General features: G+C 39.0%; 1 protein-coding gene across 2 annotated transcripts; it reads left to right on the top strand.

Moving 5' to 3' along the window:
* The first annotated feature begins 16,134 nt into the window (after positions 1 to 16,134).
* Positions 16,135 to 61,502, top strand: ATP10B (ATPase phospholipid transporting 10B (putative)). 2 transcript variants are annotated; one of them, XM_088522586.1, is made up of 22 exons: positions 16,135 to 16,456; positions 17,340 to 17,534; positions 28,399 to 28,603; positions 29,575 to 29,660; positions 32,579 to 32,685; positions 35,897 to 36,028; positions 36,354 to 36,481; positions 37,358 to 37,610; positions 38,512 to 38,735; positions 44,426 to 44,605; positions 45,164 to 45,731; positions 46,812 to 46,918; positions 47,622 to 47,748; positions 49,252 to 49,436; positions 53,070 to 53,382; positions 54,547 to 54,623; positions 55,169 to 55,294; positions 56,632 to 56,832; positions 58,641 to 58,721; positions 58,833 to 58,937; positions 59,396 to 59,583; positions 60,976 to 61,502. In XM_088522586.1, the coding sequence occupies exons 1-22, from the start codon at positions 16,146 to 16,148 to the stop codon at positions 61,466 to 61,468; spliced, it is 4,392 nt and encodes a 1,463-aa protein (XP_088378712.1). In that variant the 5' UTR covers positions 16,135 to 16,145; the 3' UTR covers positions 61,469 to 61,502. The 2 variants fall into 2 exon arrangements, with proteins under 2 accessions (XP_088378712.1, XP_088378713.1); XM_088522587.1 differs by lacking the exons at positions 16,135 to 16,456; positions 17,340 to 17,534 and adding an exon at positions 18,800 to 19,652.
* Positions 61,503 to 72,089: the final 10,587 nt, after the last annotated feature.

The following is a 72,089-nucleotide window of genomic DNA, read 5'->3' as shown; positions in this document are numbered from 1 at the left end:
TCTTCTTCCATCAGGCCCAAGGTAGCCAACCTTACTGCAGCCCTGCAGAAATGTGTTAAGGTAGAAAAAGCTTCAGCCTCAAAGCTGCCATACTGAGCTTTCATAGGGCTCTGTGAAAATTTCATGGTCTGATTTTTCTGACTTTTTTTTTTCCACCCTTGTCAGACTTACACTCTGCTCTAGACTGTTTCTGATCATATTCTGAGCAGAATAGACAATTTCAGATTATTTGTGTCCGTTACCTGAGCTATTGGTTACAAATATGAATTTAAAAAAAAAGGTCATCTACTTCATTTACTAACAAAAGAAGGCTGTTTTTAGTTGAACTATGGAAATATTGCCAAAGAAGTTTCATTCATAAACTTTCACTTCATAAAGATACTGTTGCAGCTCATTTCTAACAAGTGTTATAATTTTGTGGATATTAAATTTTGATTGAGTGAAAACTGTACAACAAAACTGTACTGAATCATTCTACTATAAGTTAAAATACTTTGTATTAGAAATAATTTAAGTGTCCTATTTCTGATGTACTAGCTAAATCAAGACATTTTGTCAAGGTTGACAGGCCTAAAATGTGTATTGCACTGATAATTAAAAACAAGGCCAACCTTTCCATAATAAGCTATAGTCATGTCACAATCTGACTGTGAAAAAAAAATGTCCTATAATCTGTGCCTCTCAGGAGCATGGTTTCTACCATCTAGAGACAGAAAAGTGCCAAAATTTTTTGCGATCCTTTTTCCATTGCCTTTTCCAATTTTGAGTGATTCTAGTAACAGAGCTTTTAAGAATGGAATTTTCATGCATTCTCACCATCCCAATCAACTGTATTTTTCACGAAGTGTGTTGTGTGTGGTTGGTTTGCTTGTTGGAAACATAGCATCAATATGAAATCTAGGAAAATTCTACATAAGGTTCATCAATGTCATGTCCGGGCATCTGTAGTGCTGCAGCAGTAGTGGATGGTGTTGTTCCCCTGTGCATTTCTAATCTTACTGAATATTTACAGTTCCTAAATGTAGGTACTTGATTTAAAATGTTGAGTTAGTAGGCTCATTTCCCTACACAGCTTATATAAGCGGAGGAGACAGGCTCCTTTTATTATTTTCTATCTTAGATTCATTTTCTCAAATCAGCCTTTGCAGGATTCTCACCTTTCCTCTTTAGCTAAGGAAGATCAGCATCTGAATTCAGATATTTTTCCTGTAGCTTCCTAGAGCTATTACAGTCACAGACAGAAATTGCTCTACTTGTCAGATTTGCATGTGTCTCTTAAAGTAATGATTTTGGCATCTCCTTGCCTTGAGTGGACAACATCCTGGAAAATCTGATCTAACTTTGAAGTTGACTCTGTTCTTGGAGAGGAGGTGGATCTTCAGCAGTCCTTTCTAATGCAAATTGTTCCATGATTCTAAACCAGGCAGTTTATGGCACAAGCTTGCAAGAAAGTTTCCTTTAACACCTCCGTTTAGAACTGACTCATCCCCTGAACCATGAAGAATCCGTGAATCATGTATGTTAAAAATGAATGCAATTTTATTCCCATCTTGATTGGGATGACTGAGATCTTACAAGAGAAGTACCTCTAATGTTTTGTATGTTTTCCCTTGTGAATCTCTGTATTTTACTGCTACACAGCAACCTTTTAACATTGTTAAAAGATAAGGTGCTGAGAAACCAGCAGAAAGCTCTTATGTTCAGTCTAATATGTCAGTAGGAAAAAGAGATGAGGACCCTCGGGAGGGTTTTATTTGCTCCAGTCTACTATATCACTCTCTTCAAAATGCTGTTTGAACAGACTAGATGAAAAGAGCATCATCAAGTACAGCACTAACTAGGTGAAGTGATCTGGATGGACTCTAAGGGCTTCCTTTCAATCCATGTTGCTAACTTGGATAATATGCTTGTCTCCCAAAATGAATAACAGAATGTGGAAAACATGGTAGTAGCAGGAAAGCAGAATGCGAACGCATGCCCAGAGGATTTTAGATGGCCTGTTAAATGCAGAGATTGTAGCTTCAAGTGTGTCTTGTTGAGAAGATCTGATGCAGTTGGCACTTGTTTCCAGGTTCAGCAGCATGTCTGAAAACAGAAAGCAACCGCGAGCCAAGCACAGATCCAGCCTGGTAAGAACAGAGCAGAGAGAACCCTGCCAGTCTGCTGGAGTCTCAGAAACGTGTGAGGTTCCTCAGGGCTGGATAAATAGAGGAGCTGTCTGGGTAGGAGGTTTGAAGGGAAGCCAGATGGCTGCAGTTGCTTGAGAGGCGGTTCACATGCCAAGTAACTTTTTACATTCCTAATTTTTGCCCTTGACTCCAAAGTAACAGAGAAAGTTCATCACGCTGCCTGATACTTCTTGGCTTTGTTTTCTGTCATTTTTTCTTTCCAGGCAGCAGGATTTGTATAACCATCCTGGAAATAGCTCACCAGGTATCTAGTGCTTTTAATCAGCGATCGGCCTAGCAATGTGGCCATCACAGTGTTATTTAGTTTGGCAGCAAATGGGGAGCGTAGAAGTTGTGTGAATCTGGCTAAAGTCCAAGTGGGTAATTACATTCTGCCTACCTAAAATTCCCCTTATGGCTTCTTGAAATCCCTTGCTCCAAGCTTTGCTATAATGCTGCTATCTGCTGTTAATCAGTGACTACCTCCCACTGTACAGGCTACTGCATTACAGTGACAAGTGAGGTGACCTGGTAATGTATGGCAGTGTCCCCATCATAAATTGCAAATCCAAGGATTTTTTGTGCACCTCACCCCAGCTGCTCATTCCTTAATGATGTATTTCTGCTAAGAGTACTTTCAAAGTACCTGCCCCCAATTTATCTTGAAATATCTATCTTATCAAACTATTTATATTGTATAGCTACTTTTTATTCTATTCTGATAATAGATGTTTTCTTTATTTTCTTTTTTCATGACTTTTTCTCCTAAGTGAAAGTGCAAGGCTTTGCCGGCCTGAGGTTAAATTGACCTGAAACTCGGCAGTGAGAAGAGATTATTCAAGAGCTGGAGACTCCCTTCAGAGGTGACGCACTGCCAGGCTCTGGGCATAACATTGAGCCGTAACATCTAATCAGAAATGAGAAAGTAGTGCCGAAGTTAGGATCAAGTGCCCCAGGACTTGCACCTTCAGTGTTGTGGGTGATTTTAGCAGCTCGGTGGCTGTGCATTTGGATAAGCATGTATCCCATCCCCAGGGCAATTTGAGAGCTGTGCCAATGAGCGATGCTCACAGGGCTTAGCCGACACAGCATTGAAGTGGCTAGGACAGGTGCATGCGTTGAAGGCCAAAATTATACATGTTCTCCTCTACTTAACTGTAATTAAGGAGACACTTGAGTGTTCACCAGTTTTGCATTTCTGTAGGCTTGTTACCTTTCAGTAAACAAGTTATTTTAACTTTATGCCTCACATAAGCCATATATGTGGGAGTGATTAAAAATGCTAAGCTGTACATTAAGGAGCCTAGCTATGCTAGCATTATTCTTGCATAAAATTAAATTCAAAATCTGTGTGTCTAGATGCCACTTCCTTCCCCTCTCCTACCTTTTCCTCTAAAAGGAAAAAAAAAAAAGAAAAAAAGTCTCTAAGTCTTTCATTTAGGAGAATACATTACTCAATGACAAGAAAAAGAAAGAGGAGCAAAGGCTAGAACTGCAAACTTGTTCTCTGCCTTTTGAAAACACCACCATAATGAGCCTCCTACTTAAAGATCTGTAGTAAGAAATGAATCTGTAATGTTTATGTAAATAACACTACATTTCAGTAACCCGGATAATGTCTTCATAGCTCTGTGCTTTGCAGGCTTTGGCAAAAACAAACGAGTCGCTTAGGCAAACAAGTGCTGGAAAGGTGGCAAGGCTGGTTTAGGGGAGGAGCTGCTCTCCTGGCTGTGCTGGCCGTGATGTGGCAGCACCTGCATGGCCGTCCTTCATGCACAGGGGACACTGTCCAGAGCTCACCCTCCCCAGTCTGACTGCTTGTTTTCACGCAGGTTGGAGGGTCTCGATGTCTTTCAGTATGCAATTAGTGCAAAAAAATCTCTTGGAAAATGGGAGCGACAGACCGACATTGCGACAGCACGTGCCCCTCTGCATCCAGGGCAAACAGAAACGTGTTCTTATAGCATAATCTCACAAAGCCAAGATGTGTTGCTGTCTTTGTTCGCCCCTGTACTTGCTAAGAGGGGTTCTGCCTCTGTTCTGCGTCCCTCATCCTTTTGCAAAGCCATCTAGCACAGTGTCATAACTGGCTTGGGTTTGACAGCAGCAAATAAGGGTAGTTGTGGAAGGTACCAGGTCAGAATGTGGAATCACTACTGCATCTACACTTATTTTTGAAAAGCCATTTTGTCATATTTAATATAATCTGAAATATTTTATATTTTCTACATGAATGCTTGCACTTGGCTCATGAAGTGGTTCAACTTTGGCTTAATACAGTTATGTTTTTTTCTCCTGAGATGAACTGCAAAAGACAGAGGTGTCAGTTCTCCTGCTGGCTACTGGCGCACAGAGCAATTTGTGGCAGTCATTTAGTGTCTGCAGAACACACGTGCTAATAACCACGTGCAGCTTTCATAGGCCAGAGGTCCAGCCCGCCCTGTGTTTTTCAATGATTCTTCCAAATCTGCAGTTAGGATTATGGTAGAGCTCCTAAGTGATGTGTTTCTTTTTGAATGACTGAAAATGATGGAATAGATGCACTGGAGTCAACTGCACTGTGTGTGTGAGTAACCAACAGTCCGGTCTTCCTGTGGCTTTTCTAATAACTAGAGCTCCTTGTTGCTTCTGTGTTGCCAACCTCAAAGTGTGCTTAAGGGCTCATAAATATTATCACCATACTATTGATCAGGGAGGTGATCCATTAAGGGGAAGGGTTCATCTTACACCACCCAGTCGATCGATAGTGCAGTACTGAGATCTGAGCTCTGCTCCAGTGCTCCAATACTGTTCTTTAATTATAAACCGCTCGACTGTAGGCTTCTTTGAGGTTTCAGGTTATGTCTAGAAGGTTTCCTTTGCTTTTTCACTTGCTTGTCCTACCTGCTGCCTTCCTTAGGACCCCTTGAGGTATACTGAGGCAAGGAGGGAAGTTTTTTGTGCCAACCATCCTGCAGGATTTGTCTGTTCTCCAGGCTGGTATTTTCTGCTAGCAAGCACTCCAGAGCACAGAGCCTAATATTTTGCAAAAACTATAATAATGAAGCTAGCCACATGGGCCAAAATGGTGTATCTCTCATTTTGACCAGCAGGTGAAGCTAAAGAGATTTATAGGATGGAAACACTGCTGTCTTTTCATTAATAAAACTAAAGGTTTTGGCCAGTGCTGTGCGGTTATTTCTCTATGCAGCTTTATGAGTGAGTTCATGAGAGTCATTTTTCTTGCCGTGGCTCCCTTTTCTTGCAGCTGAAGGATGGCTGGCCTGCTGGCAGCCGTGAGACCAGCGGAGAGCAAACAGGTCATAAACCCACCTCATAACCCAGGAGAGCTCCTCCCAGGCGCACAGGGCAGCGGGCAGCTCGGGAGCCTCTAAAAGAGATTCATTGCTCCCTACAGAGCTGTCCTCACCCTGTTTACATCTGACTTGCTGCCTGACACGGATGGGAACTTTTGGTGGAGATATTTGTGTGCTTTTACTTACGTGTTTCTCCTGCTGGTCTTTATTGGCCATGTCAGCCACCTGCATCCTTTATACCTGTTCTTCTGTTAAACTTTGCAGTGCTGCATAATGAAACATAATCTGTTGTAAACTTAGATTATAAACTTAGAACAATCTGCCACGTAGCTGATTATATTTTTACTCCTACATGTTGTGTTAAAAGGGAAAAAAAAATCCTATTAAAAATACCCCAGAACTTAGAAAATTGTTTTCTTTTAGCTTTTATGGTTCTGCAAGTGTCTCTACAGATTTCACTAAGGAAAGAAAAGAAAAAAAAAAGTTTGAAAAAAGTTTGGGTTCAAAACCTAGGGCAATAGGAAGTGGATTTTTTGCATTGTTTTGTTAAAATTTGTAGTATTTTTCCTTAGGGCAATAAATGAAACATTGGGGTGCTGGAGCACCCTTCTAGAGAAGGGTAGTGAACCTGGTAGGGGCTGGAGCACAGACCTCACGAGCACCAGCTGAGGGAACTGCGGTTATTTAGTCTGGAGAAGAGCAGGCTCAGGGTAGACCATATTACTCTCTCTCCAACTACCTGAAAGGAGGTCGTAGAGAGGTGGGGTCAATCTCTTTTCCAGAATAACTTCCAAAAATAGGACAAGAGAAAATGGTCTCAAGTTTTGCCAAGGTGGGTTTGGGTTAGACATTAGGAAGAATTTTTACAGGGAAAAGAGTAGTCAAGCATTGGAACAGGCTGCCCAGGGAAGTGGTGGAGGCACCGTTCCTGGCCATGTTCAAGAAACGCATGGATGAGGAGCTTAGGGGCATGGTTTAGCATGTATGGTATGGAGGGGCTTACTGTAGGACATGATGATCTCAAAGGTCCTTTTCAACCCTAATGATTCTATGAGTTCTATATTAAGAAACATAAATGTTTTTCACCTTTGTATGATGAAATCTTATTTAGGATGGAGTGAAGGCTAAAATGGTTGTTCCTGAGTTTTTGTGCTCGCACTGATACCATATAAGAGCCATTTCCGTATTTGCAAAAAGGGTGGTTTGTTTGCATCTCCAGATCTTTACAATGGCTACCTGGTTAATGATTGCAAGATAGACAGAGGACTTTAAAATAAGTGGTAGCATTTTTCTCATCCTGCCGCTATGCTGATCAGAGTCAGAATCTGCTGTGTATGGCATGATGACTGCTGGAAAGTCCTGCCTGTTTATTAGAGCTGCCACTAGTTAAGTCTGCAATTGCAAATTCATAGCTGTAGTCCAGGAACAGGGTCACAGAGGCTTCATTTGAACAGAGATACCTAAAAGTGCTACCCAGTTGCCAGGTCTTGGGTGTCCATCATGTTTTCCACTAGAATTAAACTTAGAGCGGCCTGGATGGAGCCAAGGCCTGCTGACACCTGGGGTCCAAGGAATTAAGGAAACAGACCTGCAGAGTCCTTTTGACAAAGATTCAGTGTGATTAACTGGGGTTGTGCAAGAATCTTGTGATACTTTTCCACTGAGAAATCACTAAAACACTTTTAGACTCCTGGGGCTTTATCTACTGTCTTTCATACCAGTGTTCCTTGGAAAAAAAAAAAAAAAAACACTGCCATGGCTTAGTACAGCACAGCTACGCTATAGACCATGTAAATTATTGCCTAATAGCAAGACCTAGTAACTTGACCTATTCTTCCTGGCTAGGGGAAACTAACTCCTGAAATAATTCCTTTTAGGGATTTTGTGTGATACTGTAATGTGCCATCTCTTAAGGAACCATAGTACGCTGATGAATTAAAAGACAGTATGCAAACTTCAGAAATAGATGTTTCTGGCAAAAGGGTTTGTCCTGTAACTGCCAAGGAAAATGATAAAATAGCTCTGCAACAGCTTTTTGTTTTATACCAGTGTTACAGTCTCTACAGACTGCAGTCATGGTGGTGTGTTACGGCCTTCACCCACTGAAATAATGGTGCCAGTTAGTTTATTATAAACAGCCAGGGGTACGTTGCACCTTTGTTCCAGGAAGTGTGAGTCCTAGCAGTCTGTTTTTTTTTTTTTTTTTTTTTTAATCATTCTATATCTTGATATTACAAGAAGGGACAGCAGAATCAGCACCCATGATACTAAAGCTAGGGAGGATATTTCTTAAATAGAAAATAAGAAGGAACAGAAAGTAAGGGTTTAAATCTGTCTTTTTGAATTTAAAGGAAAATTATTCCATTGATTTCAGCAGTAGGTCATCTGGGACCTACATAAGATAACCCAAAAAAAAAAGTGAAATTCCAAAAAGTTGGACAGGCTAATTATAAAGGAGGGTAGTATTGGCTGTTCAAAGCCAAGCTGTTAAACAGCTACTGTTTCTGTGACCCACTTCAGGATTACAGCTCAAAGTAGCTTATTTAATCACTGGGTAAGTTGACTGAGTCAAATACTACATGTAACAGTAGGTGGTAATCACCCTCTTCATGAAGATATAAATTTGGTAGAGAAGCTCTTGTCATACACTCTGTGGGGCCAATTTCAACCCTTCAAACATTATTAGGAAAAGCCTATTGTGAGTGTCTGTGCCAAGAGTATGGCCAAGAAGAAAGTGATAAGAACTTTTTGACCTTTGGTTCTAAAATAGACTCACAAGTTCATGCAAATTCAGTGGAAACTGTTGTCTGTAAAAAGTCATCCTAGCATTGAAGTCATTTTTCAGTCGGACGTAAACAGCACTTATGTTTACTAACATCGTTTACTGTGCTTGATTTTTCAATGCTGTGCTTTGGCTTTTAATGAAATGAATAGTGTATTGAATAACCGGTCTCAATTTGCATCAGAAATTGGCAACTGTCAACCTTTAAAGGCAAGGAAAAATGTAGTTACTACTTTTTTGTTTGGAAGAAAAAAAAAAAAAAAACCTCTGATGACTTTTATCCAAATAGAAGTCATCAGGATGGCTGTATATTTCATGTTCTGCTTTCAAGTTACATAAATTAATCAACCTGAATTTTGCTTCAGTGTTTGTGATAGTTTAAGCTATCATATATGTTAGTCATTATGCACCAATAGCAAAACACTTATTTACTATTTCCCTATTATAAAAAGAAAGCAACAAAAATATCCTTTTTGTTATTCAAGACATTTCTCCAGGAAATTTTCAGAGCCTGGTGCTTTGTGTTCTGCTTTAAAGACTCATTTCATTTTGTCCATCACCGCATCATTCAGTTAAATTTTGAGCAGTTTAGATTCATCTTGACAGCGTTAAAATTTTTTCACCTCTATTGGTTAGGTAATTAACCACACAGACTAGGATGGTATGGCCTCAGATGTTGCAACTAATAGCAAGGAGGATTTATTAGGAGGAAATTTAGTTTTGGAATTAGGTTTCTGAAATTCCCTTTGGTTTCGCTCTTCACACTTGATGTTCTTGCATCATTTATAGCCTGTTCTGCTTTTCTCCCTTCTTTGCTCATTACCAGGATGCTTTTGCATTTGTGTAAACATCTGCACAAGGTGCAAAACAGTATAAAAAAAAATGTAGCCCAGGAAATGTTGGGGAAGACAGATGTGTATGCATCCTTTTCTTAAAGGATCCTTACAAGGTATCAGATCAAAAGCAGGAATTTGCTCAAGTTTATGGTTCATTCCTTCACACTAGGTCTTAAGTCAAGTCTTGCTGGAAATGTAGAGCCGAAACTAAGACCAGGAGAGAGTTTGTCATCTGTGTCTCTGCTACAGAGGGATTCTGTACATGCTTTCAAATTTCTGCTTGTGCACGGCTCTGCAGTGTTAGTCATTATGCACCTGCAAATAGTCTCTGAAGTGACTGTGTTCACTTTCTTTTCTTGTTTTCCTTATGTATTTTGCTGAGCGAATAAGGTGTTGGGCTTCTCAAGATTGTTTAATCACTGTTCTCTTGCAAAAGTTCTGGTTTGAGTCACGTCACAGTGCAAAGATGCCCTCCCCTCGTTGCTGCGTCAAGTTGCCTCGGAGCCATTGCTTCCGGATTGCTTAAAGAAGGGAAAATTCATCTTCTTTTTCACGGTCCCTCAGAAAACCCGTGGCTGAGCAGAAAGGGGAGATTGGTTTCCTCTATCTGTATGTAGCACCTCAGTTAATGGTGCCTCTCATTTCTCCGTGTTCCCCTGAGGTGCACCACTGCCGGGGTTCCCTCTTTAGGCCACGTGCATTTTCATGTCACACTTATAAGGAGGCCTGAAGAGCATCACTCTTGAATGAACCAGAACATTTTTTTTCCTGTGTACGCACTGGGTTCACCAGCCCAGGTGTTTCTGGGACCTGATTTCATCAATGTGATGTGATTAGATCCTGATTAAGCTTTTCCTTGATCTTTGACTGATGTGAAGCCTTGTCCTACTGAATTGGCAGTTCTTTTAGCCTCTCTGTTTCCTTCCTGTTTTATTTATATAAGTAACTGTTCTCTTCAGGGCACTTTAGTATTCAGATTTGGAGAACTGAAATTAGAGTCAGCACTTTTGGACAAAAGCATAGTTGCATAAAATGTTTTGACATATAAAGGATCTTCTGGTCAGTTGCCAATTTATTTTCAGATTTTCTGCTTTTTTGGGGGGCTTTTACAGCACTGCTATGTTCCCACATGAACATCTGCTACATAATTTTGATCATAAGTGCTTTATAATCATGCATGCTATAAATATGAGATTGTCTTTTAAAGGCCACTTCATTTTCATTTTGAATATTAACTGGAGCAAACAGAAAAAAAAAGTATTATTCAGACAATTGCTCTAATTTCAGTGTCTTCATTTCTGGGTTAAATGTGACTAAATTGTGCCATTGCTGGAATTTGTGTTACCACAGTCTTCCAATTAAGTCGTGTGCAGGACCACTCAAACAGCTGGAGAGAGAGGCATGGGAAACACATACCAATCTCCTTTGCAGCAGTAGCTCACAAATTTTCTGAATAGCCAGATGAAAACACGGGAGAGAAATCACCAGCCCTGTGGCAACGTGGGTGCTTCTCACTGGTACATTCAGAGAAACGAGCGGCAGCTGCTCCAAAAATCCCTGCACGGACACAGGGGTGCGAGTCTGGAGGTGTAAATTTGCAGTTTACCAAGTAGAATGAGCTTCTAGCACAGTGGGTCTGTGACGTGCCTTGTCTCACCTCCCTGAGCTGGGGTAGGGATGTCTCTGGGTACTCATTCACGTTTTTTAAGGGCGTGTTTGTCCCTTTGCTTGCTTTCTCTGCAGGAGCTGGGTGGAAATGCCTAGCACCTGGGCAAGTTGAGTGGTACTTGGCTTTGTGTGCTGTGGAGGTTGCTTTACTCAAGCAGAGTTTCTGTTGTTGGGTTTAATGTATGCTTTGCAGCGCTTAGGCAGTCACACGGGGATTTCTTGCCAGTTACTGCACTAGTGTTTCTAGACTAGGTGCATCCCGGTATCTCCTTGGTCCAAGGTGCAAGGAGATCAGAGGTAGTTTCAACACAGAAGCTCTCGTTACCAACACTCATGAAAAGCATAGGAGTGCACAGGTAGTAAGAGCAGATCGCTGCAGTATCTGGGCATGCTGGCAACAATGATCCTCATTGAAAGTTAGCTAGATAAATTCAGTTTAAGCGAATATGTAATATGGAAGACCAGAGCAAACTCCTTTGCAGAATGGAGCTAAATAGAGTATCCAGCATTACTGTTCTTAAGTTAGCGACTTCCTTCTCAGATAACAGCCATCTGATAATCATCCTTGTCTTTATGACCTATATGTCAGCACATGCTGAGAGCACATCTATTTTGAAAGCAGTCTTAATAACACAGCTGCAGCCCTATAGAAGGCTGTGTTGTCTGAACATGTCTCTGTACTGCTCAAGCTAAAGGAAAGTTAAGCAGCATGCAATAAAATCTTGGCTGTCCTGAGGAAAAAAATCTTATAATTAACCTATTATTCCAAGATTTTTGGTTTTCTTCCCCAAGGAAAGAAAAACTAGTCGAGACATGAAAAACATGTGTCAATCTAATATAAAAATAAAATAGTGAAGCCCTGCAGTGTAATGATTCATTAGGTTTATGAAAAGCTCTTTTTTTATCCCAAACACAGACTTGCACACAAAAACATTATATAATTGTTAATCCATAATACATATCTCTTGTCAGTTGAATGACAGCAGTCTGCAGTGACTGACTTTTTTTTTTGAATGAAGCACTTTTTTTAGATTTTTTGTTTTTAGTAACTTTCAGTAATATAAAATGTTGCAGCATAGTTTTAAACTGCAGTCTGTATCCATCTAATCTATGTAATCACTTTCCTCATTCTTCACAACCGCCTTTTCCTTTTTCATTAACCTTAAACATAAAATATTTTCTCTGAATTGATGTGACTGAGCAAGAATTTCTGTACAAGATCACACAAAAGAATCAAGAACTTCTTAGCAGGTAATTGCAAAGAAGATCAAGAACTTCGGGGCCGAGATTTCTGTAATCCTCAGCTCACTCGGTGATATTTATCCTCCCCAACTAGAACTTCTCCACAATGACTCTCTTGAATGGGTGCAGTATCTTCCATATAGATGATAACTGAAAGCGGCAGCATTTTTTCACTAGGAAATGCAATAAGAAATTTTAATATAATGGTATTAAATACTAGAGAGTACTTGTGTTAAGTGTGCCTGCTAGACTTACAGGCAATGTAAAAGTGAAAACAGCAAGTGAAAATTTGGAGGGATATTTTTCTTAGCTATACTTCTTAATAATGCATACATTTTTGTGTAGGTGTTGTCACTGCATTTTCTCACTGTGTGTTTGTTTGGGGGTTTTTTTGGAAATTTTGCCTGAAAGTCAAGTTTCCGCAAGTACCCAAAAAACTTCTGGAAACGGGGCACAGACCTTGTTTTGCTTTTATGGATCTGAATGCTGCTTCTTTGTATTACTAGCACCTGAAGGCGTTTTTATGTGTGCCTATTGAGTAGATTTATTTTGTTTAATATTATTCTATAACATATGCAAAATAATACAAAAATAACTATAAGACTACCTGAGGTGACCTGACCCAGATAGGCATCTAATAGTTCATCTTTCATGAACTGAATCATTAAATACATTGAGCTCCACACTTGGACAGAGCTTGGAAGCCTTCCTTCCACATCTACCTACCAATACATCTTTCAGCTCTTGGTTCCTCTCAACAAAAAGAATAAATGAAGAGGAATACATAATTATTTTATTTCTCTCCAGCTTCAAAATATGCTCAGCTTCCCTAAATGCTTTTATGTTATGGATTCGGGTGAGGACCATCTGTGAAAGCTTATCACCATGTAGGCTAAACCTGAGCACACGCAGGTCTTGCAGAAGATGTTTAGGGCAGACAGGCAGTGCTAATTTTAACAACAATGATAGTTATCCTTATTGATGAAATACAGTGAAAAGGAAATAAATGAGCCTTTCAAAGCAGTAGGTTTAAAAACGGCAGCCCTAGGCTTTATGAGGCATAATTAACAGCTGCTTATTGCAGTAAGTACATTACTATTGTTTCCATACCGTATGTAAAATCCTCTTTTTTAGTGTGTGACAAAGTAGTCAATAGCATTTCACAGATTATATCTTTTTTAAGAGTAGCATTACAAAACCACTGGGCAAAGAAATTTGTCTTTGCCAAGAATAGCATGGAGCACTATTTTGAAATTAATAGAAGTTGGGTGTTTTAATCCATGTGCAAATGACGAAGAAAAAGTTGTTTAATGACATTGTTCCTTTGATTCCTGATGATAAATGTTAAAAAATTGCACCCCAATCTCTGTTGAAAGAGTATGATGTCGGTCCTCCTTTAGTTGCAGAGAAATTGTGATTTTTAACATCTCTCTGATGATAAGGTGAATTATACCATTCTAATTTAGTGTATTGTTCGCTCGACTCTTTCATCAAATATTAGAGATCTTGAAAACTTTCTTGAACATATATTTTCCCATAATTTTAAGAAAGTGTAAAGATTTTCACACACATTACATGTTTCAGGAATCTTGTTGAAGGCTTGTGAAATTGTGACCACTGTGTCTAACCTCCTGTGCTAACACCAGCTACACAATTCGCAGCTCTCATCCTTATGCAACTTGGTGTCTCGCTGGCACATTTCTGTATGATTAAGTTAAATAGACTCTACTTGAATCACTTACATGTTGCTTTGTCTTGTTGGTTTGTTTTTATTTTCCCCCAAATGCAGAAACTCAGGAAATGAAATCACTAGACATGTTCCAGCTTTTTGCACTTCTCTTGAGACCAATAAGAATGCCAGTGGAAGGTCAGAGAAAAGTGGCTAAAATTTGGAAGTAGGAATGACTTCCATTCATCAAAGGAAAAATAATATAACAGAATGATATATAACAAAATAATATAATATAACAATTCATTATAACTTTAATTAATATGTCTCCCTGGTTGTGGGAATCTTTAGAGGCATCTACACAAGGAGGATGATGCCTTAGTTGGCCAGAGAGCAACTGCACATTATGCCAAGAGCTGCAGCTACAACTGGTGCTTCTCTGGCATTTTTGGCCTTGCAGACTGAGTCACAAAATCCTGGTCAGAAATAAAGCAGGCTGCTAGAACTTCTACAGTTTGTGAAGGAGAGCTTAGGTGAAACAGCAATAGCTCTTGCGGGCCAGCGCTAGCATTAACACTTGTTATAATCTTAATGCCGAAGGGAAATAGCTGGCAAATGTCAAATGTAATAGCATCTGAAATGTCCTCATCGCATTGATCCTATTCCTTATGAATATGCATTATAGTATTAGCCAGATGGAAAAAAATATATAGTAAGTATAGGTTAGAAAAATCCATGCTTCAGTGGATTTTCAGGGATATCTCTCTATACAGACATATATCGCATGGGTGTACCCAGGCAAGATATTCTAGAATTGCAGAGAAAGGATTTTATAAAACTCCTTTAAGAAAGAGCTGCGGCAGAGACTTTAGATATATTACCAGAATAATGAGGTATTTTTTATTGATTCCTACCACACAGAAAGTAACTGACAAAACATGTCAAAGTCCCTGTAACTCACTTGAAAGATTCTGGTCATCAGTTGGCTAAAGTAAGAAAACTGTGGTTTTACAGAAGAACGCGTCTCTGAGTCCTTTCTTCTTTCCTGCTGGGTCATCTGCTAATGTTGACAAGTTCGGACTCCTTTTTATTCCTAGTGATCTGAAATAATGAGCATTATGTTTGGTTCTGTTAGTTTTTTCACTGCCCGCACTGTAATTCCTGTGTCAGGAAAGCCATTATCTTGCTGCTCTGACTAGGCATCTAGCTACATAATTTTCCCCAGTGTAACAGTTGCTCATTTTGTACAGTTTACATTATGAAGTCTGTACATCTCCTGTGACACAGTTAATTGTATGTTAGTGCCAGTTATCCTCTCTCTCCGTGGATGCAGTAGTGTTTTCGACTGCTGTATTGCAAATAAAACATTTCAGAGAAGGTTAATTTTGAAGATTGAATAGAACTAAGTCATTCTTTTGTTTGACTTAGATACTAAGGAAGTAATTAAAGATGAGATGGAGACAAGGTGTGATCTTGAATGTCAAGCAACTTGCTTCATTATGATTTGGGATGCCATGGAAAGTCTTCCATGGAGGTCATAGAAGACATGCTATTATGATAAAGCTACCTTAATTAATCTTTTTTTCCTTTTATTTATAGAAAAATGCCTGAAATTATTGCTGCATTTTGATTTGCAATTTCATTCTATGTTAATGGAACTCAAAAGTTACACAAGTTTAACTTTTACTTTATACTGCCTCACCTATGTGAGGCCCTGACTCCTCCTCGTGCACTCCAGTTTCGGTGTGTTGGAATTGAACATAACAGCATATCTACCTGCACTTTGAGCCTCAGCATCATGGATGTTGGACTGCAATCACAGCTGTGAATGTGTCAACAATTCAGAAGATAAGTGTCCTATGATAATAGGGTTAGTATTCATAGATTGAATTCTTTTATCTTTCTGACGATAAAATATCTATTGGTTTACTCCTGGCTAACATTTTACATTTAAATCAGATTTTTCTAGGGAGACTTTGAAAAACTGTTATGTAAATGTAAATGAAATTAAGCTGTTGTTGCAGTTCTTTGTTATCCAAGTCATTAAGATTCAACACCTGAGCCAGTCCTTTTGTAAGTAATCACAAATGCAGAAAGTATTGCAAGAAAGTATGAGACATTTGAAGAAATATGCTTGAAAAGATTCGGTGGAAGCTTTATGACTGAGAAAAATGATAGAAACTTTGTGGTAGGAAAAAAAACAACTTGGTCACATCTGTTAAATTGGCTTTTATCTACGTTAGTTTGAAGTTACAGCACACAACTTTTTTTTTTTTTTTTTTTTTAAATTTCTTTCCACACAGAGATAGAAATGGATTTTTCCATATTGAAGATTTTGTTGCACTGGTTATTCTGTGCTGCTCTGAACTTGAAGACTGAACATGTAGTGTATTGAACAGTAGTATTGTTTGCTGCTTTAAACCTATCCTGGCAAGGTACAAAGTGAATTTTCGACCAAAATGGAATTGGTTTTCAGTTCTTGTCATGCGTTTGTCTTTCAGCCTGACACCCCTCCTGAAAATGGCCTTGTCTGTGGACTCAGCTTTGTATCGCTGGCAGCGCCGAGGAGCTCCCCGTCCCTCTCTGTCCCTCTCAGAATCGACCCCGCTACTGTGTTCTGTCGAAGACAGGCAGAAAGGGAGCTTGAACAAGTGGAGGGTTGTGTTTCCCAACAATGAGAGACAGAAGGAAGCCTGGGACCGCGCTGCAAGATTGTATTCTGGAAACAGGATCCAGACCACAAAATACACCTGGCTCACTTTTTTGCCCCAAAATCTCTTTGAGCAGTTTCACAGGTAAAATCTCATTCAGTGATATATGATATTTAAGAATTCTCTCTCAAGAATGATATCTGAGGCGAATGACCAAAGGCTACTTTTATAGATACTGTAATACTAAAATTTAGTTGATTGTTTATACCCAAATAGTAGCTGATTCACACTGAAATGAAGGGCTAAAGTATGTGTTAACCAATGGCATGTATAACTTGTTATTTTGATCCTGAGATCCACTTCTTTCAGAACAGTCCTCTATGTAAAAAATTCAAACATATGTATATTTTTAAAATCCTCTTTCTGCATTTAATAAACCCTTAATTTTTACGAGCATGGAACATTTTCATTGGATGTGTTCAGGCATCTAGGAAATTTTCTAGAATCATATCAAAACACATGTAGGGAAATATCACTATGAAAAACAAAAAGCTATCTATCCATCTCTAGCTTTGAAATTTCTGTTTTATATATTAGATTTATATCTCTATAATTTCATCTTCCATTTCCACATACTTGGTAAACTCATACTTGGTAAACTAAACAAAAAAGTTCCAAACATATATGTTTTTATACCCATCTGTTACATTGGTTTGTTTTTGAGGATTTTGCTTGATTTTGTGCTTAATTTAAAGACTGTAACAGTGCAGGATCATTAAAGAGTTTTAGTTTTTTTCCCCGATAAAAAAGTATTTGTAATACATGGAAAACTTAAGGCAGCTATAATACAATCAAAATGAATCTCACAGACTCCTGGTAAAGTAACTGATGAATGCTTTTTGTGGGAGGAAGAGGAAGTATAGATGTGGAAAGATTAATGCTCCTGTGAGACAAAATGGGGATGTACTTCAAGAAACAGACATATTTTAAATTCTGACTATATTTAATTTCCGTTATACCCTTTCAGGTTGGCTAATCTCTATTTCCTCTTTCTGGTGATTCTAAATTGGTTCCCACAAGTGCAAGTTTTCCACAGGGAGATTACTATGCTGCCTTTGCTTGCAGTGCTGCTTGCCATCTCAGTGAAGGATGCTATTGAAGACTACAGAAAATACCAATTTGATAAGGCTATAAACTCCTCTAAAACCAGGGTATATGACAAGTAAGTAGATGAAACTGGTGATTTTTTTTTGCTTGTGTTGGATATGGTGGAAACTGCTCATGTGATCTCACAGTGATTCCCTTGCTGCTACTTTGGATCATGGTTAAGTTTGAAAAAGCTCTTATAAAGATTGCTTTGTCTTTAGAGTGTTTTTTTCATTTATGTCACTCAGTCATCCTAATATCACTCAAGTTTTGTCTCAGGCTGCAGCAGTGTGGGCTGCCCTAGAAGTTCTCACTTCAAGTTTCCAAATGGATTTGCAAGCACACACAACATCTTGTCCAAGTAGCTGGAGGATCTGGAAGACAAGTGACACAGAGCACCTGAAATACAGCCCAGTCTGGAAGTAGATCTCAGGGCTTATTAAGCTGGAACCATATTTTTCAAAAGTTTCCCACTGAAGTCATTAGTGCAAAAATTAATATTGAACTATATTCAAAGTGAAGTACAACCAGGAACTGAAAAAAACCATAGTATTTCCAGTAAGTACAAGTGTTCAATACATCGCTGTTTCACACTGGAGACAGTACAACACCCATATGCTGGAAGCTGCAATGTTTACTCAGTACTGACTCAGAGGGAAGAAATATTTCCATGTGCTGTTCTTGTTGCAACATGTAGATTTCATCAGAGTTTCTTGTCCAAGTAATAACTTGACTTAGCACGAGTTAACTTGTCACTACATAACATAACCAGAATTTTGCTTTAGAAGGAGTTAAAATACTTGTGTCTGTTCTTTTGCTCACTTCTTTTTAAGTCCAGATCCATAGAGGAAAAATTACTGTTCCATATGAATTCAGACAGTTCTCTTGGAAATTAATTAATTAGTTACATGCAGAGGTATGAGAGCCGATGAGGAAAATGAAATGTAGGGTGGGAAGAAATTACTGAGTGAGAGATGTTTTGAATGCCCAGAGGCTGGACGACTACCTGAGCAGAAGCACAGGGCTGAGGAGTGGTCTAGGTTACCTTCCCTTTAATTGCCTACACGTGTCTCTAGTCCACACAGCTACTGACTCATAGGCTTGCCTGGTTTGGAAGAGAATTTGGGGGTTTGGTTGGTTGTTATTCTGAATATTCTGGGTAATGGGTGTGGCAATCAATAGTAAATAGGTGAAGGGAGAAGCAGTGGCTCTGCGGAGGTTTATAGCAACCTGCTGCTGACTTCAGAGTTGCAGTGCTCTGCCCATTACCTTTGAACTTCCTGACAACTCCCGTGCCAAGCAAAGGACTCGAAAAAGCTTCAAGTGAACAGTTCAACCTGCACACAACTTCGTTTTGTTCCAGTGCTGTGCCAAAACAGAGACGCTCCACCTGAGCAGATCCGCTGAGCCAGGGAAATGCCGGGGATGGGGCCTCCAGGTGTATCCTAACTGGAATAACAACCCTTTCAGGATGCTTTGTAGGTGTGACGTGCTTCCCAAGAGGTGCTCGGACCTGGCTGGCTACCAGGGTGCTACCTGTCCTAGGGCAGGCGCGCGCTGGAGTCGACCAGTGAGACCTTGGACTCCAGAGAGTTTCGTTCTTCTCCTTCCTGCTTTGAAGCCCATCCACATTAGGGAACTCTTCTCACCTCGTTGCTGTTAAATTTGAAGGAACATTCTGACAGAGGAGCAAGATGTCATGGAAAAGCGTTCGAGGCTGCTTCTCTGTGATGCTATGGACAAAGCGTTTTTTCAGAAGAACGTGCTGCCAGTGTGCTGCTTCCGACACCGAAATCCAAAGTGAGGAAATGGAGAGGAGAGGAAAACTGAAGAAAAGGAAGAAGAAAAATGAAAATAAACGAGCAATCATCTCCAATTTGTCCTTTGGAAAAAAGTGGAAGGAAAATCCAAACAGACATTATGACAGCAATGAAATTAAGACTACAAAATATACCCTCTTGACTTTCCTTCCTAAAAATATCTTTGAACAGTTTCACCGCTTTGCCAATATTTATTTTGTGGCCATTGCACTGCTAAATTTTGTGCCAGTGCTTAATGCTTTCCAGCCAGAAGTTTCTGTGATCCCTATTTGTGTTATAATGGCCATGACAGCCATTAAAGATGCTTGGGAGGACTTTCGGCGGTACAAATTGGACAAAGAAATCAATAATATGGGCTGTTACGTTTATAGCAGGTGAGTTTTGTAAAGCTTTTATTAAGAAAAAAAGTTGGCTTAGGATCTTTCATCTATGGTGATGCTTTTTCTTCTTAAGAAGTCTTTTTTTTTTTTTTTTTTTTTTGTGCTTAAGCCTTTTAAGCATCCTCTTCCAACTGGGAGGGAAAGTTTGAGTTGCATGGCAGTGGTGTGGGTGGCAATCTCTGAGCTTTGGAGGACAGCAGAAGCCAGGTGTTCAAATAACTACTGTGCACCTGGATTTATAATGAAATTTCAAGAGAGGCCTCAATTCTATCAATATAAGGTAGCACAAAACAACATCAGGTATGCAACCTGCTGTCACCTATTTGTATCTAAGTAGCCATTTTCACTTCTCTGAATTTTATACCTTGAACTCTGAGGTTTCAGTTGTATTTTCAATCATAGGAAAATAAAACTGACTAAAAATATAGTTTAAAACCATAAGATAGTAATATATGCCTCTGACCATCTCTGAATCAACTTTGAGTGTCTGTGCTGAGCTCTTCAAAATAGTTCATACCTTCCTGCTTTTAGGACTTTAAGGATTTTTCAAAATCATATTTTATTGGTATGAGATCTGGCCTCTGAGTAGATGACTTTTTTCTGTTAAAATATCACATCTGAGAGCTAGAAGAGCAAAACTTCCAATTTCCCTGAAAGTTGCTTATCATCTCTCACATTAATCACCAGTGCTGGGATACAAAATATACATTCTCACACACAGAATCTTGCAGAGTCTGACTCTTGTCACGCTGTGCTGCCATCCCCATTTGTTTCTTGGGCATATGTTTCTTTTATTTTTCTGTCTTGCTGGTTAAACAAGGAGACAATGTATTTGCCCATTTTCGAGGCTGCAGTGTGGCTGGATTTTTAATCTTTTCAATATTGCATTAATCCATGAGGCAACAAAACCTGCTTGTTATTTATAGCGAGTCTGAAAGGGAATAGTAAGTGATGGAGCAGGTACTAGTGAATAGATCTGCAAAAGAATCTAAATCTTATTTATTTCCCCTTTAGATAAAAGGATGGTGGTAATGTGCAGGTACATAAGACATTTACTACAAGAATGAGACACACAGGGAAATACAATAAAATTTGGTTTTATATGAGAGAAAAACATTTGTTGTGGAATGACTATGTATGGATCCAGAGTCACAGCTGTGGATACTTTCTTATGCTCAAATGTGACATCGGGCCACCTTAAAATTGGTCATTCCATCCCATAAAAAAGATTGATCTATGAATAAATCTTGTCTAGAATCTTGTTTTTTACCAAAATTTTATGGCCCAAAAAGGTGATGTAAGGGAAAGAGAAAAGAGGAGGGTTTCACACTACAACATTCATCCTGTCTGGAAAAATGGTGGGTAATTACAACTACCATCAAATCTGTAGTTACAGCTTATTATATCATGAATAATTTTAATCAGACTTCTATAGATCTTTCGGAAGCTGGTATTTCTTGTTCTTCTTGCTAGCTGCAAAGTCACGGAACAGTGTGGTGTCTTCTATTTTTTTTTTTCCTTATGAATCATCTGCAGTAGGCAATTTTGTAACATAGGTGAAAGTCTTTGTCTAGACCCTGCAAGTCTTATTAATTTTGTGGCAGCAGAGAATTCTTTTTAATGGAGCAGCTGATCTTCCATCCTAAATTGAACAATTAATTAGATTTAAAGTATTAATTCCAAAGAGTATGTTTTCATTATTTCAGACTTCAATAGCAAGAACTCTGGTTCCATGTTCCACAAGAAACGCAAAGGCAGAGTTCTCTTATTCAAAGGCTGAATATTTTCCAAATTTTTCTTGAAGGCTAGGGGAAATGCAGTAGCTTAACCTTCTTGCTTGGAGTGAAGGACATTGAGTTTGAATTGGCTGTCCTGTAGACGCATTTCTTTTAATTTTATTTTCACAGAGATCAGCTCCAATTGTAATCTAGTCTGGTAGCAAAGCGAAGAAAAAAGACACTTCAAGTAGCATATTTTAAAAAATGTTTAATTGAAGAAAGGGGAGTCCATAGTTATCAGAGTGTCTTGGGGAGATATAGTGACTTCATAAACTGTTAAGCTGTCGGAAGAAATCACACCACACGTTTAAAAAAAAAAAAAAAGACTAAAAATCCAAATGCAGATGAGGATGTTTAATTGCCACTTTTCTTCTGGGATTCTTTAAAAAAAGAAGTTGCTTTCTTCTAAATTTTTCCAAGCAATGAGGCTTCCACTGTCTTCAAAATGCGATTGTCATCGCAATTGTCATGTGATCAAAAAGCATTCCGTTTTTGTTAGCGCTTCTTAATTGCATTCAGATTCTTCAAGTTACCTGGTTTAATATCAGCCTAATTTATTATTTTTCATAATGTTTAATTATAGTTTTTGAATATTTGTGATTGTTATCATGTTCATTTTGCTACACCCAGCCACCTTTTAGTCAAGTTCTGAATTAGTCTTCTCATCTTTCTTGTAAGTCTACTACCCCAAAGCTACTTGGTTACTTTCTCTCATCTCTCTCCAGTTTGTCTTTTGCTTAGAGTCTCACAGCTGGCTTGTACACTACATTCAATGCTGACAGCTGCTGTTAATAAGTGAATATTCACCAAATAGCAACTTAAAGCTCATATTTAATCCCCTTGAAGTTCTAAAGTGATTGAGAAAATACTTAGTGTATAATTAACCTATTGCTTGTATATGGCAAACCCCTCAAAAATATTGCAAGATTAAGCTTTAATGGTCTGCAAATACTCAATAACATCCAGGTAAGGTTTTGCATTGATTTATTAGTTACATTGATTTCGCATCTCTGGAAAGTTTAACTTAATCTTTTCTGAGTGTTTCAATATACGCTCAGTTGAGAATACAAGAATCGTGCATACTTTAAGATGACACTTCCCTGAATCTGCATGTGTTGGGCAACTGCACCCACAAAAACACTAGAAATATTTGAGCTATTTGTCTGCTTAATTTTAAGCACCTAAACACAGATATCTGAGAGACTGATTCAGAAAATAAGTCTATTTTATGTGCCTTGATTCATCCTATGCGCTTGCCTGTTAACTAAGTAAGTCAACAGGCCTCCTAAATGAGGTGACCTGCCTGCAGTCTCAGTAAAGTTCCTCTGTGATGCTTTAGTTTTCAAGCAGGTCCACAAATGGCTTAGTATATAGTTTGATTTCATCTCCTGTTAAAAAGAAAAAAAACCTCAAGCCTCTGGCCAGCTTAAAGTCCCATCACATGTCCTCTGGCAGAACTGCAATTGATTTACTTGGACATAGCAACATCTTCCACATCTACATGGTGCATTGACTGTGTATGAACTTGTGTAACTGAGGCTCAAGGTCTCCTGATTTCATACCCCAGCTCTATATAATATCTTGCATGGCTGCAGATGCATTGTTATGATAGCCACAAAACATGAACTTTGATCAGTTTGAGCATGAATTACTTCATATAAAAGTTAGTGCTATCAGCTTTGAAATCACTGCAGGATAATAATCTGCTGCAGTGTAATTGAAACTTACTTTTCATGAGCAAAGATAGCATGATACCCCTTTGCTTAATGTCAAACATGAGCATCTCCTCCTTCGTGTGGAACCATCACTAGCAGTTGGCATTCTGTGGTATATTGCCTGGGTAGCTTTAGCTCCTCTGCTAAGGTAGCAGTGGATGCCTCAGTAAGCAATAGGTATTGCTGAAAGCAGAAACAGGGCCTTCAGTCTGTGCTAACCAGAGGTATTCTTCACACTTTTAGCAAACTCAGAACAAAGAGTACGTTAAGGTTTGTTAAATGCAGCCATGTGACAGCTTGAAACCAGTGATGCCAGAATTGTGAAGAAATAATTAAAACATTAATTCGTCGTATGATGTGTGCTGTGTGCTGAAGAAATACTCAACATGCTGAGCTGACCAAATGCAGAAGTCAAGTTTCAACACCCAAATGGTCCAGGCTGCAGCCCCGGCAAGTCGAGCAGGCATGTTAGCAATTCTCCTTGTAAGACAGTGTTCCTCACTGCACCAAGGATCCTTGCCCTCTTCAGAGGAAAGCCTGCAGTGATGTTGTTATTTCTGCCACCTGTTTGTGTGTTGCCTTATCAACACCTTCCTCAAGTTCTGTTACCTGCCGAGATATTTAAAGCTGCTTCACAGAAGAAAATAGCAGTAGAAGCTAATTATTAAAGACAAAAGGCAAGAGAAGCTCTTTCCAACTGAGACCTCTGCAGAATAGTGACAACCTAGCACTGAGTCCTGTACTAAGTGTCTGAAATGGCACATTTCAATTTGGGAGAGAAGCAGAAACTTATGTGTGATCTCCAGATGGTATGTGGCCATGTAAGGAGGTGACCATAGCAAAAAGCTGCTTTAGACTCTTCTTTGCAGAAACTTAATAGGTCTTGAAAACTAATGCTAAAGGTTAGCAGTCACAAAATAAATGATTTTTGCAAGGCAGAATCCTAACAGTAGCGTTTTGCTCTAAGCAGTATTTGAAAGAAATCTGAGATTTTTCCTAACTAACTTGAACCATAACTTACAAGATTAACCTGGTAAAGTCTAAGTGTATGTTGTGCTTAAAGTGTTCCTGATATCTACTTCATTTTATTTATTCATTTGTTCCAGTTCATTACAAAATCAAGGAAAACAGAGACAAAAATGCAAGTTAAAAACTGAAATACAAGGACATAATATATCTCTAAAGTTTTCATACTTATCTTAAGTCTATACAATTTTGGAATGATTGAATATAGGATCCTTTTATCACTGAGCAAGTATCCTCCATGGTAGGATACTACAGGCATTTTTAGCAGACACAAATTTAGGATTTGAGGTTAGCATTAAGGAAGTTCCAATGCGTCAATAGTATGATTAAAGATGTATTTTGTTAGACTTTATAAAACATTGACTCTCGTTATCTTTGAAAGATGCTCATCGCTATTTCATTGTGTTGTTCAGATCCTGAGAGGAAGTTTGCAGCTATGGGAAATGGTTATAGCTGCTTGCTAATGTTGGCTTATTACAGGACTAGCCTCTTGCTAAATAATGTCATTTATTGATCCTCGTGGGCTGATGTCTGTGTGAAAAAACAACCTTCTCAACTACAGAAAGTGATAGTAGCATGGTGTGATGAATTGGCAAGGAGAGAGCAACGTCTTCTCTCCTTCAGAAATCTCTCTTGCTCAGCAATATTACGGGCCAACTTGTTCAGTGCTGTCATCTATGGATACATTTCAGAGTCTGTTCCATCCCTCTCCAGGGCCTTCCTCAAGTGGTAGCTAAGTCCACTTGTTTGTTTCCAGTTATTGCAGTTTCATGGCAGTAGCTCCTAACCTTGAGGACACGACCATAAGGTCATCTTTTGGAAGCAGTTTTCCGTATAAAAGCTGGCATAATCATTGACAATATGAAAATATTCGGGATTTCTGTTTGTCAAAATAGACTCTAAGTACCTATGTGATTCTATTTGTTGGCTGCATAGCACTGAATGTTCTGAATGGGTTAAGTGGTGCCTGAGGGGGCCAGTTTTAAATAAGCATTGTATTGATTTTACGTATGATAACAAACATTTGAGTTCATCTATGTATTTGACTTTTTTTTTTAATGTGGCTGATATTGTTATAATTCAGTGACAGCTTAGAGTGCTAGAGGAATAAGGAACAGCAGCTTAAACCTGCAAATTATCCTGAGGTGGAGATTTCAGCTGTTCAAGAAAATAGGAGTCGTTAAAATAATTGAATGGTTTGATAGTTATGAATGGTAAAGGTTTCTAAAGATCTTCCTTTAAGACAGTCTAGGGGTCACAGGCAGGCATATGAAAGATTTTTTTTTTTTCTTCTTTTCTTTTCTTTTAATGTCTCTCAGAGAGCAGGGGAGCAGAATTACAGATTGTTTTTTTTCCTGTTCACCATCCCTCTTGACCCAGTTCTTGTCTCAAATTCATTTTTATTGAATTCGGGAACATGTAATTACATTGTTGACACAAAGTAAATAATTTATCAATGTTCTTCCCCAGTCTTCAACCACAGCCGACGTTCTTTTTTATGATTCTCTCTTCCCCGAAATGCATTCAGAAAGTCAATTCAGTGCAAGGAGCCTAATGCTCACCTCTGGCAGACTTTGTGAGCGCTCAAGGCTGTCTCCATTTGTCTACCCCGTTCTCTGATGAGCAGTATCTGGCTGCCCATTATCACACAACACCAAGGAAACACTTTCTAGGCACAAATTTAGCCCTCAGGAACGCACCAGATCAGCATGGGATAGAAGAGATGTATCTGTGGCTCTGCTTGCGACTAATTGCTGATAATAAATTAGCTGGTAAAGCAGAGAGGATACTGAGAAACTTTTACCTTGGATCATATACTTTTTATGCCACAGCTCTGACGCTGCCTGCTATCTGCCTATTGACAATCACCACATCTTGTTTATTTTATGTCATAAAAGTATTTACCTTTTCTACATGTTTCTCGTCAGACTTAGATTTAAAAAGTGCCTCTGTTTACTTAGCAACAGGAGATTGTGCTGTCAGCCTTAATCAATGACCATAAAATGGGCAGTGTTCCCAGTTATGGGAATTGCTAAAATGAAACTGCTTCCCGTGCATAATCATGTAAGGCTGCTGGGGCAGCAGGTGCAAGAGGTTGCTTGTGAAATGTTTTTCTCTCTTTTATACATCCGTCAAGCACTAAAAAAGTTGTAGGAATCCTTTGTATTGTAGGAGATGGTTAATCTCCGTGTTCCTTCAGGAAACAGAGCACATGGACAAAGAAACACAACTTGTGCACGAGCTTTGGTGCTCTGCAGCGGAGAGGGAGATACTCCGCCAACCCGCATGCAGGTCTGGGGCACTGGGCATTCCTGAGAGCTCATCTCAGGGCTCAGGAAGAGTTTTTCTGTACTCCAAAAGAGGTCACCTGGCTTTTCTGACTCATATTCTCCTCTGTAATTAGTAAGAGGGCAGTGCCTGAAGCTGTGTGCGTAATGCGTGTTTCACAGGGGATTATTGAAAAGACTATCACAAAGCTGGCAAAAGATTATTTTTGTGAACCTAGTTTCTTCGGGCTAATCTGTAAGTCAGCCAGCCAGGCAAGGCCTTTCTATAGCATTTTGTGAGCAGATAAAATCCAAAATGTGTTCTAGAAACCTGAGGATTATGCAAGAATTGACACACAGAGGTAAGGTTGCACCCAAGAAACCCTAGCAAGCATGACAGATGAACTCTACATGATAGCCAAATGTCTGTGACAGCAAGAAGACTAATCATCTTATTCTAAATTGCTTCTGTCCTCTTTGTGCATAGACAAATTAAAAAATTCAGCTAGGATGCTATTTGATACAAGATTTCCCAATTGCTTAGTGTTTTTGTTAATTTCATAATTGGTATCTCCTTTGCTGAGCAATTAACAGTGAACAAACACCTGTATAAATGTCTTTCAAATAGGAACTGGTCTGCAATATTTTTATAAAATGAGTGACAATATCAAATTAGCTTACAACAGCCTTCTGTTCTTCAGTGTGGTCTTTTATGTCTGTTTTTGAGCAAAAGAAACAAGGATGAGCCTGTAAGAAGAGACAGAAAAAAAGGAGAGAGAAGAATGAAAAATTCAAGAATTAGAATGCAATGGAAAAATGAAAAATCATTTTTACATTATCATTATTTAGCAGTGTGCAAGCACTTCTAACCTATTAATTAGAGATTTGTGTCTTTAGGATTTTGTTTTAATAAATAGTGGGAAAGGCAGAGAATTTAAGTAACCTTTAGAATCATAACCTTTGCCGGAAGCTGTTATTTCACGTTGGTTTAGATAAGGACATTGGCCACGCGCAGAGGGTTGTGTGACGGTGTCAAGGCTGGTTCTACTTTACGGCAGATGGGGAAAGCAGGTGAGCAGGAAGCAGCCTTTGGGCTGGTTGTGAAGCAATGCTTGGACGTTAGCCTTTGAATCATAGCAAAACATTTTATCTACTGTACCCCTGCACCACGGCTCATGATACAAACACCTAATTAATTGAAAAGCAGTATTCTTTGGTCAGTAAATGAGGGTCATTAAAAACTTAAGCAAAAATGAGACTCTGAATCACTACAAGAAGCCTTTTACTATGGGTCTGTTAAAGTATTATGAGCATTTTCCCTGTTGTAGAACAAGGCATAAGATGATTCAGTTACTTGTATTAAAAAAATGATTTCTTCTCACAAGTTTAGAAGAATTGCATGTGTAGCTTTTCCTTTGACTAATTTTAAAATTTATTGTGCAGTCCTGTTGTCTCAGATGATTAAGAGATGTTAATGGATCAATTATTGAAAAAAATGCCAAAACAGCTTTGCTGTTTCCTGAAACTCAGAGCAATGATTTATTGGTGAAACAGTAGTTTCTTTTCCTTAAACCCCCAAAATCTTTCCCTTTGTATTTCTTTATATATAGATACAGATATTTATTTAGAAGCTACGTGGTTTTCATCTCAAGTTTTCCATTAAATTCTAGGTTCTGCTTATGTTATTGTTTACCTCTTTGAGCACCTTTCTATTCTAAATGTGAAGATTATAGAGAATAGAATCAAAGATAGCTTTTGGCATAGTAACATGTAGAGAGTGTATTTTGAATGTGAAATAGGGTGAAGTGATACTACCACACTGTCCAAATCACTAAATTCTAAATGTTATGCTGGGTCCTTTAAGAAAACACATCAATGTGCCACCATGCCCTGTTTTCTTTTTGTGAAAACTGTTGTGTGGCTGTTCACCCAAGATGTGTTTTTAATGCCATAGGGAAGATCATGCCTACACCGAGAAGTGCTGGAAAGACGTCCGAGTGGGGGACTTTGTGCAGCTGCGGTGCAATGAGACCATCCCAGCCGACATCCTCTTGCTCTACTCCTCTGACCAGAATGGGATCTGCCACCTGGAAACTGCCAACCTCGACGGGGAGACCAACCTCAAGCAGCGACAAGTTGTGACGGGCTTCTCCAGCCAGGTAGGTGCCTGGCAGTGTAGCCCATGTGCCTCACGGTTGGTCTGAGCCCCTGTCCATGCCAGCCGCTGGGGAAACGCAGAACGTGGGGCTTCTGATGGGCTGCCTGCTCCAACACCGCTACAGAAACACGTTCTGCAGTTGGTGCTAATGTCCTCTGCCTAAAGCGGCAGTTTGTCACAGAAGACTTGGGTTATGCTGTGGCAAGCACAAAGGTGTGAAAAGGGGAAGATCATCTCAGAGAGGAGTAGTTTGTGTGCTGATGAACGCCTAAAGCACCGCACGCCATCCCCCATCTGAGCAGCTTTACGACCAGGTCAGGGCAGTTTGTCAAATATCACAGGAATGTAATAACCTATAGCATGTGAAAAGGAATCTTCTCCTCCATTTATATGTCCTGACAGGGTATATGAAGACCATTTATTTAGCCGTTATTAATGACCGTTCAACCAATATTTGATTTTGTTCTGGGTGGGGAGAAAACAGGTGTTAGCAAGAAGCTACCAGATTTCTTAAGTATAAGTAGGCCATTTCCATGGCAAATTGTGGCCAGATGATATAATCCGGTGTTGCTCGCTCGTTCAAGTTGAAATTACCTTGCAAGCATACTTGAGATGTTAACCATCACAACTATTGGCAGCTTTCAACCTTGGTGACATGCTCTTGCTGCCAAGAGCAATGTGTGTATGAGTCTGAGGACAAGCCTCAACCTTTCAAAGAAGCAGAGAAAGAAAAAACTTTGCAGCTGTGAACATGACCTCCACACACATTTTTCTGAGGAATCTTTGTTTTCTGGTGGTGAAGTGGATTTAAGAAGCCCCTTTTTTTTTCTACCTCTGATATTGTGCTATGTGTTCTGGAATAATGCCTATCTGTTTCTGCTGTTGTGGAATGTGTATAGCTTTAGGTGTTCTTATTGATATTCAAGTATACATTGGATTTGACAGTCATTTTCAATGTGTTTCCTCTTGTAGAATACATTGTTTGAACCAGAACTTTTTAAAAATATCATAATCTGTGAAATGCCTAACAACGATCTCAATAAATTCAAAGGATACATGTAAGTATTTATTATTCATAAATACATTTTGTCTGAGCTTTAATATATCACTTAAGGGATCCAGACGAAAGCAATATATTTTGCACAAATTGATGGATGCCACTATTACCCTGGCCTTGGAAGCCAATATAAGCTGCAAGCTTGAATCTATGTTTTAAGACAAGACAAGCACAAAGACTAGATCTTGAATTTGCAGTTGTTTTGTGTACATTGTCCTCACCAAACTTCATGTCCTTTCAGAATTCAGACATAAGTCCATTTATGATTGACCTGTGGATTTAGCTAGGCTAGATTTTAAATCTGATTCCTTCCTGATGCTTAAAGGTATCTAGCTACAAGGCTATGATTTCTTCATATTTATGGCCACAGGGAAAAGTTACCCAGGATCTATGTAACGAACATGATTTTCCTTGATGTATTAAGCTAGTATTAAAAAAAAGTGAGCTTTTTCGGTGTAAACCTAAGTATGTGAGGAGAAAACCTACTTCATCTATTTCCTATGTTCTTTCCTTTATTAAATAATTCTTGGATAAGCAAGATGGACATATCTATACTAGCAAATTCACCGGATCTAAGCCTATTTCCTGGCCATAGAGTCAACTCCTGTGGCAGAACTCATGTCCTCAATTTCCCTTTCCCATGACTACTTTTGAGGGCCTTCCTCAACATGGTCCATGCTCCTTGGTCCATGCTGATTTCCCTATTGCTGCAGGGCGTTGCTTCGAACACTTGCCGCACAGACCAAAAGCATGACCCAGGTTATGCCAACAATTTGACAGTATTCAACAGATGTGCTGGCATCCAGATCTGAGCCCTGGCTATTTAGTTTACTTAGTAGCTAAACTAGTAGTTAATATCTCTGAGGAGTTGCAGTAAGAGCACTACATTTGGAATAGCTGGAAATGGTCACCTCCTCTAACATGAGGAAAGCTGCAGGTTGTATTCCATTAGCACGGACCATTTCTAATCTCATCTTGAAAATTTATGTCCTACAAGGATGATTCCTCTAATAGCAATGCCATTTCCCCTCTGATGTGACATCTCAAAAGGTAAAAAAAAAAAAAAAAAAAAAAAAAGCAGATCAAGCTCATATTGATCACTGGTTTTGGGTTGCTGTCTTTGGGGACCAATGGGTATGATTTAAATTGAAGCGATCCTTCAAATTATCCTACTGTAATGTGACATGAGCACTGAGATTGTGGATATGTAGGCTATATGTCACCAGCAAAGAAATACACACTCTTAGGATCCAGAATTGACTTCAAAAATCTTAAAATCTCTGCTAAAACTTTATAAAAGAAATCTCTTCTGGATATACTTATTATTTCACTTACTTGATAGAATATAGAATTAGTTGTCTTTTCTCCTTGGTTCAGGGATTGATAAAATAATTTTTCGGTGAAAACTTTTCACCAGCAGTTAGCAGAGGTTTTTGTCTTTGGTCTGCTATTTTAGCTGTTTTATGAACCCAAATTACATGAAGCAGTATTCGTACAAAAAGTGAAATCTCAACAAAGAAAAGTGTGACCAGCTTTCACTGCTTCAAGAGGTACATACCCACAGAGTGTGTGTGACACAGCCCACAGTAGCTTCTGACCAAGGGGACACAGCAAGGCTTTTATTAAATGGTTTCACCAAGGCTGAATATAGATTGCTACAAAAAGAGATTTCTGGAGTTATTTTTACAATGTATTAACAAAGACACTTTCATTAATTTTGTTAACTAGCACAGTTCAACATATAGGACAATTAAATCTCATTCACAAAAACATGGGCTTCGTATATACAAAATACATGTTGACCCACCTGATCTTGAAATGCCAGTGAAGATGCCCGAGTATCTCTAGTTAGTAGCTACTTTTAAAACCATACACCGTCATTCCAACACGTTGCAATGACCTGCTCCTAGTTTAGCACTGTGAGTTAAGAGTTGCCTTGCAACATTTCTTCCTGGAGTCTTTGAGTAAAGCCTTTATTCTGTTTGAGATCTAAACCTTTCCACTCCTCTATTTTGGCATCACGTATTCAAATGCAGCTGCACACAGACATAGGAAATAGGTCTGTGCATAGGCTGAGATAGAAACTAACCATATCCCACATTTGAATAATGCTGCAGTTCACTGGCAAATGTAAAGTGGCATAGCCAATATAAAGTAGCCAAACAAATATACTCTACAAGAACTTTGGGGTTATGCTGATATTTAAAGTGACAAACCTAGTTGGATTGACTGAAGTAAAAAATCTCTGCTTTGATAAAGATCTCAATAAGAACCTATCAGAGTGCGTAATAAAGACTGGGAGTAAAAGTAGTTGTATTCTTTCATTTTTAGGGGCAATTAACAAATTGCCTAGTGCCAGCTGTGTAATTTCCATTGAGTTTTATTTTGTCCATTCTGCTAGCAGAAGGATCTGGTCTGTGACTAGAGATCTTCAGCTGGGATAAGCTGGGAAGTATTCAGTGCAGTGTGAGGGAAGAAACCCTTAGTCTAGGGACTCATGAAGATTTGGGTTTGCAAAGCTAAGAACCCCCTAGTGTCCAATACAGAGATTGCACAGAAGGCAAATATTAAGTTAATCTGAGTTTGGTAAACCCTGCTGAGCTTTCTAGAATTTCATTCTCCTTAATTTGCACTATAAATATTGGCTTCATTTATTAAATACTAAATCTGCCAGGTAAGGTACCAAGCCAGAATCTCTTCATATGGACACTGCAAATACATACCCCATGAAAGCGAGCTTTAAAAGAGACACCTAGACTTCTGTATGTCTTCTGAGCAGAGTCTTTATTAAAGATAAGCAGCACAAAATACAAGCAAAACAAAGCCCTCACAATTTCTTGATTTTAGCTTGAATAAGCAAGTTTTGTTTAATACTATATGAGAATAGAAAAGGACATTATTTTATTGTCTGTCTTCTAGGGAACAGCCAAATCATGAACGGATTGGTTTTAGCATTGAAAGCCTTTTGCTTCGTGGATGTACAATCAGAAACACTGAGGTTGCAATAGGAATCGTAGTATATGCAGGTAAGGTGAACTCTTTATCTAGTTAAGCACAGGATTTCTCTTTAAATATCCTTAAATAAATATGTGTAGTCTAACACTGCACCATAATTTAATAGTTTAAGAACTGGTAGTACATGGAAAAATTAATAACTTGGTAAAGTCAAGGCATTAATCATCTATCTCCAAGCCAAAAAATGATACTCTGGCTCTCTAGCAAGTGGTGATATCCTTGTGTATGTCATGTGACTTGCTACGCTTAGGCAAAATTATCCAGACATGTCAAAAAATAGCAGGATGAGTTTCTTCTGCCTCTCAGATTGGAGGTTGTGACTATAATGCTAATGTCACCTGGCATAAAATCTGCACTGCTGCCCTAAGGGGGGATACTGCCGTCTTCTCAAAGCAGCAACTCATCCAGCTGAAAATTCAGCCAGACAAAAATGGCTATTTCTTATCACAAAGCCCAGAAGTGCTAGTGTCAGCACAAGGTGTGCAGGGAGAACAGTCAGCTGGAGGAGTTCAGGAGCTGGAGGATTCAGTCAGGACTGAATCTTTCAGTGGCAGCAGCACAGATTCATGCTGGTGTGTAGCATGTCCATGCGACCATGACACGTGGCGTGCTGTGGTGGTGCCTACCAGACACCAGTTGGGAGACAGGCAGCGGTATTCCAAACCCACCACTCTGTCTTTGGAAGTAGTTACTATATAAAAATCTTTGTGGCAACTATTCTGTATGGAATTGGAGTAAATTCATCTTCCCATCTCTTGTTAGGATTCCAATTTTTATTCTCTTTATTCAAGCTGTTTCCCAGTTTGTTCCTCTGACTACCAGCACAGATTCTATTTTGTGTCTCTGCTAGTTGTGAAGGCTGCAGTTTTAGAGTCATTCTCAAGCTGTGATGTCTGTGATCTGAGTATGTCTTCATTACACTTTTTCAACTGACATGTAATTGTTGATGTCAGCATAGTAGTTTATTCTTTTCTTTTCCTAAAATTAGATTCATCTGAGCCATTACTACCTTCATTTCTAGGGTTCTTTGACACTGATGATACTCTGCCTTTTAATCATGATCTATGACCTTTTCTGAGCAGCCAAGATCAGTCACATAAAATGGCACATTCTCCATTTTTATAACTCTATTACTCTTCAAGCTTACTTTCTAATGGAAGCCTTTGTGAAGCCCAGAGACATCACTTAATGTGATTGCTTAGCCTGTGCAGTTCTCATCTGACTCAAATATGGCTTTACTTTTCATGGGTAATCAAATGGTTCTACGCAAACCAATAGCGCTAATGCACAGAAACCTCTTTATAGAGCAACAGCCAACGTACTTTACTCATACTGAGGTAGAGGTAGTGGCAAGAAATATGTGCCTTTCAGATAATAAAATACCAGAAGAAAAATGTTGTTTATGTGAGCTTATCAGCATCCAGAAATGGAGAAACAAAGTTCCAGGGGGGTGGTGAGGTGCTGTGTTGCATAGCATAGGAAACTGTGAGTATTCAAGGTGAAAAGTTAGCTTATTCCTCTCATCTTTGATATTTCATCTATTGCAAGCTGATGTATGTGTTAGAGTTGCGTAGAAAACACAACTTGGTGATCAGCTGAAGTGAGAAAGGATGATAGAGCTGAAATTTGGGAAGAAACCCCTTTCTATGCTCTTGCTGAAATAAATCCATCAACGTGTCCTCAATAGGGAGAGGAGGAGAGATTTTTGTCTGTTTGATTTTTAAAAAACAGCGGTGCAGTCAGTGTGAGATAAAAGAAGAGCGTGGAACAAGATTCCCGCAGCTGCTGGAGGAGCAGCACTCCCCTCTCCTTGGCAGCTCCGCGGCTACAGCGTTTGTTCACCCTAGGGAAGACACAGTTTGTGTTCTCAGCTCTGTATCGCCTGCTTCACAGCCTCAATTACTGGCTGTGTGGAGCAAGCATGTACATACCTGAGCCAGAAAAGGGTGTTTTTGGTAATAGTTGGTCCCACTGACCAGCTCCAGGTTGTGCAAATAATTTCCTATTCATTGCAACAGGAAGCCAAGAGTTCCAGCTCTTGGGTGAACATAAGGATGGAGAGTGATTTTTCTCTCACGCTCTCTGCCTTAATTAATAACCTTTGATACAAAATTGGAATGAATCCAATAAGAGGGATTGCATTAGACCTACCTTGCAGCTTGGTAATAGAGGACTCTGGTTCAAATCCCTTTCCTATAGAAAGTCAAAAGATAGACTGGAAAACAGTCCCTCTCATACACATGCACATACCAAAACAAAATAATAATATAAATTTGCAAACTCTGTTTTCAGAGAAAGTTGCCATAGGAATGAACATAAAAGATCCTATTTAATATAGCAATAGATGATATTCGCATATCATAATTGTGATGAGACAGATTTGATAATATTAATAGATTAGAAAGAGCATTATTTGCTTGTAGGCTTCTTACAGCAGTCCTTTTTTTTTCCCCTTTCAAATATACATGCTCAATTCTAATTCAATGTGTTATAGATTTGGGTTATTTTATTTACGTACTGATTTATTAGTACTTTACATCCACATAGTGAAAAGCTAAATGATAAGAGTATCTTTCGCTGCTCTGACATGTTGGGCTTTGTTTAAGTTAAAACACTTTCCAAATAACTGAAGAAAATATTCAAATGCGCATTTCAAGAACTAGTACAGAACCTAATCAAGCTCTTTGCAAAATGCATAAATATAATATTGCTGTTCTTCCTTTTCATCTCAAGGAGATTTAGCTTTTATTTAGAAGCACATACATGCTTATGGTTCCTAAGAGATTTGAATGTTGATACAAATCTTGCAGTGCTGCTGAACCTGTTGTCCCTGGAGGAGTAAAATATGTGACAGCTCAAATCTGCAGTGTGATTGGAGGTATTTTGTTACCCTCCAAACTAAATCTTAAGCTTTTTTTCTATATAATAAGGAAAGTAAGACTAATGAGATGCATAATTTCATCAAAACTGCATATTAAACCTGTTGCAATGTTGATGAAGATTTGTACATAAATGCGTGCATTTTATCTATACATACGTGCATGCATACTTTCATGCGCTGATATTCTGTCAAACTGAGAAGATGGGCAATAAAATTACTTAAGGAAATTAGAATCAAGTTAATGTTATTCATATACATCCTTCTTTCATTTTGTAAGAGAAATACTTTAAAGAAAAACCTAGAAAATAGTACATTAACAAACATGTGTTTGTGTTTTTAAGGTCATGAAACAAAGGCCATGCTCAATAACAATGGTCCTCGTTACAAACGCAGCAAGATAGAGCGACGGATGAATATGGATATTTTCTTCTGTGTGGGACTTCTGTTTGCAATGTGTCTTGTCGGAGCAGTAGGTATGGCATTAGTAAAAACCTTTTCTGCTTTGGTGCTTTTTTCTAAACCATGGTTGTAATTGGTCCTTTGATAGACCTCTGTCGAACAATAGTTGTCCTTGTTCAGATGTCACAGAGGTTTCTGGCAATCAGAACATGTTCCTGAAATATTTTGAATTCCTTTAGCAGCATTTAAGTAGGCAGATGCTGCAAAACAACTTCTCGTTTAATTGGCACTAATAGAAGTTTTATCAGGATTGGATCTGCAGACATCTGCAAATTTCAGCTACTTTCTCCAGTCACCTTCCTGCTCAGTTTATTTCAATCTTGTGTGTCATTCATACAGGCCATGGCATTTGGAGTGGGACGTTCTCGGAGCATCCCCCTTTCGATGTCCCAGATGAGAATGGCAATTATTTGTCTCCAGTTGTTGCTGGTCTCTACATGTTCTTGACTATGATAATTCTGTTGCAGGTAAAAGCCCCCAAAAATCTCTATTAACTTCAAGGAAGACGTTATTTAAAACTGTGTATGTTGTTAATAAGCAATTAATAGCAAATTAAGTAATACCTATTAGCTATCTGAAACCTTATTAATCCTATTGCTAGAAGAGTTTCAAAACATCCAAATGTGAAGTAGTGCCTTTCTGTTTGTTTGTTTTTGCTTTCTTTTCAACTACAGATTTTTCTTTGTTATTGTTGAACACCACTAGGATATAGGTAGGAAAGATATGTATTATATTGTTAAATAGCTGCAAATTTCTGACATACACACTAAGGCAGATATTTACATCCAAATGTCACCTTTTTTTTCTGCCTGCATCTGTCATTCTGAAAATAGGACTGTCAGGGTCTCAGGAAAACAGTGAAACAAAAATTATTGTCATTTTTGCTAATGGGGAATAATAACTAGGTATGGTTGTACTGATTTGGGAAATAAGCTAAATTAGGAGGAGGAGGAGTCTGAAGGAAGTTTTTAATGCATGGGAATTGCTTGTGTAACTTTTTCTTTTTTATGTAAGAGTTGCCATATATGCTAGTCCATCCTTTTCAGGATGCATCTCAGGTTAGATGTGCTTTGTAAGAGCATCCTCTGAAAGATCCAAGATTTTTGCATATAGAGCTCCAGGCACCTTGTCTTAAATTTGTCATTTACTGACCCTGTTTATCCATTGCTGTTCTATGATGGATTTCTTTAATTTATGATCTGTTTTTCAGTTTTACTGTATGTCTTTGGAGAAAACTGCTTATCTGCTTTTTCTGGAAAGTGTTGGTACATCTGTGACAGGATTTTGCTGAGAGGATGCAGTAAGGCTTGTTTTACCCTCAATGAGAATTTAATTTCTTTCAGGTTTTAATCCCCATCTCTCTCTATGTGTCCATTGAGTTAGTCAAGTTGGGCCAAGTCTTTTTACTTCACAATGACATTGACCTGTATGATGAAGAAGCAGATTTGCCCATACAGTGTCGAGCTTTAAATATTACTGAAGATCTCGGGCAAATCCAGTATATCTTCTCAGACAAAACTGGGACACTAACAGAAAACAAAATGGTATTCCGACGCTGTACTGTTGATGGAAATGAGTTTTCACATCAGGAAAATGGTGAGAGACGTGTTATGCTTGTTTTTTCTCTCTGAACTACTAAACATTATCAATGGAAATATTAACGTTTAAAACTACTGAGCCTTCCAATGATTGACTGCAAGTAGAGCTTTGATGCTTCCTTTTTGTGAGGGACTCCTATTGTGGAGCTTCTCCAAAGTGAAGGAGTTTTCAGTGATTCTGAAGCCAAGTGTGAAGATCTCATGTTCCCAGTGCAGACATCTCTTGTGCTGCTCTGAATACCCATTTGAGACTGCAAAGGGAAGATTTTATCGTTCATTTCTGCAGGTAGTTAGTGCCAGACAACCTTTTACAGGCTCACAAACTGAGATTAGTTAGCAATTAAACTCAGTGGGTCCAAAAGTAATTACCATAAAGTCTTCTGTGTGATATGAAAGATTGCAATTGTGTGTTTTCTAGAGTAGACCCTAGCTGCAGTCCGTATTTGGGGCTTTTTGAATTTGTGTTTTTGACTCCGGCCCATTGTTGCTTGTTATTTTCTCTACATAGTTCTAAGGGTTTTTTAAGCTGACAAGCAGCTGCCAAAGAAATGTTTGTGCTCTGTGACTGAAAACATTAACAACGCTCTGAATTACCATATTTCACTCTCTTATTCCAGTCAACTGCAAAATGCAGCTTAAGAGCCTGAGCATTATAAGAAGTCCATAAAAGTGATCGCTTTGAAAATATATTTTTATTTTCTTGCGATCATAAACATTTCAGAGTGGGATTTGTCAGAAACTGAAGTCAATAGCAAAGTTTTTTGATGTTGCTTTTTGAATTGTTTTCGTTTTGCTCAGTCTTGTATTTTGCTCATTGTTTGTTTCATCTTTTCCTAACTAACCGAGGAATTCCTCATGAGTAAAATGAGGGGTAAAATTTCATTTTTCTCTCTTTGCAGCCAGACGTCTGGAAGCCCACAAGGAGTTGGATTTAGATGATGAGGACTTTGCAAACTTCACTCTTCCTCCCAACATTGAGCGACCAGGCACTTACAAACAGGGGACAGTAAGACCTTTAAGGAGGTCCCAGAGTGCTAGGGCTCACTTTCAAGGCCACATAAGGCAGAAGTCTCTTGGTCGTCGTGACAGCAACCAATCTCAAGTGGCATTCAGCAGCACCATCGTGAGTACAAGCAGACAGAGCTGATACATTTTAAGCAGTTCTCCTGTGTATTGCATTTTGTGATGGGAAGCCCGTAGATATGCAAGAGAAGACAAGACATGAAGCGGGCCTGAAGGAGAAGTAGCTGAGTTGGAAAGAGGAAATTCTAACCCTGGTGGAGCTGAGAGTTACTACATCAGGGTCCTTGCATGGAACATGCAGCTAGCAGATAGTAAGGGGGCTAAGGGAGGGCTTGGGAACAAGACTCCTTCTCTCAAAGGCTGCAGCAGAAGTGTGGGAAGCAGTGCTGGGAGCTTTGTAGTGTGTCAAAAGATAGTGTTGCGTTTCATTAGAAACAGAAAAAAAGTGACACTTTTTACATAGGTAATATAAATGAAGTTAAGATGGCATATCAGAGTTCGTTCTCAAACCTTGCATGGTGTTTAATAACCTTTTTCCCCTTCAGTAGTTATATAGCCCCTGCCTCGTTCCAAGTACTGACCAAAGTACTTGCTGCTTACTTGCAGTAAATGCTGTCTTCGTTGCACTTCCAATAAAATCTTAGGCTTATCTAAATTTTAGACCAGAAACTTTCAAAAATCTGATACAACCTAATTAAATTTTGAAGCAGAGGAAAAAAAAAAAAGACTGGCTTTTTAACAGACATTTTGGAGTTTTTTGTTGGCTCTAGAAGAAAGTTGAATGTTTTCAAAATCAGAATTCTAATTAAAACTAAACGCCATTAAAGAAAACTTCCAAATATTTATTTTAACAAATGCTGGTAAATACAGAGTTCTCAGAACTTTCTTTGAAGTCATTCTTGGCAAAGCTTTTGACTTGCTGACTTTTTTGGAGGACGCAATTTTAAATAAGTTTATGTCAATATCTTGCTCACCTCACTCAGTTTTCCTAATATGCAGAAGTAGATATGAGATAGTTACTCAACCTACTCATGGAATAAGAGGGTTTTTTTTTTGCCTGCGCTATCCTATTGTTTTCCAGTCCACATGTGATATTAAGAATCTCTCCATACCCATTTGCTTTATGGTCATGAGAGGTCCAGGATAGTAAATTAATTCCTTGCCAGAGATATTTCCCTAACTATATCTTCTTATCTGCCTCAAGTCTTATTTTTTCCACAGTAGAAACAGTATCTAGGGAGCTGGTATCAAACACTTGCTTTGTAGAGGAAGATTAAGCTGCTGTCATGGAAATAACCTGTGCTAGCTGCTAATAGGTGTCACTTTATCTAGATAAATCATTTAATCTCTGTGACAAATATAAAGATGCAGTAGAAATTTAGACAACTAAATATTGCCCAAAGCCTGTCCTATATGGTGATATCTTTCAAATGATGCATAGCAGTGTCTTTCTTATACCAGCCAACCCAATTTCCTCGTAGTAAAACGGGGGTAATGAGACTTTCTATGTCTTTATTTTTGTATACCCGTTGTGGGTAGGGATTTGCTGTTCTTTGGAACTTCTATGTCGTGTCTGATGTGTTTGCACATCCCTTACAACACCCACAGCATCCTGAGTACTCCACTTCCACTCGAGTACGTTTCAGCTGTCAAAGCTGCTTAAGACAAAGAAATCTTTGAATATTATGTAAGTGAAAAAACAAAGGTTGCTATTTTAATTTGACCCTTGCAGAGTCTTTCTGGGTGAAGAGCTCTGTTTAAAATAAATATTCAGTGGCAGTCAACAGTCATCAAGCACAATTCTCACTATGAAATCATGAGACTGAGCTTCCTCAGATGAATGCAATATAACAGAAAAAAAAAACTGCTTTCTGCAATAAACAATATAATGTCTAAAGGCCAGTCGCTGGGTCTGTGTAGGGTGTTTGTTTTTTTCTTAATAGATGTCAAGTTTCCAAAGGTTACTTTGCCAGCTACACAAAAACTGTTTGTGAAAACTGGTAGCCTCAGATAATAGGAAAATTGAAGAACTTTGCACTGCTGAGAAGACACAGTGGTTTGGGGTAAGGGTTAGCACAGGGTCTGCTAGGAGCACCTGCAAGTCAGAAGGGTTGCCAAGAAAATCATTTTAAACCAAATGCACTGTTAACATAATAGTATCCTACAAAATGTAAAGAGTTTAATTGGAAAGTATCTGTGCTAAACCAAAGAAAATCATTTACAAATGTCAAATTCATACATGAAAAATTTGAAAGGAAGGTTATCTATGCAGGAATCAGAACAATTCCTGATTCTAAATCAATCTTACATGAATTGGTGATAAGTGGATTGTATATATTGTTTGTTGTACAGTGTTGTACAGTGGTAGATGTTTGTGCCTTCAAATCGGTGTGTTTGAGGCTTCATCCCCCTTCCTGGAGCAGTTCTGCAATTAAGAAGCTGTGCAACCTGCCTGTCTGTGAGCTCGTGCTCGCTGCCTGACAAGTTGGGATGTTTTGCTGAAATCTGAGAAGCTCTTGTTAATTAATGTGTTCATCTCAGTGTGTCTCTGAGATAGACATGAGAATGAGGGAAGGTTCATGGTGTTTGATAAAGTTAATTAAATTGGAGCCTGCAGATTCCGGAAGAATAAATAAATAGCATTGTTTGTCTTTTCTGGAGTAAAAATAGCATAGGTATGATGCAGAGTCTAACTCACAGGGCTCACCCTCCATTTTCCCTCCTTCCCATACTTTTGTCTGGAGTCCTCATGACCCATGTGGAACCACTTGCCTTTAATTCTTTCAGTTTGTAAGACGTGATAAATCCTGTGTCCACCTGCAGCCTCTAGCAGCTCAGTGGCAGAATCTTTGCAATGAGAGGAAGCTTGACCAGGTTTTTGGTAATGGAATAGCACATTTCTGGCTTACTGTCAGCAATCATATCATTTGCTTTTTATGGATGCACATCAGAAAAATAGAGATCTGGCCATTAACAGTTACTGTTGTTGGAAAATTAGAGATTGGCTTGGACCAATCTGTCTGAACTCAGTGCAAGCTATTCACACAATTTAAAGCTGAGAATTGCTGTCATCTCTGGAGTGTTTATTACTGATACCGTAAAAAGGTGTTATGTCTATTTATGTCTTATGCTTTACATGGATAGGGAAAGATGGAGGAAAGGTGTAGGCTTTATTTCAGAAATCTCACGGGTCTGAGACAGAAATACAGTGACTTATTATTTTAATTTATGAAAAGTCTGGAGAGAAAAGGTTGAGTCCAAATTAGAAGTATCTAATGCAATTGGGAAAAAGACAGACACACCAGTTCTTACACATCTCCAGTGAGAACAGAAACTAATTTTTATTCTGTCCATCTAGCCCTCTGGAGAGACAGCCTTCAGCCCAGCAGGACTCCGTTCCATTTAGAGCCTAGAAGGCAGCACTGGCCGCCTCACTGCCAAGGTTTTTCCTAATTTGGTTTCTTGTGGCTGCTGCAGATTCTCAGAGGGAAAAATAATGTACTGTAAAACCAGGACTGCTCTCTCTGTTTGACAGAAAGATCTAACTGAGCTTTGGAAGGAGAAATATTATAAACATTTGGAATGAGATAGAGCATTGGCACTTACTCTGTGCTTAGATGCTGCTCCAAACTAAGATTTTGACAGTGTTTCCTTCTAGACTTAAATATTCAAATAAATAGCAGCCTGCTTTTGGAAACATTTCTTGAAGATTTCAGTTCTCCTGTGATATCAGATTTTAGTGTCATTAGGTAGGAAAAAAGCTATCAGATGACACTAGCCATGTTATAAATAATATGTTATCGTTTTTGCTAACATACTAACATTTGTAGGGCAATGCATTTAATTGATAATAATCATTAATGGTAACACTTTTCCTTCCTTTTTCCCTATTTGCTGGTCAATGGACATGTTTGTTCATCTGAGTTTTCATATCTCCTGAAATCCTTAACACTGAAAATAGGCAAAATAGGGAAATTCTCATCAGTCCTGTTTTCACTGGATGTGAAAAAGCACAGGAGAAAGAAAAACTTCTCTAAGTTGTGTGTGTGTTGTTTTGTTTTTAAAATCTATCCTGAGGCCACAGTTGGCCTGTCAGTGTCTCTGACAATTTTTTTAATTTTTGAAGAGGAAAATTTTGAGTTCAGAAAGGTTCAGCTGAAGCAGAATACTCATTAGTGAGTTGTCATTTTTAGCATGAACATTTAGAGGCACATATTGAGGATACAGATACTAAAAAAAGGAGAGGGGGGCAGAATGAAGTTGCCTAAGAGGAGCTGAGATCCATATATAATTAATTGTGGTTCCTGATTTTTATTCTAATTGTGGCAATGCATGAGGAAATGGTATGGACAGCTGGGCAAACACTCAGGAAGTTTCCAATGGTTACTGTTTCAGCTGAATATAACCCCCAACATAACAGTTTTAAGAGTCACATCTGTGCATATACGTGCTTCATTGGCAGTTAAGATACTTGCAATTGCTGTATTTAGCAGGTTCAAATATAGGCAGCAGATATACAGTCACCCGTTGCATGTCACAGCATAGTATTCTGAAAGGCTCCTAAAGAATGACCATTTAACCTCAAGGTTTTCAGCTTCTGAAAAAGGACCTTAAACAGTAACTAAAAGATATCAAGATTATCCTCAGCATGTACCAGTTTTTTAGAGGAGGGGAGTGTTTCCATGTTTAAGACTTTTTACTATATGCGATGCAAAAAAAACTTGGAATTGTTGAACCGGAGAAAGCAGAACCTCTCACAGCAGAGAAGGTTAGTATATAATCTTGCTCCATCTTTGGGTTTCAATTGAACTCTGCACTGCAAAATAAGCAATAGATTTATTTTCAATTATTAGGGTGATTTAAGAACCTCTACTCACTTTAGCAAGCAGGAGTTACAATGCAGCTAATGCAGCTCAGCTTCAGTAACCATGAATGTGGTTGATTAATTGCTGTTGCGTATCGGGGAAACATCAGAAAACTATGCCAGAATGAAAAAGGGAGAGGGTAACAGCTGAGATGAACTAGAAAGGAGCTAAATCACTTTGCCAGTTCCTTAAAGAAGGCTTCCAAATCTGCTGGCTCACACAAAGATCTGTATTTTAAATTTAGAAGCTCTTGTTAAATATGGTCCTGAATTAAATCCAAACTAGACTCTGCTAACATGTAATTTCCAGTAAGAGTAGTATTCTCATAGCTCTATGTCAGATTAAATTGTAGATAAGTGACCACTGTTAAGTAGTTTGGCTTTCAAGTTTAGGTTTGATTAGAAAGAGTGTGGTAGTGGAATTGCAGTATAACTTCACCAACAAATAAGATATATGTATATATTTATTGCAAAGCTGAAGAAGAACAATTTGAGATCATTTCTCTTTTGGGATCCAAAGCCAAATGATTTTAGAAATGAAAAGTGATACTACTATAACCAAAAATCATGTGTAAACTGTAGTCTCATTTGAAGTTACAATCAGCACCTCAATTTGGAATACTCTTTAATGCAGTAGTCCAGAGTTTCAAAGTTTGAGAGCTAGGTTATTCTGATTCTAGTAGATCTCAAAAGAAATAAAATGTGAACATGTCATTTATTTTAAGATGTTTTTCCTTTTAGTAGTCTGATTATGCAGCCTTCAGAACTGCATCTTCTCTTGCAGATGTTAGGTCCAGAAGGCGTTTGCCTTACATAATTCTAGGTATAGATTCAATGAGAGGAAATAGGAAACTGGGAAGGTGATTGATCTTCAGTGGGAACAGTCATAAATGGGAATAATCTACATGAAATAATTTCTCTTCCAGGAAAAGGATGTGGCTCCTGATAGCAGGCTGCTGAGAAGAGTGAGAGAAGCTGCGCTCCGGACTGAAAACCTGTCTCCGTTTGCAGATATGAAGACTGCCACGGCCCTTACTGACTTTTTTCTAGCCCTTGCCATCTGTAATACAGTTGTGGTCTCTACAGCTACAGAACCAAGACAAAGGGTAATCTTAAATTTCTGAAGAAAATTTGTTTTGTTTGATCCACTTAACAACATAGAAAGCCATGTTCAGTGAGAGGCTGAGAAATGCCTTCTTTGGGAGTTTTTCTCTACTACTTGTACCTTTTGTGTAATGTCTACTGTTTTGTTGCTTGCATATATCTCTGCCTGACATTGCACCTTATGTTTGATTAATAGCTATGACCACCACCATTTCTGCAGCTTCCCTTTTAAATTTTAGATTATATTTACAGTAAAAAAATCCTTTGAGTACTGGATTTTCTCTGGTTTCTTGGGCCATTAACAGAATTACACGGGGCTTCATTCTCTCTCTGCTTCAGTGGCAGAGACTCAAATCACATTCAGATTTGAATGACAACTGACTTGTGACTCCTCTACTGAAATCTCCTACCCTAGTTAAACAGAAGAAGAAATTGCATCAGATATTTTTTATTATTATTGTCATTAAGGTGCAAAGAGCATTGAGGTTTTGGAAAGCATCTTGTATCTCACATTTACTTATTTTGAACCAGATTATACCCATGTTTTCTCCTATCTCTAGGTTACAGTTCCACCACAAATAAAGCCTTCGGGAATCACCCTGGAGAGGATTCATCAGATGTTCCAGCGGCTCAAGCTAGCAAGTCTCAGCCAGTCTCTTTCATCATCTCAGGCCAGTTCAGACCTCGGAGCTAGCTTTAGTGCCAAGAGCACAGAAGAGCACCTGGCCACGCTGGATTGCTGCGACAATGACGACGAGTGCTACGACACCCCTGGGAAGGGTGGCACGGATATTGGCAGCGCTTCCTTGGAGGAGGTATTTAAATCCGTTTCTCCCAGCTCTTTGCCATCAGAATTTTGTTACGAGGCTGAAAGCCCAGATGAGGCGGCTCTTGTCTATGCTGCCCAGGCCTATAGCTTTACCTTGGTGTCCCGGACTCCAGAGCAGGTGACCGTGCGCTTGCCCCAAGGCACACTCCTGACTTTTGACATTCTGTACACCTTGGGGTTTGACTCGGTAAGGAAGAGGATGTCCGTGGTGGTGAGACACCCTCAGACCAAGGAGATCATCGTCTACACAAAAGGAGCTGACTCGGTTATAATGGACTTACTGGACGACCCAGCCAAAGGTAATTAGCCAGCGAGCCAGCTATGTTATGCCTCCTACAAATTCGTGGAACAAGTTTACAGTACTCTTGTATTCTATAAATATATGCATTATATATAGTATATTATGTATATTGTATTATACATATTGTATCTAGCTGCTAGGTTTATAAAAAAAAGAATCACAAAATCACAGAATGGATGAGGTTGGAAGGGACCTCGAGAGATCATCTAGTCCAATCCCGCTGCTCAATCAGGGATCGCACAGGATCACATCCAAGTGGGTTTTGAAGATCTCCAAATCATTCTTTACCCTCGTCCTACTCCCGCTCAGTAGATATTCAGGGGAATACATGGCAAGATCAGTTACAATTTGACTTTCTGTGCCTCCTACATATCAAAATATTGCTTAAGACAAATGTTACGAATACCTACAAAAATGGAAATGTAATTAAAACAAGAAAAATAGGGAGCAAGCCTACTTTGGAATACTTTAGAGTGGGCCTACAGGCTTTGTTTCCTTTCTGAGATAAACTGGTGGAATTCCATAAACTGAGGACATGAAGGAGTTGAATTGAGAAAAATACACCGAGAAGCAGTGGGAGGAGAACAAGAGGGAATAAACAGGGAGACAGACATGCGGATGGTATTGACAGAAAGGACCTTGCTACGAAGGAGGGCCACCAGCAGCTAATCCTGTGGGGAGTAGGCCTACTCTCAACCTTTACCCTCCGGACTACTCCCCCTCTCCCTCAGTAGATATCCAGGAGAATACATGGTAATATCACTTACAGTTTGACTTTGTGTGTCTTTTACATGTCCAAATACTGCTCAAGACAAACGTCTTTAATTGAAGCTTAAAAAGTAATAAAAACCATTCCAAACTCTTTGGCATATAAGCCATAAAAATGGCTTAAATGGCATAAAACGAAACAAGGAACTACAGGTTTATGGATTTCATGGCCAGTATTTATGGGCTGTGAAAGGAATTGGTTTTACGTTAACATGCAGTCTCCCCTAGTGCCCACTCCTTTTTAATCTTAGGTCATTAGGTCTGAAATGATCTGTGCTTAAAATACAAATCTTTTTGCTGTATTTCCCAGCTGAAATTAATGCACAGAAAAGAATGAGAAGAATAAGAGATAAAACACAGAAACACCTGGACTACTATGCCCGTGATGGCCTACGAACACTGTGCATAGCTAAGAAGGTAAGAGAGCATTAGCTTAATATTGTTTACAGCTCTGCTGTGTCTGTGCCAACGGGTTTACTAGGAAAAAAGAAGTTACAAGTCTTGCTGCTTCAGAGAGCAAGCCCATTTTTATGTCCTTCGGTTTGATTGTTCCTGCCTTTTTTACTGCTTTCTTCCTCAGCGTCTAACCAGGATGAGCAGATAATAGATTTTTAGTCAGTCTCAAAACATTAATTTCTGCTTCTCTTATAATAACTTTAACTGACCTTACTTAGAGTGGTTCCAGGCAAGAAAGCAAATGTTCTTGGAAAAGTAAATACTTTTTTTTCTCTCTTTTGTTTGGCATTCAGCTTGCAGAAACCTTGACCTCAGCCTGAGACAGTAAATTTTAGCCTGTTACTTTGATACAGAATTCTCTGTGCAACAAATAGGCCATATTCAAGTTCCAGTTCAGAATCCCAGCTAGGGTCCCTGTGATCAACAATTCCTCTTGAGGACCTTTTTACGTCTTAGCTGTAGTCAGTTTAGACAAACAGGAAGTCTATTTTGCTTCTTTCTTTTAGTTCCCACAGTCTTCTGTTACAAAAGTTTGTGTTATTTTAAAGCCAATATAATACTTGACCAACCTGGATAGGAGTTAAGTCTCTGCCATTGAGAATGTTGTCATCTTTCTCTTCCTACTTGTATTTGAAATGAGTTCTGCTTCAATTCCATTATGCAGGTCTTGACTGAAGATGACTTTCAAAAATGGGCCAATTTTCGTCGTGAGGCAGAAGCTGCAATTGACAACAGAGATGAGCTCTTAATGGAGACAGCCCAGCATCTGGAGACCAAACTCACCTTGCTAGGTAGCTAAAAATAAGAATTGTCATAGTCAGTGAAGTATCACTTGCTCTTTTGTGATATTCTTGGCAATCAGACAGGCAACAGCTTATACTAATTTATATTGAAAAGGCTTCTTGTGAGATTTGGAAGTCTCAAGGCCAGCATACACAATGCAATGACAATGTCTAAACAAGTTTGTGTGCATTTTGGGCAGCAGTAACTTGGAAAAAGTGTGCTGAAGCTTTCCTGTGCCATGAGTTAAGAACACGGATATTGCATGTGGCTCACACGGTATGAGGCAGATAATGTAGTGCACGTAATTGTCACGTCTGTGTCCTTAGATAAACCTGTAAAACACTGTTTATTAACTTCAATGTTGAGCAAAATCTCCGAGAAAATTTCTGTAATGGTAAAGTGGTATGATAAAAACATTAACTAAAATTGCTGTCCACACACATGCATTCCTGTTGCTGGACTTCTGCAGTCGTTGCATTCTGTCATGTTTGCTTTCTCCACTTTTACAAAGTGACATATTTTGCATTAAAAGTTGCTGCTATGAGTGCTTGTGTGTTACCCATCAGGCATTATTTTGCTAAATTAGGGAGCACGTCATTGCTTTCTTTTCTATTTCGTTTCCAGATGTTTTGTTGTTTATACTTTGATTTTCAGGGTTGCCTAATTTTCATCTTTCTGTGCGTACAGTCTGTGCCCATAATCTGTTATCCTGAATTTCTGTGATTACAAGCTATTAGCATTATGGCTTCCTATAATATCTGCAGTGATTTAAAAAATTATAGTAATAACAGTAAATACCATCAGTAGAATCACAGAAGAGGCAATGCAGCTATTGTCAAAATCTGTCACCCTTGCCACCTGTAAAGGCTGTATATGCTTTCTCACCTCATTTCACAATAAATATTCTTTTAGCTTTAATAACTGCCCATCTTCAATGTATAGCATCTTCAAACTGACCTCTAGTGGAAGAGATAAAAAGAGGAATATTGTGACATTCAGATGGTGATTTCCTTCAGGACGAATATAAGCATCTGCTTTTAAGTTTGCACATTTTTAAAAAGAAAACTTACCTTTTGATGAGTGAAGCATCTGACGTGACAATGGGATAGCATTAATTTAAGTAGTCGAGATTCATCCTTTCTGATTGCCGTGATAAGACTTGATGCAGTACATTAAAAATGCATGTGGTGTAATTCCTCTGCCAGTGTGTCATCATTTTGGATTAGTAAGAAGAAAATAAATGCATTGTTCTAGCACCCAGTAAAATGAAGGGCCAAGAACTGTTGATAGCTGATGTGTTCAGATCTTCACCGAAATGTAGATTTTATACCTCTGATTATTGATTCCTTGGCTCAGCTCTCTATAAGCGCAGGATCATGATTTGAAGTCAAAGACCTTTTAAAATAATACTAGTAATAAGGGTAATAATAATAAAACACTTAAAACACATGAATAGGCAACGTGATTACCAAACAGAAGAATCTTAATTCACTCCTTTTCCATTTGCCTAGGAGCAACAGGGATTGAAGATCGGCTGCAGGATGGAGTGCCTGACACTATTGCAGCTCTTCGAGAAGCTGGGATACAAATCTGGGTCTTGACAGGAGACAAACAGGAAACAGCAATTAACATTGCATATTCTTGTAAACTTCTGAATCAGAGAGACACTATCTTTACCATTAACACCGAAAATAAGGTGAGTACAGTGAAATGCATAGTTTGGGGGGGTTTGTTTCATGGCTTGCAGTTTGGCACTGGTTTGTTTTGTGCTGTATTCCGCATGAGAAAACGCAACTGACAAAAACTCGCATGGCAGTTTTAGGAGAGGCCATAAACTCTTGAGAGCACAGGGGACACATAAGCCATGGCTGCTTTGTGGGAGATCAGCTTTATCAGGCTAAAATATAATTAATTTTATAAATGAAAGTGATCTTTAAATAAATGACCTGAATAGTGTCCTTTCAAAAGAAGGGTAATATGCAATTTAGGTGTCTGATTTCTTAGTGATATTGACATTTGACCTTTCCCAATGGAAATCTGAGCTGTGGTTATATTCTGACTTAAGGTGATATCTGTAAGGTGATGTTTGGAGAATACTCTAAGAGTCAATATGGAAAAAATAGGCAACAGTAGATTTTATTAAATTCAGAAATTTATTGTTGCACCTTTCATAATAGGGTTAGCCTTGATTTTGTGTAAGCAGAATTGTCCTTTCTCAAAATCCTAAAAATAGCTCTTGTGGGCCTGTTGAAAATGCAGTCATTTTCTGGACAGTCCACGCTGGTACCCATAGTGTTGATGACTGGGTACATGACTCCTTCAGATGGCTATAGGAAGGCTAAACCAGATCCATTTGCTAAGGAGGATTCAGGCCTGGCAACGTGGAAAGTCCAAAGCTGCAGAACATCAGCTGCCCTCATCCTGTGCTTGGCTGCTTGGGTACTTGCGTTGCCCGTGCGGGCCGTGCGTCCTCGGGGACAGCTGTGTCCTCCTCCGGCAGGGTTTCCTGGGCCACCTGCACTTCTCTGCTCTGCTTGTCTTCCCCCAAGACACCCCACAATATCCAAGGTTCGTTTGTGGCCCTGAGTGGGGACACACTTCCCTAGGTAGTGTGAGGATGAGGGGGAGGGACAGCCGAGTGCCTGGCCAGGTTCAAGCAGAGCAGAGAATTGGGCAGCTTGGTTCCTTTCTAGAACACGAAAGTCATTTATCTTGGCCTCCACCCCACCACAGAGGTGGGTTAGTGATACACACTTTGCCTGTCTCTGTAATGCTTCAGTGAGGATTGATTAAATAATGCAAAAATACTGAGTATTTTTATTTCGATAGGCAATTGTATAGAGCAGCTAGATGGCCTACTTTCTAGCTACTTTTGTCTGCAGTTAGTAGCTCTCTAAACAAGAATAAAATTCTGTACAGACATCTCTCTCCTTTAATGTCATAGAAATAGGGAAACAGGCAAAGATGATATGGAATTTGGCACAGAATGCACTCTTTGCTTCAATGTGTAATTTCATTTGATACGCATATCTGCTTTAAGGGAAGGCAGAATGAATATATTTAGGATGGAAATTAGAAGATGCTTTCTATCAGAGATGTGACACTGCAGACAGGACCACCCTGGCTCCAGGAAGCACAGGGACACGTACGGGCCTACTGCAGTTGATCCAGGCTCGTATGCAAAGTTTACAAATATCTGTGTGAAATGTGTGTGGTTCACTGGGCACTGGGGTTACTACGTTCACATTTACCTCTATCCCTTTTGAGCCAAAGCCTGGGACACCGATTCTGCAAGAGTTTTCCAATGGCAAAAGCAGGGCAAATAATATACACAGAGGGCCACTCCTTTGACACAAAAAAACTGATTAACTTTGACAAAATTAACCCTTTAAACTAAATACCCATTAAATGATAAAGCCCTTGACAAAGAGTTTCCAAAAGATTATAGCTAATGAAGTGAATCCTGCAAGATATACCTCAATGTTTCCTCATACCTACAATTAATTTTGCTTTCTGCTGGGTGTTTGTGTTTGTTCATGATCAAGCACTGAGCACGGTCCCCTGGGTAATTCTGGGTTAACAAACTGAAAACACTCTCAGGCTGAAAAGCATTTTTATTAGTAAAGCTATAGCAGTGGTAACACATTTGTAATCACTCAAAATGTCACAGTTGTCATCATGGTTGTTAGCAACTACGTGGTCTCAACGGTGAGATGACCCATATTGTGTGTGTGTGCATGTATATCTGTAAGTCTGTGTGGACATGCACACATTTACAAATATATAGTTAGACAGATGGATGGATAGATGTATATATTAGTAATTTGGCCTCTCAGCATAAAACCATTTTTGACCTTAAAGATAAATGTAAATATTTGGGCACTAAAGAGAATTTTGGGATTTTCGTGATGCACTGTTTTTCACCCCATTGCCCATTCCTGCAAGAAATGAAATTAACTTCATACAATCCTGGCTTTGCTAAAACTCTGTTTTTTCAGGGCTGAAATCTTTCACTGTCTTCATCTGTTCTTTTTTGCTGCCTAATACTGTTTTCAGCATTTTTCCTTCATCCCATAAACTTTTGAAGTTTTAAGAAAGGAGTGAAAGCCAACAAAAGACAACAACTGTCAAGGGCAACAGTTAAAGAACAGAAATGGTTGACTTTAGTAGGAAGGGACTTTATGAAGTCCCTGAACAGTTCCACCCGTGAACACAGCAGCTTATCAAAACACTAGAAATCACATATATTCCAGTAAGAAGCAACACAAGTAGGTAGTTTGTGGAGATTCATTTTAAAATGCAAATCAAGACAAACCTGGAACTTTCGGTCCGTTCACAAGAAGGTGATACTTCTTGGATATTTTATGGATTTTTTTACTGTGCAAGCTAGATGCAAGATTCTATTAGATGTCAGAGACACATTTGATTCCAGAAGCTCCCACTTAAGTGTAATTTAAATCTTGCAAACATCCTACACATGTACCTTATGCAACATAAAGTGAAAATAGCATTTTAGAACTGAATCATCACTCAGTAGAGCGGATAGGAGAGATAGAAAAGGGAGTGATTAGCTCCTCAGGTATTCAGTGTCATGCCACAGAAAGAGCACAGTTATTACAACCAGGCAGCAAAATAACTTTTAGATGATTCTTGGTTGTGTGTCTCAGTGGTGTGCCAATTTAGGAGATTCATATGGGAAAGCAAAATGAGCCTTTCCATTTGGTTCTAAGTCAAGTCGGGGTTTTGATCCAAAATGAGTAAATTTGCTGAGAGACAAAGACTTATTTGTGACTCAGGAACAGTGCTGGGCAGCTTTTTTTTTTTTTTCCTTCTTCTGTCCTTAGCACAAATGTCACAGACCTAATTTGTCACCTAGAAAAGGCCAAATTGTCAAAACCACTGGGCAGTTTGGAAAATGCAAACTTCTCATTTCTCTACCATAGTTCTGAGGGGGAAAAAAACACAAACCCTCAAATATTTCACATAATTGACAGTAGAGCTAGCTTTAAAAATCTTCTTTAGATAGGCATAATCAGTACTCTTTGAATTCTCAGCACTGGTAATGCAAATATGTGCTTTTCTCTTAAACTAATTTCTTACTGCAGTTAAATAGCTGATAAGATGAGCAGTGTTTTCATTAGAGGACTTGATGACGTCGTTGAAGTAATCTCTGATCTGATGCATTAGTGCGTTTCTCAGTTTTCCCTAATGTTTATCTGATAGGCTTAAACATACTGGCATGATTATATATATACAGATTTTGTAAGGTACTCTGCTGTTAAGAAACATGCAGATAGCTATTTCTGGAATCACTTCTGTTGTCCCACAGGAAACCTGTGAATCTCTCTTGAATTTAACCTTGGAAGAAGTGAGGAAGAGTTGTGATGTGGAAAAACCACAGAGGAAATTTTTTGGCATTGTCCCAACATCTTTACCAGCCCCTGGCCCCCCCTCTCCTGAATTTGGACTGGTGATTGATGGAAGAACGTTGAACGTCATCTTGCAGGGGGGCCTGGAGAAGACCTTCCTGGCGCTGACGCAGCAGTGCCGCTCGGTGCTGTGCTGCCGCTGCACCCCTCTGCAGAAGAGCATGGTGGTCAAGCTGGTGCGCAGGGAGCTCCAAGTGATGACCCTCTCCATAGGTACCTCACTCTGGAATGGCTTACAGTAAAAAGAGGGAAGTGGGCTCTTTTAATTAAGGTTTATGAAGTTGTATGGAATGCTTATGCTGTAATTTGTGCCTCTTTTCAGCTAGATACAGTGGAAAAATAGTATTGGATGTCACCAGCTGCATAAAAGTTCTCTTGCAGTTTTCAGTGAGCAAATGGGGCTCCCATTTAAACTAGGTGAAGACACCCAACCTCCCAGCAGTTCTCCCAGCAGTCCCCTCCACGCAGAGCAGTGCAGATGCTCATGTGTCTGCCCTTCAGTGTGTCCTAGCAGTGGAGGAAGGAAAGCAGTCAATACTAGTTACCACTTTGTGTTTTTATAAAGCCCTTCTTATACCACATATTTTCCAACCAGTGAAAACATTGTTATCCCCAGCGTAGCATTAAGCACCGACTTCTTTGCTTTTTACCTCCAAATAATTTGATTCCCACTGCAGTGTTGCAAAGTGATCCCACTACACTCCTTGCAGAATTGATATTTTACAACTTAAAATTAATATAAATATATATACACACATCAGAAAAAGGAGAGTCTCTTCAAAATTCTCACTTTGCTTCAGAGTACAAAACAAAAAACTTCCGTTTCATTTATTCTGTTTTACCAACTAACCAGATTCACTCTGCGCATTGCAGGCCATCATGGCTGTTTTTTCCCTAGAAATATGGTTATGTATTTTAACATATTGCTGAAAATTGAAATGAGCAGAGTAACTCCTGCAAATAGCTTGTTACATTCAATTGCACTATAAATTATGATTTAATTTGGAAAATTGAGAGAATTGGGGTGCTGCAAAGTCTGTTGCTGAACACATGGAGTTTACCACGCAGAAACATATAAAGCCATGTAATTGTGGATGATGTCAGTGTCCATACAGCTATCCAGCCAAGTCCAATGCCAAGCTTGGGATGAGAGGAATGAGATCTCCTAAGGAGGAGGAGATTGACACCAAGATTAGACCCTAGTGCTCTTGTCTGCTTGATCCCCAGAATCAGCTACCTTGGTTAAGATACATGTTACTATAGAATAGTCTATGCTTAACAGTACAGCTGGGGTTTTTTTATTTTTCTACTAAAGGCATGTAATGTTAAGCATCTTTCCTCACTACTCTGTTGTTCCCACCTGTCTTCTCATTCTAGGTGATGGGGCAAATGATGTAAGTATGATTCAAGCAGCTGATGTTGGCATTGGAATATCTGGCCAGGAAGGCATGCAGGTATCACTTCATTTACCTCCCTTGCTCTTCTACCAAGTGGCTCTTGATGCTTCATGAATTTTATAGCGGCCCTATACTCTGAGTGTCACCTTAAAGGTTGTAAATTGGCATCATTGCTGTCATAAATTAATATGCAGGCCATAATTACAGGTTCAGAGAAAGAAAAAAAAAAAGAAAAGAAACCTAGTGTTTTGAACCAATAATTAACATGCATGGACAAACATCTTTGTTTGTAAGTCTGGAAAATTAACAGGTGATTATCCAGTGATAGGTTAATATCTGGTTCAGAATCATCTCTGCTATAGGTGGTTCTGTTGGTACTCTGTAGATGCTATAGATCAGGTTCTGTTGATTCTCATTCAGTGTTTTCTGCCCCAAATTCTTCCCCCTATTTTCCTAAGCTTGAGGGTTCCATGGAGATAGAAAGTCCCAGTCGTTTTCTGAAGTGTTTTTCCTGCTACATGTTTCAACGTCGAAATTCAAACGTCATTATATGGAGTGGCAAAAGACATTCCGAAGTAATATCCTTTTTATTTTAACTAAAGGCTATGATGGCTAGTGACTTTGCAATCACACGATTTAAGCATCTCAAAAAACTGCTTCTGGTCCATGGACACTGGTGTTACTCTCGCCTGGCGAAGATGGTGATATACTTTTTCTACAAGAACGTGGTAAGATGATAAAGATTTTGGAAGTCTTCATTCTAGAATGGGTTAAGTCCAGGATGGATGGGGGTATGTTTTGTAGGCTGTGCTGTCTTTTTATTAAACTGCAATTTCTCTTTCTTCACTTGTAGTTTTATGGAACGCTTCCCCATTATTAGTAATGTGCTGCATAGAGCATTGAAGAAAATACAGGATCTAAATATCTTTTGAAATAGTGTTATTCCTGAAGGAAGAGGACTCAAGATTTACTAACTTTTATATGGTAGCTCAGGCAACTTTTCTAGCAGTACCCATGAGCCTCAAAATAAGATTTGCATAAGGAACAGCAGATTTTTAGTGCTAGAATACAGAATGATTCTGCATTGAGAAACAATTACCTGTGAAGGCTCTGAATTTTTGCATTTAACTCGATAGGAACCATTTGCAAGCAATGATGCAGTCGTATCTGGTGTTTTTATTAAAAATTTAATGTATATGCAAATGAGCTGTGCATTGAAGAATAATGTAAAGTGGATAAACCTGATAGTAATAGTTTCTGCAAGCCTGTGCAAACAAGTCGATTTGACATGAAATACACTGAGCATGAAAAGCTATTCACTTAGAATTCAAAGTGTCCATATTTTATTTTTTATATAATTCTGAATACGGATTATGTCTTATTGGTGTTAAAATTTATAATGGAAAATGAAATAGAAACTTTTTTTTTTCCCCATGCCTGGGCATCCTTTCAAAGTTCAAAGGACAGTTATTTTTGATATGAAATAGCTCTCCAAGTTGGGATTCTGCTGTTTTATTATCTCCCTCGTACCGTTAGAGAGCAGGAGGCCTTTGATTCCATATTGAGAACAGGCTTGTAACAGGATTTAAAATATAGTGTTCAGAGTAATGAACAATTTGATTAATTATTCTCTGATATTTTCTTAAAGAAAACTAACTGGTGTGAAGAAACTGTGTCACACAGAATTGGTGTGAAATACTTAGGATACAGCGCTTTAAGACAATAAAGTGCAGAGAGACCTACCCTGTCGGTATCGGTACAGGTACCTGTAACCAAAACCATGTGTTTTGGGGAAACAACGTTATAAACCTACGTGCTCCAAAGACCCCATGGAGGGAATGATGAGCGGCACAGACAGTCCACGTGTTATTGCCATTTAAAGGGTCCACAGCAGCTTTAAAAGTGAGGGACAATGCGAGGGAAGATGACAAAGCAGAAAGGCACAGCTCTGTGACCCTCACCACCTGGGGCGAAATGAAATTGTGTCAGTGGGAAGAAAGTATTTCCGAGTGCTCACAGAGCCAGCTGTGCCGTGACATTGGGTTTGTATTTGCTTCTCCCACAGAGCTACGTCAACCTGCTCTTCTGGTACCAGTTTTTCTGTGGGTTCTCTGGTGCCACCATGATAGATTACTGGCAAATGGTCTTCTTCAATCTCATCTTCACCTCGATGCCCCCCATTGTCTTTGGAATCCTCGATAAAGATGTTTCTGCAGAAACACTCTTAGGTTTGCCGGAATTGTACAAGAATGGGAAAAATTCAGAGGTATGACTTGATTGCTGAACTGCTTGATAAGCCAAAGGACCACTTTCTTTGTTTTCCAGGGAGGGAAGGAAAAGAACAGCTTCAAACTCACCAAAAACCAGGTTATCCATTGGTTTCCCTTTTGCTGGTGTCCAGTAAGAGAAACAGTGTAAGAGTAGCTGTCAGAAGAACTAATTAAGAGATACAAGAGTGGGTACAATAGTGCTTTGTGGGAGTAAGGATGGGAGCCTGTTCATGGTTGGAAGCCATAAATAAGTAGGTTTATTCCGCAGATAAGTATATGGCAAAATCCAGTTTGGTACAGGCAGGATGCGTTATAGTAAATGAGTGATGTCAGCCCTGTGAACAAAACCCTCAGGTCTGGGAGGTTTTCATTTTAGGGACATTCAGTGTTGTTGATCTAAAGAAACACGGTGGAGCTGATGGATACATAGCTGTACACAGGCTGATTATATTCACACAAAAAAATCTGAATGAGAGCATAGGGAGAGATGAATGAAAGAGGATGAGAAATATAGCAACTGAGAGTAAGAGAGTTTAGCTGGTCCCTGATCAAACTCTGCTGGGATTTGGTGTTTTGAACAGTCTCAGCCCACTGAGGGAGTTCTGGAGGAAAAGCTTGATAAAAAGCTGGCAACAGAAGAGTGACAAGGAAACTCAAAACATGAGATCAGTGAACAAGAGTCCATTTTTTCCTGCTCTCATGGTCAGAAAGAGGCTTTTTAATACATAAAGGTGTTCGTCAGTTTGGTGTCTAAGCTATTCTGGATGTGAACTTTTTATTTTATTTATTTACTTTAACTCTCAGAATTGCTAACTCTTAAGAAATACACATACGAGTTTATATGGAGATTTTTCCTCAAACTTCCTGGTAAGTTTAGAGAACCAGTCTGATCTCTGTATGTGTGTGACGATCACAGATGCAGACACGTGTATCTGCTTTTGCATATAATAGTACTTTTAGTAAAATCCTAAAGACTTGTTCCCAAATTGCCTTAAGATTTTTCATAGAAAATGATGAAAATGTTAGCAGGTAAATTTTAATGTGCACTTTGTTTTAGGTTACAAAATTGCACAGTATTTAAGAATTCCCTCTCACTGTCTTTCTATGGACTTACGGACTGTGGTGTTTTTTAGCACTGGTGAACATCAGTGGTTCATAGTCTTTCCTGATATTTTTAAAGTCTGTTTATAGGAACACAGACTTTGCGCATTCTCTGCAAGGTTTTTCATTCTTTTCTTAGCAGCTGCTGGACCTCACATACATATATATTATTTATCATTTTGAAGAGAGAGTTGTTGTTTTGGCATTTTGGGTGCACTGAAACAAGAGGCCTATCCTTCTGTCGCTCCACTGATGCTTCCTACTGCAGCCCATCTGTGTCACCATAGGTCCCAAGATAAGTTTAAATATGACATGATCATACTTTAATGGCACAAAGTAGATTCTTTAATGGAAGAAGCCATAAAAGACAATAAATTTGCCCAACTCTATAGCCCCTGGAAGAGCTATGTGTGAAAAATAATTTGAATAAAGAGGTCCTAGGGGAAGGGATGCGGCAGAGATTCATGACGTCTGACTTGGCAACACTTTGTTGACTGGCTAATCTTCTTAATGTCCCTCTATAGTCAACACAGAGAGTATACCTTTTAAGGGGTAAACCCTTTCTTCAAATTGGCCTCTGAAGAGGTGTTTGTACATGAATCTGCAGACTTGTATTGTGATAGAAATACCCAAAGCAAGTATATCTGTAGTAAGAAGAGCTGTGCATCCTATCATAATGACTGTCATCCACAAACTCCTACAGATATACAAGCTGTCAACTTTCATTTTTACAATGTTGGATGCCTTCTATCAGAGCCTCGTTTGCTTCTTTGTCCCCTATTTGGTAAGTACATGGATCATTTGTATTCTCATTTTAATTTTCTTTAAAACGTTGGTGGCGGGGGGAACATGGACTTCTGAATCATTACAGTTTTTCTCTCTTCCTGTTCTCTAGACCTACAAGGGCTCTGACATAGATGTGTTTTCCTTCGGGAACCCCATCAACACCATCTCCCTCCTCACTATTCTCTTGCACCAGGCTCTAGACATGAAAACATGGGTACGTGTTTGACGTGTGCTGTTCGTGCGACGCTTTTCTGAACAGAGCATTCCGTGCAGACATGGCGTGTCTTTCGCGTTCATTCACTTTAATTCTGGGTCACAAAATTAAGTAGCAAATGCACTGAGATAGTGCAATATGGCAAAGTTGATTATTAGCCTCGGGATAAGAGCTCTGGCAGAGCAGCAGCATTTGCTTCTATTGTGCCTTTGGACATGACAGTCCACAATTTTTGCATACTTTAGTTATATGAGCAGGAAACAATTTGAGATGTTTTTAAGAACTATATCCACTGCTATTGTTTTCTTATTTATTTCTAAGTATTTCTCCTGCTGTGATTTTTAGTAGAAATTTTTAGTAGATATGTTATTTCTATTTGTTCTTTATGTTCTCCTGTCTTAAAACCAGAGTCAGGATCTAGCATACACTGCTGTCATGTTGTGCACTTCTGCTTGCAGACGGTGTTTCATTGGGCCACGATGATTGGGAGCGTGCTGTGTTACTTTATCTTCTCAGTGGTCTACGATGGTCTCTGTGTGGTCTGCAACCCTCCCAACAGCCCTTACTGGATTATGGAGAAGCAGCTTTCGGACCCTACCTTCTATTTACTGTGCCTTATTACCCCAGTCATTGCACTTTTGCCAAGGTTTGAATAATGTACTGGTATCCTCTTAATTTTTAGGCATCTGAGTGAACTAAGAGTAATGATGTCTGTAGATATCAGGTATGTCAGGCACACAGACAGGGATAGGGCTGAAAGTCAGAAATCTGGGTTCTATATTCCGGTTCATGAACCATTAGTTTATTATTAGTTTATATAAACACAGATGACTCACTATGCACCTGCTGTATTTATTTTCTCATCAGGAAAACTTTTCCTTCTGGGAGGCTGCAAAATTTACCAGCACAAGTATGCCACATAAGTGTTCATTATGATGAGCATGATCAGATTCTGTGTTGTCCTATGGTGCCTCATATGTACTTCAGGTCAGGATAAGAAACACATGGTTCACCGAGGGTCTCGTGTCTTTTAGGCAGAGCATCCTGGTCGGTTCTTATGTGATTATGTCTTCCTATCAGTCCACATTCATAGTGTTAGTTTTGACCCTGAGCTTTCTACTGAGAGCTACATCAAATATACGAATAAGAATTCATATATCTATCTTGGGAATTTAGCAAGGCTGGGATTGGTGCTGCCTCAGCAGTACACTGAGCTTGAAGATTTGTATCTTGGTAATTTCAGAGCTGGAGAGTTGCTGTTGCTTTTTGTAGACATCCCAGAATGTTTTGTGTAGAACCCCTGATTTACAGAAAATCCAGCCCCCAGTGTCTGCATTGCTCCATCATCATATCAGCCGTGTTGTAATCACCCTTTGCTAAATATAATCCTTCCCTTTAAATTCTGATAGATTCTTCTTACAACACTGTTTGCTCCTTGTCTCCTTCAGAAACCTACTGGAGTTTAACAGCAAGATTTCTCATGCTTGTTTTGAAATATGTAAATAAAATCCTATCAGAAATCATACTTCAAATGAGGTTTTGCTTTTCAGACAGGAACTGACAAGACAGGGAGAGACGGTGTGTATTCTCTCACTGCATGTACACATATATTTTATATAAATTCTTTGTCCTGAGTGGGATACAAATTATTTTACTGCTTCTTTAGCAAATCCACAAGCTGAGGTTTTTAATTTTTCAGTTTTATGTCATCAAACTAATATCCCTTCTTTAGCTTCTTTTAAGAGTGTAAGTAACCTCCACGAATATTGCATCTCTGCAGTATTTGAGCTTGTGTGTACCTTCCGTGCACTGTTCAGCAAACATTTCCATTATCGTGGTTTATTTAGTATTTTTGTATATGTGTTTGACTCTAAATCATTCAAGATAAGTGTATAGCTGCATACTGTATTAAAATCCAGGAATCAAGTTACCAGATCTCTTCAGAGCAATGGAAAATGAGCAACCGGTTCTGCGTTATGTGAAAAAGATTATGGATGTAACCCACTGTTGAGACGATACATTTTCTTTCTTTCATCAGGTACTTTCTTTTTGTTCTACGAGGAACTTTGGGATCATCACTGATTCTGAAAGCTCAGCAGCTAGATCAACTTCCTAAAGAGCAACAAGATCTTGAAATCCAAAAGTGGAGGTCAAGAAAACAAACTACTACTGATGCATCCATAACATCACCAGCATGTAATGACCTTGATCAAACCGTCAACCACTTATGTGTATCACCATTTTTGCATACCGAAACAGCAGCTGTGTCTCATGGGGACGTAAATGGTCAGGGACTTTCCAATACTGAAAGGAATCCTCTCAGGAAATGGACACCTGAAGAAGGCAGTTATTTCTTTAATAGATGGGCAGATGCTACAGATTCCTCAGCAGGACCTTTTTCTGGCCGTTATCCCCTTGTTCCCAATAAGGTAGCATCTCCTGGTCAAGAGACTAGCAAAATAACTAGAGATAATGCTAAAAAATTTAACCACGGGAGCCATCGGCGATCTGTGAGTGCAGTGACACTCTGAAGAAATACACAGGAATGGAAATCATTTACTGGACATGGTTCTCTGCTGTGCAAGCTGCATGGAGAAACCAACCTTAGGGAAACAGAATTTCTATTTATACTTAACTGTGATCCTCGATACAAAAGAAGAGACAGAAATTTGAAGATATAGGCATGCTAGAGTATTGCAATACGATCTTCAAAGCACATATAGTTGGATTAGTCATTTGATGACTTGTTTTAGTAGCGTAATGTTACATAAGCATCAGACCATTGCTTAGAAATGTACAGTTTTGCACTTTGTTTTATCAAGAAATATTCTTCAATAATGAATAATTCCATTAGTGGTGTTTCAATGCTATTATGTTATTTAAGTAGTGTAAAAATAATGGTAAGGGAATCCATTCTACATTAAGCCAAGACTTGGAGTAACACATCCTACTCTTAACATCAAACCCTTAAAAAGGCACTGACCAACTTCAAAATTACGGTTTTACTAAAAAAGTTGTTGCTTCTTCATACTAAAAGTAGCTCCAGAATAACAATAACTAAAAGCAACTAGAAAATGATCCTTTTTAATGTATAGACCTGGAACATTAACTCTATACGTTCCAGCTGTAGAGTCTTTTTTCCCACAACAGTAAGCTGTGTGTTTTTATGCAGATTTGACCTGATACTATTAAGAAAAGGAGAAAAAGCTTGATGAAATAAAAGAATGGAAATACAAAACTACAAGAACTACCAGGATAACTCAAGAATAAGTGGAGTCTTCTTCTTCACACCTACAAACATAGGTGGTGCTGTCCAAAAAGTGGGTTATAAGGTGTGCTATCTTTGTGGAATTATCACCTAGTACCCCTCTCTGCAAAGAAATTAAATAAAGAAATAGCTCTTTGCGTCTATTGACTCTCTGCACACCAGTTATAAGAACCCATTTTTGGTACAACACAGAGAGATATAACGAAACCGATCCCAATTCTAGGATCAATATTCTAGAATTATGAGTTCTCCCTGCTTTTCATTTGGAAATGCAGTCTCTTCCTTCCCTTTCCTAAATTGTTGTATCATTTTGCTGAATTCAATCAAGTATAGATCACGCTTTTTCCAAAAGTTGGTTTCATTCTGTAGTTGATGGAGACCTCAATGGTGGAGGTTTTCACAAGCAATGTTTGAAGCTCAGAGTGAGTGCTGCAGTCAGTACATGGTGTAGAATGACCAAAACATGTTCTGAGTCGTTTGTATTACTTCCATGCAGCCTTTTCTGTACCTCAGGACAGCAAAATGTAGGAGAAACATAGAATGTCACTTTCTACAGTACCTATTGCAATGCAATGAAAAGTGATTTTTATATTTCTTATAGAAATGTTGACTAGTAAGAGTTTTTTCCCAAGTTTTTGTTCACAGTGTGGGGTGAAGTCCTAACCGTCATTCAAACTCAAGCCATCTGTGATTCTGACACTGCCTCTGATTTAAGTATGTTTTAAGGCCTTATATATGTATTATAATTATTATTTTAGCTAACTCTTCACCACTTATCACAATGCATGAAATCTCTTAAATGCTCTAGTTAGCAAATACTAATTTGCCGTTTATGTGTTACAGTAATTACCAAAGCTAGACTCCTAAAGATGTTGCCTAAATTTAACTCAGGCACAACCAAGTAGTCTCTCAGCCATTTGGATTTATGGTGGCCAGAATGTAAGTACATAAATAAGTGTAACTGATAAAATGTTAATTATCAGCTATAAGGCAATTTAAAAAGATATTTTTCGCATGATTTATAAATGAAGGTAATTAAATAAACATTATCCTTAATGGAGTGTGAGATTGCTCAAATGTTTACTCACTAGCTGGAAATGAACCTTGGGTGCCAATACTTAAGATCAGGTCTTTATGACTCACAGACATGTTTTTACATTAGAGTCCATTTCCTTTGAACTTAATGACATTTTTTTTCTCATATATTTTATGAGAAAGTGTGAAATGATTTCATAATACTAAAATCTAATGCTGTCATGACTTGGTGTATTGTTGAGAGTGAGATTTATCACAAAAACAGAGGCAGAGATGAGTCGTTTTCCTTTTGTCGTCCATGGAGTGGCAAATCCACATTTTCAGAGTCTGTTTCTGTACCTAATAGGCCACACTATATGGGTGTTTATTATAAAACTGCATGACATACATCAGAATGTGCAAAGGGATTAGGCAAGTATGGAAAGGCACTATGAAGACAAAGATTATGTTTAAGCAAATCTGGAAGACCTATAGTGATTCCTAAATTCAGAGACAAGAATTCATTTTATGTTTTCTCACAACAACTTCTGCAAATCTATTTTTCCATGCATTTTATCCTGACAACTCGGATTGTGTTCTGAAATAGTGTATGGCTAAGGGGGGGGGTTCCTCTTAAGAAAGGAAAGGAAGAAAGGGAGGATTACTTATAATCCACAGCAAAAAAGCTCCTAGAAGCTCTTTAATCATGAGCTATAGGCTATATCAGGTGATAAACAAAGTGGAAGATAGTGCTCCCTAAGTAGTTTCTAGACTATAACCAAAAATAGCTACTTTGGTCAAAACAATGAATGAAGCAAAATTTGTATGGCTGCCTTAACTAGTTCTACAGAGGGTCCTCCGCTCTGTTAATGCTCTTAGGTGGTAAATGGTAACAAACAGATCCAAGAGATTCCTTCAGCTGGGGAATCTGCGATACAGCCTGCAGTCCCAGACCAACCAAGAGAGAAAAGCATCCTAGATCCCTGAGGAAGGAAGAAAGCTGAGGCAACAGGCGAGCCCTGGCCTCAGCATCCCAGCAGGCAGCCCCGCGGGTATAAGGTTTCCTCCTGATACCCCTTCCTGGGTGCGAATGCTGCCAACCCTCTTCCGAAGAGGAGACTGCCATAATTCAGGGCACATATTCATTGCTAAACTGTGTATCTTTTTTATTTATTTATGTTCCTGGATGAATAGTGATCATTAACTACCTTGAATTAAAAAGACATTGAACTGGCACTTTACTTTCACCATGAGGGAAATTACCTGAGGCTATTGATTCCTTTGGGAACTAGGATTTAGAGATAAAAAACACAGTTCTTGGCAGTAAATGCAAGCCTGTGGTGAGAAAGCAAACCTTCTAATGTATTTATTTGCAAGGGAGAAATGGTATTCCCTAATTGTGATATTGAGATCTATCTAGATTTTCTAGATGATTTATTTTTATTTCAGGATATGTTCATATACTGCTCATGTCAAGATCTATGTTCCATTAGTTCTAATGTGTCTGAGTGCTTCAGAACAGAACAGGTGTCTGTTTTTAATGTATGGTGATATTCAACATCTTGTATGCTTGGACTATAAAACTAGTATTAATGTTGTCTTAGCACAGCAAGTTGGTGACGTGGCCTTTCTTCTGCCTGTTGTCGGCTATAACTTGCTCAGTCTGAAGTTCAGAATGAATCAGGTGGAATAAGGGGAGGAGGATCCATGTTTTTCCTTATGTATCTCAGAAATATAAAAATGTTTTTTGGATTCGGTGAGATAGGTGAGCACCATGCTGCAGCACAGAAAGGCACTTTGCCTAAGGACAGGTTCCGTATATTTTGCCACCATCTTGACTTGTGCTGCGGTGCTTAATCCATATATTTGGTATGGTTTGAGGTAGTGTGCAAGCTACTTGTTTCAGGGGTAAAGTGACTGTAGGCAGGATGTTGCATGATTAGATACTTGTGAGCAGCACTGATGAATGAAAACATCAACGTAGAGACAAGAGGCTCTTGAAGATAATGATCACAGAGGGTGGGATTTAGAGAGCTGACCATATAACACTGAAGATCAATAAAGCACTTCTGGTGTTGTTGGTGATTGGAACTTGCTGCACTTAGTGCATGAGACATCTGTGAATAGGACTTGCTGCCTGGCTTTTATAAAGCAGCACCTGGTTATTCTCAGATACATCAACAAGATTGAGACTGAATGCAGAGCCTGAATCATTATATTTCCAAAAATTTTGGAGGGGCAATTGTCTGTTATTTATTTATGTCTCTTTGCTAGTGCGGGTACGGAAGTGTAGTCCTACCTCCTGGCATGCTTTGCTGCTTCCTTGGCATGTTAGTGTCCAAAGAGCTTATGGGATTATTACGGTTTTACACCACATGAGTTGAGAGCTCTATAAATGATCACTGCTAAAACTAAAATGTCAAGGTGAAATTTCAGCTCCACTAAAGATGAGCTCTGCCTGCAACTTCACAGGGACCAAACTGTTAACTCCTTCTCTGATGCTGTCATCAGTTCAAGGTCACAAAGCTAAATCATAATCTTTATTGGATTCAGGTGCAGCAGTTTAACGTGCTATTGCTCCTGGCCCTAGGTGTTATTGCTCTGCCACTGTTTATTTCCCCATCGTGAGGGTTGGAATAGGATCCACAGATAATCCAACTGCTTCAGCTAAACCTGGCAGGAAACTTGAATGAGAGCCCTTAGATGTATATTCAACTGGTCAGATAATATCCTCAGTTTTGTCTATAGTCCCTGCAGGAGTTTGAAGCTGACCAGAAAGGAAAACTGGACTCTTAAAGTTTAATGCATCATCTTAATAACTAACATGCTTATAGTTCCCTGGGAATTTGTGGAGGATCAGTAAATACCTCAGTCTTCGTGAGGCATAAATCTTTGCAGTAGATTGTGGGCATTTGAGGAAACTTAAATGGAAAGCACATATTATACAAGAACAGAGAGAAAATATTTAAAGTAAGAAGCAAATACATTAGAAGACAAGTAGAAACGCACTGTTAGTGCCTTCCTTTGGTGTGCTAGCGTGGTACCCTATGGTACTCGCATCGTTCTGTTTAACCCCTAACAAATTAGACACTCCTACACATTTGTTGGTTTAATTCGAAAGCATGAATGTAAATCTGTAGGCTGTAGTCAGATCAATTAAAATCAGCTGGATTCAACAGAATTTTTTTCAGGGTCCATCTTGTTTTGTTAATATTTTACAGCAGTAATGCCAAGATCTAAGTCAACATTTGAAGATGACAGCAGATTCCTCATGCTGTTCTTGTGTACATGGTGCAGAGCAGGAGGAGATGGACAAGCAGGTACCAGGAATGTGACTGCACCCTAATGGCAATGGAGGAACACCAACGTGCCCAAGGCCTTCTAGAGATTTCTGAACAAAATTCTTATTCTACTCAAAAGACTTGTTCAGAGGTCACTCAGGTCTGGAACTGTCCATCTCAGTAAAATAATCATTAACTAACAATACCTTTCATTTATGTTCTGAGTTAAGCATGGAGGACTGTGAAGAATGGCCTTATACTACTTTTCATTATTTACAGTTTTACAGAAAGCAGCAAATACAGCCCAAAGACATCAGAGAGATAGAATTGTTCCGAAGCTTTTAGTTCTAGGTTGGAAAAAAAAATCTTAAATTTACGGTCCAAAGGAATCTAATTCTCCAGCATATTTCAATAAAGAAGCTCAAGCCCAAATCAAGTAATATTTAAAATCTTATTCCTGATTTAGAAGGTAACTTATTTAAAAGGGTTATTCTAGCACTGTGTATACATTTCATTCATTTAAAATTTAGATTGTTTAGCAATTTCTTAAGCTATCCCACTTTAAGGGTCACTTCTGGCATTTCATAGTTTCACAGAAATGTAGCAGTGGAAAACATCTGAAGACAGAATCTGATTTATCTCTTTGCAAAATAAATTTTAGACAATCCATGTTAGCCATTTTTCTACTCAAATATTTTTTAAAATCTTGTAAGAAATGCAGTAAAAGCTACAAGAGGTCTTGCTTGACAAGAACATGCTCACTGGACCTTTGAAGGTTCATCTGCCAGTAGTCATCAAAATAGACATGTTTTTTACCTCTGTTGTAAAAAAATATATATTACAGGCTAATGATAGTGTGCCAGAGGAAGCTCGTCTGCTATGATAAATGACAAGGCTTCCAAGGTAGTCAAAGCATTATCAGAACCCATTTCATACCTCATCTGTTATTATAAGCATAAAATGTGCAAATGTTTCCCACTGCTGTAAATGTCAGCATGCTGGGGGCAAGTGCTTTGATTTTCTATCACCAAATAGTGTTAAATTATATAGTGTTTAATCATGTGTAGTGAAAGTGATGAACTTTAAAGAATTAACTTCTTCCAAATGACTCCGTCTACAGTTCTCCCGGAAACAGGCAACATCATTGATAAAATCCCAAAGGCAACTTTCACAGCCTGAAGGTTTCATGATGATTCAAGGGTAGAGCACTAAAATACAAAAACATTTGGACCTCGTAATTATTTTTGATGAGGGAATCAGCTGTCTCAGCATTGAATTTGAAAGTTAATTTTGAAAATCAGAACTCTCATATAAAATAGTTCTGATGTCCCTAAGGACGCTGAAGTGATTTGCATTTATAGAAGAAACCACATTAACCAGTGATACAGCCTGAAAACTGTAGTTGCTAAATAAAGCTGTTGCAATCTGTCCTGGTAAATGTAAGTGGTTGTATAGTAGGAGTAGCTATAGGCCCTCGCCTTACATTGGGCACCTACAGTCTCCACTTGTGTTCTTTGAAAGCCACAGTGCAGGTGAAGGTGTGGATAGCATCATGGGTAAGGAAATGTAAATCTGCAGTTCTCAAGACAGGGAAAGCTACAACTGCTAGTGTCTTAGCAACAGATGAAGCTAAAAGACTAGCTGTGCAGGCAAATCAGTTAAGTAGGTCTCGTCTTAAAGAGCTTTCTCTGTTTTATATTTAATACTGCTCATGGATTTTTTGTCAGAGCATTTGAAATTACAGGATGTTTTGTTACTGTAATCACCATTTTTGCTTCTTTGCTAATGGGAGTGACATTTTTAATTTTGGATCAGTAAACATTTAGTTATTAGAGCAATTTTATTAGCACACACTAGATTGGTCTTATGTGTCTAGATTTGTCTTATGAAATTAGGGTTTAGGCTACTCTTTGTAATGAGGACTGTGCTGGATGAAGTCCACTGAGATGGAGTCCACATTCAGTGGCACAGAAAGAGGTGCTGGATGCACTCATGGGAAAATCTCTGTTTTTCAGTTTTGCTAATTAAAATTTGCTTCGTACTTCCATACATTCTATCTAGCTTTTCTAGATCTCAATATAACTTCTGGTAGACAGGAAATTATAATTTTTCTCTAAATCAACAAAAATTGATTTTTTTTCATCATTTAATTCTTTTTATTTATTTAGCCATTACAACCTTTCGCAACATCCATATCATGAAGCAGACTTAAATGCCATTCAGTAAGTTTTCAGAACATCAGCTTTTCGTATCATGCTTTTGGTACAAACAGGTGTAGGCATTTTGAAGTAAAATTTTTTTCCAAGTTAGTCAAATACTAAGATATTATACTAATATTTATGTTAGTGCATCAAAATGCAGACTCAGTTGGCTGCTCTTCACAGGAGCTGCAGAGCAGCCTGTTCTGGAACTGTCACTCTCGCAGTCAAGAGATTTTTCCTCATGTTTAGACAGACCTCCCTCTGTCTCAGTTTGAGCCCGTTGCCTCCGTTCTGCCATCTTTTTTAATCCATGTTCTTCCGTGAGTAATGAAAATCTTTTCAAGGGTTTGTAAAAGATAGCAAATTATTCAGATTCCCTTAATTGCTTTCATTCAAGAAATTCTATTTATCCAGCTCTAATCAATTGCCTGTCAGCATCAAAAAGATTCTTTCAGCTTGCAAAAAGCAAAACATAGAATTTATTATAAAACTAGCAATATTAGCTTGTGTATAGTTTTTTCCTTTCTGATCTAGAAACAGTTCAATTCTGCTAAACAAGTAAATACTTGGCAAGAGGAAAGTGAAAAAAATTCCCTGTATTTCTGAACAGCAAAATTTACATACGTAGCTTTAAATAGGTTTGGTCTGTGGCTTCCTGTATTGAAGCTGCCTGCCTGTCATGGACAGGAAGGTCTGTGGTTCTTGTTAGTCACTGAACACCCTGTCCAGGCCTTTGGGAACCTTTTGTTTTGTTACCTGGCTTGGAGCTGACTCAAGGGCATTTTTTAATTAGCATCTTGAGGTTAAAAGGCACTTGCTAATGGCTGAGGGCTTCCCAGACCAACTCCAGGGATGCTCTGCAGGGTCCCTGGGTTGGGATAATGCAGGTGCCAGTGGCAAAATGGATAATGGGTTCCTAAAATAGGCACAAAACGGGCTTTGGGGAAAGGATCGCTTTTCTGCAGCTGTCTAACTGTCCAACAGCCACTTTGTGAAAGAATTTCTCCCTGTCTGGAGGGGTAAGAGGTAACGAAATGGCCCTTTGTGGAAGCCAGAGGTGCACTGCCTGCTCTGCTCTGTGCTGCTGTTAAATAGTGCTCTTAAATAGGACAAAATACACAAAAATCCTCAAATAGAGAGGCTGGCTCTGGGCTGGTTAGGCAGGTCCAAGCCACTTTTCTGGGCTCTTGCCTTTGGATTTCCCGGCTTAGGAAAATAAACATGCTGCTTTGGGGCTGCACGGGTTTAGGTGCTGCTCAGCAATTCTGAAATAGCCAGAAAGAGGGCAGGACATGCTGATGTCAAAAGTAGAGGGAGCCCCAGGAGCTTTATCAGGAGAAATCCCCACGTTTTTGCAGTAGTTCATTGTAGCCCTGTGAGAACTAACAGTGATTATTTCAAAGGGAATCTGAACAGATTCGCAAAGCACACATTTTAAACAAACATTCATTTCAATAGTTAACACTTTGAAAAAAATAAGCTAGAATTTTCTGCCTGTGCAAGTACAAACATTTAGCATGAATGTTTCATGTCCTGCCAGTCTAGCAGCTGACATCCATGACATTCAAATTCTTTCAAGTCTTGCCAGTCAATATTAACAAGACATTAAATACCCAAATTGCACCTGTCCATTAGAGTAAATTGACTAGTTTATTGTGTGCACAGTGATAAGCCAAGCTTTGAGCAACTTCTTGAAGAAGATCTCTTGATTATAGCCTTGGAGGGTGTTGGAGGGGGGCGGCTGACAGCTGTCCTTTCAGGTTTGGAAACAATCAAATTAGACTGACTGCTAACGAACGGATGATGCTGCTTAAATAAAAAGCTTATGTTACAAGCCAGCACATGATGCTTTGATCCATAATTTTGAGCTGCAAGGCAAAGATTGGCAGGAGAAATTAGTAGGAGAGACGAGTGCCGTGTTAATCCTTGTAGACCTGTTAATACCAGAGAGCTGGCTCTGAGATGTTCTCACTGGAGAAGACAAAAACTGTCATTTTAAGTAATCCTCTAGGGTCCTCCCTGGAGGTAAGAGGCAAGTCCACAGGGATCTTATTCCGACCAATGTGCTGAGCTGGCACTGTTGGAGATGGGCCTTCCTCTTGCTGGGAAGCTTGGAAGAGTTCCACTTTTCAGGTAAATAGGGAGCAATTCGGAGGGAAGACTCTCAGACGTGTGGTCCTGCATAAGGAAGGTCTTCTTCATCTAGGACCAGTTATTAAGAGATGTCTGTTAACTGAGGTGAGATTTGACTTTTAGAAAAATGAGAAATATTCCCCATCCTTCCTTGGACTATGCAGAATGTCTTTGCTTTTGTATTTGAGCGGTAGTGGTGGTTGTTCTCTGGAAGAGTGTCTCCTGCAGATTTCTGCTGCTCTTAACACAACTATAACCACAAATTTACTGACTTACCTACACTGGGAACAAATCCAAGATTTCCAGAAAAAAGAATTTTCATGAGGGCAGCCAGATGGACAGAAGCAGCAGTATAAAAGGTTTTATCCTGGCCAGAAGCTCAGCACCAATATCTCCCTCTCTCTATATATATATACGCATGGTGAAAGAAGAGGGAAAAAAAAAACAGGAAGTCTGATATCTCAAAATAAATGTGACATAAACTGTTCCAGCAACACAAAACAGCTTCGCTGAACTTGGGCTCTGCAGTTGACTTCTTGATGTGCACTGGAGAGCCTGACTTTCTTGCAGAAGAGGGAGGAAGATGCAGAAAGCTAAGTTCCCACTGACCCTAAGGGAGGGATCCCAGTGCTAGCGTAGGTGTGACTCAGAGAAAGAAGCTACCAAGTTTTGCACCTTGCTGTAAAATTTTACAGATGTCTCTTTCTGGGTTGCTGTTTCTTGCACAGATGTAGCCCAAATTTATATAAGTTTTGTGAAATGAGGTCTCTACTCATTAATTTTTCAGTTGCAGTTCTCATCCATTTCTTTTTCTTTGCATTCTGATTCTTCTGCTTGGATGTTTTCCGTCTGCTTTTGATTTCTGAAGGAGGTATCTAGACAGCAAAGCACACCCAGGCCAAGTTAATTAGCAGCTGCTTCAAGCTATTGTTTACCCTGCACAGGAACACATCTCAAATCAGTGCTCATTTGGATCACGAAAATGTTGCTAGCGAGAGCCAGACCAAAGCCTTGACAGCCTGCCCAGGTCTCCTTTTGCACCGACCATTTCATTGCAAGCAAATCCAACTAAGAGACGTTTCCCAGCTCCAGAGGGTTCAGCCTGCCAGGAGATCTTTAGAAACACTTTTCTTGCTGATTTCAGAGAAGCAGAAACAACCTGTAAGTGCTTTGAGGCAATGTAATGATCTTACTGTCTCAAACAGGGAGGGAAGAAATCAGAAAATACCCCTTCGTGCACCATGTTTTTTTAAGA

This window comes from Tinamus guttatus, unplaced genomic scaffold (genome assembly GCF_059628265.1).
Source record: "Tinamus guttatus ecotype Peru unplaced genomic scaffold, ASM5962826v1 Tinamus_guttatus_pri_ptg000155l, whole genome shotgun sequence".
Classification (NCBI taxonomy): domain Eukaryota; kingdom Metazoa; phylum Chordata; class Aves; order Tinamiformes; family Tinamidae; genus Tinamus; species Tinamus guttatus.
This window is presented reverse-complemented; position numbering and strand designations above follow the sequence as displayed.

Bases quoted from the DNA above. Each gene is read 5' to 3' on its own strand.
- ATP10B (XM_088522586.1), top strand. From the start codon at position 16,146: ATGCGTTTGTCTTTCAGCCTGACACCCCTCCTGAAAATGGCCTTGTCT. The intron at 28,604-29,574 runs GTAGGTGCCTGG...TTCCTCTTGTAG, and splicing joins TGACGGGCTTCTCCAGCCAG to AATACATTGTTTGAACCAGA. The intron at 45,732-46,811 runs GTAATTAGCCAG...TGTATTTCCCAG, and splicing joins ACTGGACGACCCAGCCAAAG to CTGAAATTAATGCACAGAAA.